At 43.8% G+C, this 71890-nt stretch overlaps 5 protein-coding genes across 6 annotated transcripts in view; 2 read left to right on the forward strand and 3 right to left on the reverse strand.

Annotated features, from left to right (window-relative positions):
- Positions 1 to 21246: 21246 nt before the first annotated feature.
- On the forward strand, positions 21247 to 30811 carry oxnad1 (oxidoreductase NAD-binding domain containing 1). The gene is made up of 8 exons (XM_080859532.1): positions 21247 to 21328; positions 21704 to 21883; positions 22295 to 22358; positions 25884 to 25990; positions 28095 to 28236; positions 29246 to 29494; positions 29839 to 29947; positions 30158 to 30811. The coding sequence occupies exons 2-8, from the start codon at positions 21780 to 21782 to the stop codon at positions 30310 to 30312; spliced, it is 930 nt and encodes a 309-aa protein (XP_080715658.1). The 5' UTR covers positions 21247 to 21328; positions 21704 to 21779; the 3' UTR covers positions 30313 to 30811.
- A 1815-nt stretch (positions 30812 to 32626) lies between these two features.
- rftn1a (raftlin, lipid raft linker 1a) lies at positions 32627 to 36816 on the reverse strand (the record flags this gene model as incomplete). The annotated part of the gene is made up of 9 exons (XM_080858715.1): positions 32627 to 32632; positions 32888 to 32963; positions 33112 to 33215; positions 33735 to 33841; positions 34127 to 34330; positions 34624 to 34894; positions 35720 to 35816; positions 36115 to 36298; positions 36669 to 36816. 9 exons carry the CDS (start codon positions 36814 to 36816, stop codon positions 32627 to 32629), a joined length of 1197 nt encoding a protein of 398 aa, XP_080714841.1.
- Positions 36817 to 45067: 8251 nt separating this feature from the next.
- Positions 45068 to 50610, reverse strand: dazl (deleted in azoospermia-like; the record flags this gene model as incomplete). The annotated part of the gene is made up of 9 exons (XM_080858716.1): positions 45068 to 45112; positions 45289 to 45339; positions 45662 to 45742; positions 47782 to 47918; positions 48795 to 48861; positions 48966 to 49029; positions 49119 to 49210; positions 49296 to 49424; positions 50575 to 50610. 9 exons carry the CDS (start codon positions 50608 to 50610, stop codon positions 45068 to 45070), a joined length of 702 nt encoding a protein of 233 aa, XP_080714842.1.
- A 2570-nt stretch (positions 50611 to 53180) lies between these two features.
- LOC308382050 (inactive phospholipase C-like protein 2) lies at positions 53181 to 67495 on the forward strand (the record flags this gene model as incomplete). The annotated part of the gene is made up of 7 exons (XM_080859733.1): positions 53181 to 53423; positions 58673 to 60874; positions 61331 to 61690; positions 62188 to 62391; positions 65235 to 65307; positions 66978 to 67087; positions 67334 to 67495. 7 exons carry the CDS (start codon positions 53181 to 53183, stop codon positions 67493 to 67495), a joined length of 3354 nt encoding a protein of 1117 aa, XP_080715859.1.
- A 2168-nt stretch (positions 67496 to 69663) lies between these two features.
- tbc1d5 (TBC1 domain family, member 5) overlaps positions 69664 to 71890 on the reverse strand; it is a 19899-nt gene continuing 17672 nt past the window's right edge. For both annotated transcript variants that reach the window (XM_080858827.1, XM_080858826.1), the window contains 4 exons: positions 71601 to 71697; positions 71407 to 71486; positions 71057 to 71314; positions 69664 to 70877 (listed from right to left, as the gene is read on the reverse strand). In XM_080858827.1, the coding sequence (XP_080714953.1) occupies positions 70608 to 70877; positions 71057 to 71314; positions 71407 to 71486; positions 71601 to 71697 (705 nt within the window). In that variant the 3' untranslated portion in view covers positions 69664 to 70607. The remainder of the gene's footprint in view (positions 70878 to 71056; positions 71315 to 71406; positions 71487 to 71600; positions 71698 to 71890) is intronic.

The following is a 71890-nucleotide window of genomic DNA, read 5'->3' on the forward strand; positions in this document are numbered from 1 at the left end:
TGTAAAGTACAGTATGTGTTCTTTGGCAGATTCCAATGCACTACACAAGGATTTGTCAGCAACCTTGAATACCACTGGTGAGTTTGGCTGGATACTGTAAATTAATTAATTCATTTAATGTAACTACACATAGATACCCATATGGAAAAAGTCTAATTGACCGATCGCGAAACTCCTCCCTAGAACGGCCCTCCTCCAATCATACCTTAGCAACCGCTACTAAGAGAAGAGGGTCTGACTACTTTGAGGTCTGAGCAGCATGGTGAAACAGTGTGACTTGTAGATCTGACACAAGGTACCCTGAGAGATTAGAGGGACGCATCGTTTTCCCCCCCCGCATTTCCAAAGCCCAAAACACAGGCGGAAAGGTGCCGGCTCTGGATTAAACAGTGTGGGAGACCCCACTCCCAACTCAATATATCAAAAAACACATATATCTGCTCCAGAGTAAATTAAGCTGCTATCTAGCGAATTACGCTATCGCTAGGTATGATAACTAACTATCTAGTTGAGAGAACATCCCCAAACAGTTATGGTTCATGACAACTAGTATAATTGCCACAACAAATACATAACTAGTCTCTCCAACAAATGTGTAAATGTTACAATGAAAATGTTAATGTTACCGTCAAATTGTTAATGTTACCGTCAAAAAAATTGCATGCTGAGCTATCCTAGCTAGCCATAGCAAACACCAGCTAGTTGCCAGGAGCTTATCATACTGTATCAAGGTTGAACAAAACGTCCCAAAAGCTTATTATGAACTTTTTTATTTTAATCTTTGTAGCATTTTGTGAATGGGCAATCTACTCCTGAGTATCCCAATGTATGCATAAGGCACAACATGAGAGCAATTACCTGGCGATCTAATACAAAACCATCGCATTACATCAGGATCATCATTTTACAAGCAAGTTATCGCTAGTGACTGAAATAATTTCAGCAACATGCACACACATCCCTTGCACAATAATGTTACTAGCAGCTATCTTGCTCCACACTGCTGTACTGTTCTCTAGATTGTCACCATCCTAGCTATCGCGATAGATACCTCCACAGTTTCTCACCAGAGGCGGAATAAATAATAAAAGTCATTAGCTAATGTCACAGGTAGGGAGTGGGCTGTGAACACCCCTTGTACTATTATGGCTGAGGAGCAAACCGTGTTTCCTAGAGAAGTCAGAATTCGGAGATAGGTTTTAAAAAGTATTATTTTATTAAATAAGTTTAAAAAGAGTCTTTGGTGCCGGGTCACTTCGAGGGCTCCGGCAGAGGGAGGGAGGTTACTAGCTAGGGGCTGGTGGTGAGGGCAGAGTGTCTTCCAGCAGGTGAAGGGGGCAGTCAGCAGCCAGACGGAGGGGTGCAGCAGTAGCGCCTCGCCTCGGGATGGCGGATGGGGCAGTAGGCAGCCGGGCGGAGGGGTGCAGCAGTAGCTCCTCGCTTCGGGATGGCGGATGGGGCAGTGGGCAGCCGGGCGGAGGGGTGCAGCGGTAGCTCGTCACCTCTGGATGGGGGTTGGGGCAGTAGGCAGCCAGGCGGGGGTATACAGCAGTAGCTCGTCACCTCTGACAGGGGCTGGACAGCGGCAGCTGCGTAAAGTTTTGGGGCTAGAAGAGTTCAAATGTAGCCTACCCAGGCTAGTACGGTCAATTACCCAACACTGTAGGTTAGGAGCCAACACAGAACAGTGTAGGCACTTGGTGTAGCACTTCAAACAGAACAGGGCACTCTTAAGATGGACACTGCAAAAAGTAACACTGCAACCAAAGTCACTATAACTGGATATACAGCAGACCAATGACACTCCAAACAATAGTCACAACAAACTACTGCCATCAGCAGTGAACTCACGTGGCTTATGTAACAGTCTGGGCAATGTTCTCTGAGGGTAGACTGGGTAGGCAACAATATACGAGGAGAGAGAGAGAGAGGGGGGGGGGGGGGGGGGGAGTGGCCGGTGGTCCAGGCAACAGGGGCAGCGTCAGAGCAGCTCTGCGTAGCCGTTAGCAGACGGCTAGTTCAAATCTTGTACTCAAAACCAGACAGGGAGGGAGGCTACTTATCTCCACGATGACCGGGATGTCTCCTCTTACTCCGGTTAGCGGGACTTCCACGAGTAATGCAGCTAGAATGTTCGTGAAGTCCGTATTCCAATTCTGATACGTCGAGAGCTCCAAGAGACAATATGCCTGGCTTGTCGGGTTCCTCTTCCCGTCCTCGCTTCTCTCTTCCCGTCCTCGCTTCTTTCTGTATTGGTGATCACCTGAATATAAAAGCACTCCACACACAGTCAACCAATCGCCAGCTTAATCCAGTCATGAACACCTGTAGCTAGTCTGCCAGGTGTAGCTTGTGAATTAATCTCGTTTGTTTACACCGGTGTCGCGTTTAAACCATTCCCCATGGAAACGTATTCCCGACGGCTGTGCCTCCCCCACTGAATTTAGTCACTCCGTGACACTAACTTGAAATATTATATTACAGACCTTACCCAGTGGTGAAAGAACATGACTAGTCTACAAGGTTGTGCTGGTTGCATTTTATGAAGAGGTTGTGGGGTTTATCATGTTTTGATTGAGACCTGTATGCTTTTGCTTCAATTATTGCTGTGTCCCCTTGCAGGCCCCTTTGCCTTGATCTGGAGGATTTTGCGGACATATTACTCCAAAAATAATCACTCACACTGACCGATATAGCGCTTGTCCCTGTTCTCGCCACGGCTTTTGGGTTGACAGTCACAACCGGTTGGCAGTCCTCGACTGGATGGTAGTTGCGCACATGGCTTATGTTCAGACTTACCATGCAAGTCTTGTACATGACAAGTGTGTTTCCTCGTCCATCAGTATCAAATGCAAAGTTCAAGTTACATATACATTTTCAATATGTCCCTTTGAGATACGTACATGTGGCCTGCTGTGATATTTATTGACTGATCTTGAAAGTATTAGCTTACAAAAGCAAAAAAAGGTCATCACATTAAAAAAATTCAGTGTTAGTTCACACTCTGAAACCTATGAAAAGTGACAGTGTTATATAGAAATACAGACCGTGCCAGCCACCTCACGACCGCGATTTTCTTTTGTTCCAATTTCCCTCCCTTTGTATAAACCTGTTGAATGGATACCTTTGGTCTAGGAAGTCCATTTATCTTTTTGTCCATTTATCTTCATTAGTACGCTGTCAAAGAGTGAATGGAGTTGTTGCACTGAACAGGAGCCATCTTGACATGCCTCTGTCGAAGCTGTGTGACGTCCTCATAGGTTTTTACCATAGGCTTTTACGTCCATTACTAATGACACGACATGGAGAAGCGAGCCCTCCCGGAAGCCATAGAGAATGCATTGAGAGCTCTGTTTTGTGAAAAATAAATGGATTTAACATGGGAGTGAATGGGAGAGGTCTGGGGCGATTCTCATTTCGCTCCAAATCGCCCAGAAGGGGCGGGGCCATTTGAAGCAAGACTTTTGCCTTGACTGCCTGGCTGTTACCTGATTGGACAATGACATTCAAAGGCAGATAAGACGGTCTAGTGGTAGAATCTGACAGAAATTAAATATTACATTTACATTTAGCAGACGCTTTTATCAAAAGTGACTTTCAAGGAAATTGCATTTGTACATCAGGATTCCCCCCCCCCCTTTTCTCATTGGCAGTGCGTCGCCACAATCACCCTTATGGACAAGCCGTCCCTGCCCATAAATCTGTGAGCCAACTTCCTCCGGCCTTACGCTTAGGGCAAGTAGAGTCCATCGTTTTACACTGCATTTGTGTACCGTTTGCAGTGCACCATCCTGGTACTTTCAGTGCCATAAATTCTGCTGGTTCTGTCAATGTGAACGCCCTAATTACTGAAAGTCAGTGCTTGAAGTGCACAAGTGCTTGGTAGGGATGGGCATGATTAATCGACGATCGATTAATTGATCATTAAGAATTTCGTCGATGTCATCATTTTTTCATCGATAAAACGAATGCATGTTCTGTTGCATAGTGTGAGTCTTGAAGGAATGCAATGGATTTCGCTATGTGGCCGCAATTAAAAATGTTACCAAACAAGGGGCAATGTTTGAAAAAACGCCACAGGCTTACTCTGCGAGTTTCCGTGTCTTTCAAAAGTAAACATCGCTTATGAGTGAAGAGGTCACGGCGAAGTGTAGCGTGGGACCATTTCGATAAAAAAAAAAAAAATACTTAGTTCATTGACAACACTGCGAAGCTGTGTAAGTACAACTCGGCCACAACTCAAATGATGTACCACTTGAACAACGCACATCCGACCCTGGTTAGTGACAGTACACAACTAAGAAAGTATTAAACATTTGGAACCAACCATATTTATCAGCACTGTTGGAAATAGCTTGCCATTATACCAGCCTCCATCACTAAGCTTACAGTGGCTAAGTTAGCATCCCTACCTAACCTAGGTTTGCTGGCGAACTTGGCTTGAAGGATTCCAAAAGGTAGCCAAGCTAGCTAACTGGTTGTTTTAAAAACGTGTGCTTTAACAGTTAGTTACTAGTTTTCAATACCTTCCAGGGTTATTGTTTCTGGTTAGAAAACCGGGGAATGACATAGCTTGAAATTGGCACTGGTCAAGAATCATCTTAAAAGTTGACGTTTACTATCAGCTGTAATTCTAAGCACCTGGACTTGTAGGTTTAGGGCTTAACTATTAATATTCTCTTTACCGGTGAATTGAATGGCTTGTCGATGATACTGCTACTGGTTGTATTGATGGAGCTTTGTTAATTAGCCTAATTCATTGTTAGGTAGGCTAACCGAGTAAGTTGTGTTTATGAGCACCAGCTTCTATAGCTGTCGGCGCCGCTGATTAAGAGTACAGCAGCGCATATTTTTCAAGTGTAACCATTAAACGGATCCGGTTTAACTGCCACAAGAGTTGTCAATCTTGTAATAAAGGTCTCATTGAAGAACACGCTGTGTTTTATCTTTTTTCACAGCATTTTAGTATAGCCTATAAATAGTGCATTTTTTATATAATTTTTTTAATGATTAATCGAAAATCGATCGTTAATTCTCCCGACGATCGATTAAGACAATTTAATCGAATGCCCATCCCTAGTGCTTGGTAATAGACAGAGCCTTGGACTTTCAGTAAATGCAAACAGCGTTGTGTTTGACATGATTTTACACAGTACTCAAAATGCTGCATTGGTGAAACATGATCCAGCCCTACCCACTGATCAGCGTTATCATGTGTGTTTGTAGAAACCTCTGGTTGTAGGGTCTGTCCTGCAGGGTGGGCTCACAACAGTGGGAAGTGCTACCTCTTTTCCTCCACAAGAAAGACCTGGTTTCAGAGTCGAGATCACTGCATCACATTAGGGGGGCATCTGGCCATTGTGAACAATCAAGAAGAACAGGTGAAGTAAAAGGATGTTTTTTTATTGTGTTATTGCATGGATTTCATTGACCTTTTCTTAATATATACCATCAAGCATTTTACCAGAACAAATATTTTAAGTTGTACAATTTATGACAGACTTGGAATAAACTTTCCATAGCGTGAATACCATATCAGAGCATCCTTTAGTGAAATTATAGATGCTTATTTTTCACAGGGATTATTTTAGTTAATTTTGATACATTTCTGAATATGTTCTTTGAGGTTGGTGCATATTCTTTTTCATTTTGTAAGAAAGAGATGTTTTGCGTTATGTCCATGAAGTTATACCATTTAGTGATAAATATCTGTGTTGTCTATTAGACTTTTCTGTCCCAAAGTGCCATTGAGGATATTACCTGGATGGGTTTGAATGACCAGGAGACAGAGGGACAGTGGATTTGGATGGACAGCACAACTCTCAATGAGACTGGAGCAGAGTAAGCCATGCCTCACAAGTTCTCAACACAACCACACAACACTTACTTATACAGTATGTGGCAATAGTCTACATACTGTTCCATGTACTATCATGTAAACATGTGATACATTCAAATGTATACCATCTGGTTGTCCTGTTGAGCAGTGAATAGAGGCGCTACTACTTTACTGCTATTCTAATGTTTACACAGAGAGCAAACTTGTGCTTGTCAGTCAGACGCAGCACAAAGAATATGCTGGCGGTAGGTTTGACACAAAACAGCCTTCCTGCCATTTAGGGGTGGGCGATATGGCCAAAATCTTATATCATGGTATTTGTAATTTTCTATTACAGTTACGGTATATATCACGGTATATATTATACATCGGGTGACCAGATTTGAGTTTGTGAAAAAGAGGACACTTCAGCAGTGGCTAAATATGTCCACAGACATAGGCTATACAGTATGATAATTTATTTATTGACCCTTATGAACACTAAGTTACAGAAACAATACAGTCTCAATAGGCTAATTGGCCTAAGCAATAGTGGCCAGTATAGGCCTACTTTGTACTGAACGTTTCCATTGAATCTTTAAATAGTCAGATTAAAACAAAGTGAATGTAGTGGCATTTAGTCCAGTGCTTATGTGGCTTTCAGTTGTTCTTTAATGTACTTTCAGAAGATAAATCAAGTGTTAAAAAAGCGTTCTTTTCAATGTTTGTTCATATGATAACTAGGGCTGGGCAAGTTAACGCGTTGATCTTTCGTTAATTCATCAATTAATTAACGCAGACATTTATTTTATCGCGCGTTAACGCAGGTTTTATTATTTATTTTATTATTGTAAAAGTTGCCAATAGGCTTTTATTTTGACTGCTACGCAACCGGAAAAGCAAAAAGAACGGGCGGATAAACAAACCTGGGCACAGACATACTTGAAAAGTTGACCACACGCAAGTTAACACAGATACACGAAAGCTAAACTTGTCGAAATAATGTGGCGATTCATTGCCTGTGCATCACCTCCAGCAAAGGTCAACGTCAGTGGGCGTTAACCGGTCAGCTGTTTAGCTAGAATCTATAAGTTCGTTGTCTCTGAATGATGCTAACAGCTAAGCAGCTGGCTATCCTAGCCTGTCACCCTACTGGATCTATCATTAAGATCACATCAGGATGACGAGAAAATCAACTATCGAAAATATGATTTTGAGCTTGTTGTGCAATGATGTCCCCTGTCCTTCCGGCTCCCGATAAGTTAAGCTAACTAATTTTAACCTGCTAGCTGTCGCTAGCTAGCATGGGGAGTTGCCATTAACTAGCGAGCTACAAACGTCAGAGGGCTATGGCAGAAACAACGTCATGACCAGGCTGGTTAGTTACATTACAGGGAAACCAGCCATCAATTACATGGAATTGAGTTGTAATATTGTCAACACAACTTTCTGGTGCTTCACCACACTCTAAACATCAATACCCTGGCAGTGTATGGAATCAGATCAATGCCATAAATATTTTGTAAGCTGTAATATAGATTTTGTATCTGTAATATAGATTTTGTATCTGTGAAACCATCTACACTTTCAAAACCTATCTACACTTTCAAAAACTATCTTCACTTTCAAAATCTATCTGCAGATATGGATTTCAAATACGAAATGTATCTACACTTTCAAAAACTATCTATCTTCACTTTCAAAATCTATCTGCAGATATGGATTTCAGTTACAGATTTCAGTTACGCATTACGGATACGGAAACGGATACGGATTTCAAGTACGAGTTACGGATTTCTGTTACGAATTACAAAATCTTTTTGGCACTGTCTTTACTTCCTTTCTAAAGAGCCAATCAGCGCTTTTGGCAGATTTTCTAAAGCGCCAATCAACACATTGTATCCTGTACTGACTAGCCAATCAGCGGCGCTAGCTTGCTGGTAACTGGGAAAGTTGAGTGAAGCGGTGTATGCAGCAGTCATGGATCAGAGACCGAGAAATGGCACAAGTAAGAAGTCCTATATTTGTAAAACGCACAATCATAGTCAGTGGTTTTCACTCCACACTTCGTTCCACCTGTTTCAAAGATCCTTGTCGTTGTATGGAAGGTATTAGGATCTGCTTTGGTAGCTAACGAAAGCTAACGTTAGCATTTTCGTGACCGATCTCCTATTCACATTTAATTAAGTTAACCATGAACAGTATTCATATGACCCATTATCACGATGAGAACATTTAGCAGACAGACTGCTATTGTCTTGTTCTCCAGACACATGCAAAGTGATGGTGGGGGTATACCGTTAGGTGCATATGCATCCTCAACAGCTGGATAATGACCAGCCTGATTTCAAAACCACCTTGCAATGTCATTTTCGTTTCTTTTCATGGCACTTTGGGGTAGGCTATTTGTAACCATTTTCTGAAGTCCTTGAAAACGTTTTATTGTGTATTTTTTTGTGGAAGCGAGTTTTCTAGCGTCTCAGTGGAAGAGATATATGAGACCAATTTCTTAGTTACAATGCGTTCTGCAGCCAAGCGATCTCTGAATCGCCAGAGCCTAAGATTAACTAAATAGTACAGGTGTTCATCAGCCCTTTGGGCCAGACATAAGGCATGCTTGTTAAACTTCCCCCACGGCGTTCGTACACCGAATTGTATTCAAACCGTGCGGGGGAGACCCCAGATCTCTCCCTAGGCAGAGCGGTGGCAGATTTAGTTTATAACTATTGAATAATGAGCGGGCCAGCAGTTGCCAGCAAGCTAGCGCTGATTGGCTAGTCAGTACAGGATACAATGTGTTGATTGGCGCTTTAGAAAATCTGCCAAAAGCGCTGATTGGCTCTTTAGAAAGGCTGTAAAAACAGTGCCAAAAAGATTTTGTAATTCGTAACAGAAATCTACGGAGCCCCTAAAGGGACATGAAAAAAAAAAAACCTTTCTTGTGCGCACCAGAAACTTTCTCGTGCGCACCAGAAACTTTAGGGACGGCATGGCCCTCAATTGGGCTAAACACTGTCTATGCCAAATAAAAACAATAGAAATGCCATAAGAAAGCCATAATATCCCATACCAGCCAAAGCTTAACCAGAATTGACCCAGAATTACCCATAATTTAACCACATAGGCCATATAGGCCTACCAAGAATAGCCAAGCCAAAACACGGCTTTTATTTTTTTAAATTCATCCTCACTGCTCTCCTAGTTTCCTAGGCATGGTGTAATGTGACGGTGGAAAAAGGAGTGGATTGGGGAAAATCGGTTTATTATTCTATTCCTTTCTGATAGCACGGGTCTCTCGTCGAGGGGGCTCAGCTGCGCAGCACTTATATGCAGCCAGTCAGATGAGGTAGCCTGCCTCCTTGGTTGAAGTAGCCTAATTAGGCTAGGCTATAGGGCTGAACACAGAAAACACAGAAACAAGACAAACCGTAATTACTACATTTGCTAATAATTGTAGAATGATTAATTAGGCATAGGATACTTACTCTAATTAGTGTTTTATGTCCGTAGGCAGATCTGGGTCGATTCTAGACGATTCTCTGCCCGTCCTGCCTAGTTCTACTCTCTGTTTTAGCCTACTAGAATGAGTAGCCAAGTTTCTGGTGCGCACGAGAAAGTTTCTGGTGCGCACGAGAACGTTTTTTTTTTTTTCATGTCCCTTTAGGGGCTCCGTAGAAATCCGTATCCCTATCCGTAATGCGTAACTGAAATCCGTACCTGCAGATAGATTTTGAAAGTGAAGATAGTTTTTGAAAGTGTAGATACATTTCGTATTTGAAATCTGTATCTGTAAATACATTTTGAAAGTGAAGATAGTTTTTGAAAGTGTAGATACATTTCGTATTTGAAATCCGTATCTGTAGATAGGTTTTGAAAGTGTAGATGGTTTCACAGATACTAAATCTATGTTACAGATACAAAATCTATATTACAGATTACAAAATATTTATGGCATTGATCTGATTCCATAGCAGTGGCAGTAAGCTTCAGTTTTGTATTTTTTTTGATAACATTGTTTGAGTTGAGAATTACACAAAGTATTTATTTTATTAAACTGCTACTATATAAAAATGCTGAGTGTTTGCACAACAAATGTTGTGGCACTTTTGTTCATATGGCAGAACATTTAAATTAAAAGTGCGCTATACACTACTTTTGAATTGATTATTGGATTTTGTGTATAGAAATGCGATTAATCAGCGAAATCATGCAATTAATCGCGATTTAAAATTTGTAATCGTTGCCCAGCCCTAATGATAACGCAATAATGATGAGAAACACATTTTCTTATATGGCCACATATAAAAATAAGAAAATTAAGAAAATATCTTCCCTTCACCCTACCACTTCATTGAAGTGCCCTTCACTGGGAGTGGCCCTTCACAACGGAGTGAGAAGTGTTAAGGGATTTCAATTTTAAATCTTTACCTACGAAATTGTTCAACGTTAACGTTACTCTGCTACTCTCAGCAGCATAGACAGACGTTTATTTGTGAAATAGCGATTTTTTTTCTAACAAACATATTCTACTCAACTGTAGGAATATAAGGAATATTAGTTTGCATAATGAGCAGCTAGTTATCCCGATGTGTTTTACATTTTTTTAATAGTTATTTGCGAAGCTATACTTACATTTGTAAACTTCTTTTTCTGCACTGGCATGCATCTTTCTTCAAAATGTTTGGAGTCAGTCGGTTACCAAGGTGTTCGCAAGGCATCCTGGGAAATGTAATCTAATAATTCACGTCTTTCATATCATTCTGCAAGTAGTCCGGTCATTTAACGTCAGCAAGTAATGGGTTGCTACACAACACAACACCTGAAACTTTAAAGGTCTATTTGCATGAAGAACTATTTATTTCTTGCGGAAATCACGAAACAAAATCGTTAAAGAGGTATTTTGGAGGAATGTCTTCTATCGTTTTGGCGAGTAATGGTATAAAAAGACGGATGATGTATAGTTTGGAGGTCATTATCTACAATAAATCGATTGGATTCAAAATAAGACTATACCGCGGTTAAAACGGTATAGCCAAATCTCTCCCAGTAGACACATTTCTACCATTGCATGGTATATGTAAGGGATTTCGGCCGACGAGCTGTACAGTTCTACAAAGATAATGGACGATGCGGGGCAAAGAACTCCACGACGCGCAGTGGAGTTGCTCCGCGAAGTCCATTATCTTTGTAGAACTGTACAGCTCGAAGGCCGTTATCCCGCTTATCTCCCGTTTACAACATCCAAAAATGTTAATTACAAAATCTTCCAATTCTGTTTTCCTTGTTAACTAGATTGAAACTATGTATCCGCTATCCTAGCTGTAAAAAAAAAACGAGCATTGATATGTGTCCGCTAGCTGTAAAAAAAAAAACGTTACGTTGGTTGTCAATGGTTACCATTCAAGAGCATTGATATGGAACGGCGATTTAACTTTTCTACTGGAACTACGTCCAAGGTGTCCGGTTATTCAAATGTACACCCCATTAGCCAATCAGAAAACAGTATTTCGTTCCAGAGGGAGATAAACCTTCATACCACCCAGCCCTACTGCCATTGCAGATGCAGGATTAGGTGCTGATCACACCTAAAAGCGCCACTAGTAAAAACATTGTGTTCCTAAGGTATGCGCATTTAATGTTTTTTAGGCACGCATAGGGCTGAAACACACCAAGCACGTTTCTAAAAACGCAGAGGCTTCAAAAACGCCTTGGCAAAGCGCGGCACCTATGAATCTGGGCTGCGTGCACAACCAAATTGGTCGAGTGTGACATTGATGAGCGGTGCGCCTCCGCGCCTTACGCTAAAAGGTTCAGAATATTTCAACTTTCATCGAACCTAAAAAATGCTACAAACACGCAACGCGCGGCGAATACAAGGCGCACATGAAAGGCCCGCCGTACCATAGGAAATAATGGTTTTGCTAGCGTCTTTTTAGAAATGCGTCTGGTGTGTTCATACCCGTAGAAGCACAGCTCATTAATAGCGTTTCCATCCCATGTGTTAATGCGCATTATCTCTATGCAAATATTTAATCCTGGTTGGAAACGTGTGCGATGCGCATTAACTTCCCCAATGCGCGTAGAAATTCGATTCGCCAGAGGGAGGTGGTTTAACTAGTTATTCTAATTTAGTTAATGCGCTTAACGTAGATGGAAACAGTTCATTCGAGCGATTCGTGTCTTTATATTTATGTTCGGAGTTGGACTGTAGACGTCTTGTTTGCAGTGAGAGACAACCGTGCTGCTGTCTGCCCCGAATTTGATGGTCCTCTACTGCTTCTCGGACTGCCAGCTAAAACACCACACCTCATGCAGCATATGCAGTTGCTGTTATATATCTATGGTTTCTGTGTGTTGTTTCCCCTCATTGCCCATGGACACCGAGTTTATTGTAGGCTAACCGATTATCTTGATTTACGTGCAAACTTTGAAGGTATATTGTTTAACTGTAGCCTACCTTTATTATTAGGCTATCATTATAATGATTAGTATATCTATCATATCAAATTAAACAAATGTTTCCAACAACATTAGCCTAACTAAAATGCAAGGAGGAGGCGGACCAAAAGTTTCTCCCAAAACACGGTATTCTGCGCATGTTTCGAGTTTATAGAGCGCTATAGCAGTGTGCTCGTCTGTGGGGACAGGCTTTCGGCAGCAAACACTTGCAGGCGACACAGCAGGGCCTATCAGTTGGAACAATTATTCGAATCCTCACCTGGTTAGCCTGAAGTTTTCGACCCACAGCTGAACATTGAAGTTGGCCTTCACCAAAAAAAATTCCTAGACCGCGCTCGCTCCCAGATTTACGGAGGTCTGTATGGGTATGGAATTCGCTGCTATTGGAGTGCGTAAAATATGTTAAATCATTCTACGCCTTCTCCTTCTAGCAGCTATTAAAGTAAATAGCTCAATAGCTACAGCATTGATAACTCTGACTGCGGAGAGTAGGGCGCAGTGTTTCCCCTAGGTTCACCGCTTTGGGGGGGGGGGGGGGGGGCCTAAAATTCCTGATTTTGCGGGAGCTTCCCACTTTTGGGGGGGATAAGCCCCTACATAAAACCTATTATTTTTCCTGTGACCCAGCAAAACTAGGGGGTTCTGGGGGCATGCTCCCCCATAAGATTTTTTAAAAAATAACCTTTTAAATAGTGTCCTCTAGTGGGTTTTAGGAAGATAAATTAACACATTTAGATTTGAAATATGGCACAAATATAAACATATTGAAATAATCTGCTAAGATTTAGTTTTGGATGTGTGTGTCGCAGGAGCACCCTGACCTTGGAGAGAAAGCTTAGGAACAGCTACTACACTTTATTATTTACTAGTGCAGTGCCCGTAGGAATTATGCATTCTGTAGTGTTAGCAGACGTAGGTGTAGCTGTTGGGTAGTGTAATAGCAAGACATATTTGCACTCCACATAGGTACAGGTTACACTGAAGTATTATTGTGATGCATGTTTCCTTTTCATGTTTTCAAATAATGAGCAAACAAAGTACACACGAATTACAACAGATACACAGGACACTAATACATCGGAAAACCTCTGTCATTGTGTCAGTAGATGCATGAACGCATGGTCACTGGTCTAGGCTAACCAGCAACGTTGAATAGAAAGCTAACTCTTATACAAATACATCAAACTACAATATACTACTTAACATGGTAATGAGGTAATGAGAGAACGCAAACGATAAAATAGAAATATCTCGCGAACTATGAATTCAGAGAGAGAGTTGTATAGAGTCAAATTCATGCGTTTTGCATATGCCATGAATAAGTGCTGTAATCACAGTTACATTTCAACCATGCTTATGAAATGAGTTTGCCAAGTTGTAAGTCAAATAAGTGCAGAAATGTACTGTAAAAATACGCTATACTAATAAACAATATGAATATTTTGATGGATTACTATTCCCTGTCTGTTAGATGACTGTACAACTCTAGACATTACTTTGAAACTTAATATAAAGAAGCTTATATAAACGAAAAAGATAAAATCAATCACTGTCTTAAGATTACCTGAGCAAAAGTCTGTATCTGTTCACCAAGAAGAATTTGAAATGCGGACCTCCTTATCGTATCCAACGCTATTCTGAGCTTTGAGTGAAGGCAGGATAGTTTTAATACCGCTAATATTGTTTGTGACGTAATTTGTGACGTCATTTCGGTGCTACGGGAAACGTTAACCCATTAGTGCCTACGGGAAACGGTAAAATACAAATATCTCGCAAACTATGATTTCAAAAATCAAGGATGCACAGGTTCATGACATGCGTAAGCTACATGCGAAATCTCATAACTAACGTAACTACCGTCAGGGAGATACGCCCTAGACAGACTGACTGACAGACACACAGAGATTCCTGGATTTATAGATAGATATTAATGTGAGGCCTCTTTCTCTGCAATGACTGTGATCAAAACAAAGCAGAGAAACAGACTGTGCCTGGAGAAGAGCTTAATATCATCAGTTGCCTCCCTTTGTTTTAAAAATAACCTGGGTTTTAGGAAGAGAAATTAACAAATGTAGATTTAAAATATGGCACAAAAATAAACATATTGAAGACTATAATGGTCTAAAGGTGCTCATAGTTAATGTCAGATATCCTCTGTTCAATTTTCAAACTCTCCCTCACTATATGACGGCGCTCCAAGTTCAAGGCTTTAAAATGCGACCGTAACGACTGCATATTAAGCAAAGGGGTTTTCCATTTTGCTCCACAAATAATTCCGCCCATTCAGGCAAAAATGCCCTGTGTTCATATTCATACTTTCGTTTAGCTTTACGCTTTGCTGGATCCATGGCATTCTTTCAGTAGCTACTGCTAGTCTGGCTAGTAACTCTCTGAGACTGGGTGCACACCTTAGAATGTTTTAGTTTGGAACATTAACGTTACTTGAAGACATCTCTCAAGATCGAGTGATGACAAAATATACATGAATAAATACCCCATTCAAATCGGACAGCTTTTTGTCTGTATTTCCAAATATATTGCGTGCAAAATATGCATTTTAGATGGTTTAGATGGCCGGCGACAACAACACCTATCTTATCTTCAAACAGAAAGTAACGTGTGCGCATCAGGGCAGAACTCCGCGCGATACAGAGAGCAGAGGACAATTGTAAATGCGCGATCATCTAGTGACAAAAATGACATGCCGTCGTGCAAATAAGATAAATAACACAAAGCTATTTATTGTGTTTAATAAAATAACAAGCTATAGACCTGTTCTATAGGAAAGGTATCCTTAACTGACTTCCGATGTGATCTGGCGCTTTATAGAAAATTAAATTGAGCAAAGTTAACTTGACCTTTCAGGGGGGGGGGGGGGGGGCGTTGGGGGGGCGGGGCTCCCCCCTTATACAATGGTAGGGGAAACACTGGGCAGTGTTGCCAACTTAGCGACTTTGTCTCTATATCTGGCGACTTTTCAGACCCCCTTGGCGACTTTTTTAGCAAAAAGCGACTAGCGACAAATCTAGCGACTTTTTTTTTTGTCATTTGGTGGATTTTTGTGTTGACAAAGCACTGAAAAAGCATCTCGCATATCCTGTTCTGCAGTTCATGTTACAACTGATCTCACGAGAGCTGAGAACAGCGAGGGCTGTCATGGTCTCCTCTCCACTCACATAGCGCAGTCTGACGAAATAACAGCAACATATTAGAACTATGTATTCGCGGGAAAAATATTAGTGTTACCCCGTCAGAATTGCATATTGTGCGCATCCGCAGCTTATTTACATATTATGCAAATTAGTTGATTACGTCATCTAGCGACTTCTGGCGACTTTTCAGAGAGCTTACAGCTACTTTCCTCACAGAAAAGTTGGCAACACTGACACTGGGGCGTACATTATAGCCTACCAAAAACTCTTCCTCCAAATTCGACTGAGGACTCAAGGCCAATTTATACTTCGGTAGACGTTGAAAAGGTCGCCGACCAAAAAAAAAGTGTCGTCCAGGCCAGGTGTGTTTATACTTCAGGCGAACAGTCGCCGAGTTCGTCATAATGGGAGAAGCGATAACGACATTTTTCTGCCACTACATTCTGATTTTGAAAATCAACGGCGCGTGCCGTCTATCTAGCTAATCACACTGACATAATTATGAAGAGTGTTTAATTATATATATATATCCGTTTTAGCAGGTAGGTATTATTTGAGGAGGAAGCAAGCTATAATAAAAGTATATGCGACCTAAAATACACTACTTCTCATGTGGAGGACGCAGCTTAAGCGCATAGACTTCTTATAGAGTTGGCGAAACAAATGCAACATTCGCTGATTAGCCTACCTCTTGTTACCAGTAGACACACACAACACTTTCCAAAATGGCATTGCAATGAATAAATCAGGCCTATGATGTGCATTGCGCATGCATGCTTTGTCAGTGCTTAACAAGATCTGCGTAATGTCCTGCGACAATCTGCCGGTGATTTCCTTCTCACGAGTGGTACCCTATATTCGAAACCAGAGTAGGCTATTTACAACTACAGGGACGTAGCAATAACGTTGTATGCACAACTCCTATCCTTCTAACTGCCGAGCCATTTTTGAACAGGTTGTTATACTTTCTGAGGCAGGTCGCCGCCGAGCACCTGTTTAATTGTGTATGTGTTTTTCAGATGTGGGTAAAGCTGCTGTGTGTGCTGCTGCACCAAATAATTTCATCAGTGTTTTAAAAATGTTGTAGCACTTTGACCGTGTGTTTACGTTTACGCGAGTCAAAGCACTATCCATGTTTCTGATCGCTTTCTCGTTGACATGTCTACTTTCCCAATACAATAACCGAAGTAACTAATTCATAAAATCCAAAATATTGTTGATATATATTCGCCAAAGGTGTGTGTTCGCGCCTCATGCCTGACTAGTAAACTAGCTTGCACTATAGAGCCCATCTACCTTATGCCACTGACAGGGGCTCGTAATAATAGCAGGCACCGGGGCCAGTTGTATCTAGCCAATCACACTTGCGGGACACTTTGTGACGACTTCAGCGCCAGTAGAAATTTCTCCATGTAGCCGACCTTTCAAAACGATGGTTTAAAGTGTCGTCCATGACGTAATTTGTGTCGGCGACCTTTTCAAAAGTGTCGTCTACCGAAGTATAAATTGGCCTTCAGGGGATTGGAAAACGGTCGCTAATGCGCATTAAGGTTTGTGCGAAGCACCGTGAATGCGCATAGCTAATGCAAATGAGCTGAATGGAAACCCACCTAATGTCACACTCGGCCCAGTCAGCCAATCAGATCAAGTAAGATGCGGGCTTTACTACTTTACCACTTCCTACGTGTTTTGATGTCAGTAGTTGTGGTAGGAACCATAGACATACATGAACAGTATATGTGTCTATGGGAATGGTAGGACAATGGCAAATGCAGCTGAAAGGATGATATTAGCGGTATTTAATTACGATGAACTATATAATTCAAGGTCACCCCATTATTCAAACACCAATTGGTGAACAACCAATCACGCCGTTAGCAAGCTGTTCACCTTGTGGGTAGTAGCATGCTAACATTAGATAGCTGGCTTAGACACCTCCAAATCCCCTCAGACGTATATTGGAGTTACAATAACGGGTTTTGACATTGCACAGTGTCTATTTCTCTGTACCTTTTACAAAATCTAACCAATAAAAATACAAACAAACAACCTTTATGTACAAATACGACCATCTATTCTACGGAGTTTGGCCCGCCATCTTTTTTTCCAGCGTCGCAATGGGATTCGGTTGTGCACACAGCCCCGCTCTTCAGCGAGCTTTGCCATGGTGTTTTTGAAGCTGCTGCGCCTGTAGCGACGCGTCTCGGTGTGACCCCCCCCCCCCCCCCCACATTATGGTTGTACTGCTGCCCCTTCTTCAGGGAACTTAGAGACCTACAGATATGTAGTTTTGTGACATCAGCTACGTATAAAAAATGGCTAATAGATAATTTAAAGGTCACCTGATTGTGTGTCCAATATATAAGATTGAAAGCCTGGCCAGTTACTACTGTGATACTTTCTTAGTCAGTAGAATATTTTGACGTATTTCAACGATTCCAGAGCCTAGGGAGAGGATAGGGTCACTCACTCACGCACACACCTTTTCTCTCTGTCCTATGGCTGCGCTCCGTTTGGAATCACCTGCTTTGTTTTTAAACTGAGACGCGGAAACTGCAAGAGAAGAAAAAATGAATGGAGGCATGCATTGTGTTTACTCCATCTACCCTGTTTGTTCACAGATTCTGGCGGAAAAGGTCTGATGGACACCCCGATGAGCCAGATGACTGGAGTGGGGACAACCCTTTGGGGGAAGACTGTGCATTTTTAAGATCTGGAGCCTGGGGTGACAACTCCTGCAACAATTCGTGGACATTTGTGTGTGAGACAATGGCCAGCGAAAGAATTGGATTTCGTTGAATATTCAGCTGCTATATACCGAGAAATAAGAACTTTCCACCTCCACCAGAAAGTTTAAGAAGGGAGAAACGACAACGACAATTGCTGACTTGTACTTTCATTAAATGCAAACAGCATGGTGTTTGGCATGATGTTACACAGTACTCAAATGACTGCATCGGTGAAACATAGTGACAGCACTAACCATTGATCAGTGTGGTCATGTGTGTGTGTAGCCACCTCTGGTTGTAGGTTCTGTCCTGATGGGTGGGCTCACAACAGTGGGAAGTGCTACGGCTACTTGCTTCATGTACACAGGTTCTTTAGTTCGGTGGGAGCCACACAACAGATTTGTGAAAAAATATATATAATTTACAATCTTGGTTTTCTAAATCAAAGGGTGCACCATAGCGCACATCTACCAAAGTCCATATAGAACAGTCCGTGGGCTACCGCAGAATGGCAGTTCATCAGCGTCCACCACACACACACCAGTATCTGCACAAGTAGCAAATGCACGTTCAAAACAAACAAAAATCTAAATAGACCCACACACAAAATAAAACTATGAATCAAAATACATCAACCCAAAAATGGTTACCTTTGACAGTCCGAGCAGCTCTCAATTAGTATGTTGCATAACGCAATAGCTCGCCTTAAAGGCACAATATGCAACAATTATGCTTCAGGATTAGGGTTAGGATAAGCAGTTTAACCTTAAAATAACAGCTTAAAAAAAATTGGGGCGCTACAATGACTTTTAATATGGAGAATTGCGTCCGTGCCAATGGCATAGCAGGGTCGATAGGCATATAACTGCGTTCTGTAGTTTTGCCTGCCGATGCCCGCCGACCTGACTTTGATTACCTTCTGCCGATCTAGTAAGTAGCTTATTTGCCGTCTTGCTTAGTCTTGTGTTGCACATGATTGATGTTTGACTGTGTAAGGACAGTCGTTGAGTAATTAGTTTGTCATAATGTCAAAGTCAGCACATTTCAAGAGATTTCGTTAGTTTTAGCTGCTAGCATACCTTTAGCGAATAGCTATTAATCCTTAATGCACCTTTAAGCCGAACAGGGCGCAACACTCACGATTTAACTAGGAGCAGATGAATCCAAGTCCCAGTCCTAATAAACAGTCACGTGTCTAGGTTAAAGGTTTGGGTGCTCTGAAGCCTGTAATAAAAATGTCATGTGATATGTTTGGTGATGTCAGTACTTCCTCCCTAACGCTAGGCATCTGCAGACATTTATTCTCACTCAGTAATGAGCTCTTGAGCTGACTCTCAATAGCACACTGAGCTGACTTCAGTCAGTTTTTTATTCGCACAAACGACACACAGCAACACACACGTGCATATACAGTGGCGATCAGGACACACACAAACACACACAAGCCTGAGGTCGCAGTGAATTTTTCCTCCGCATTTCACCCATCCTGAACTGTCCTTCCTCCAGGACCCCCCAGGAGCAGTGGGCAGCCGTCAAGTGATCCGTCTTGGTCAGGGACGGATTTCAGTTCTTCTACATGTTTTTCTGTTGGGGTTCTTAGTGGAGGGAACCCCTTGTGAACACGGGGAGAACATGCAAACTCCACACAGAAAGGCCTGGGAGATAGCCCACCTGAGCACTGAAGGCCTGGGGAGAACCTACCCCCCAGGACCAACAGCGCCCCATACGGGAATCGAAACCATGACCTTCTTGCTGTGAGGCGGCAGTGCAAGCACCTGAGCCACCGTGACACGTCACACGTGACACCGGCTAGCTAATGATATAATCATTATTTGGTTCGTGTCGTAGAGACAGCATCATTCCCAAATATAAGAGCATCATCCAGCAGTTTTTTTTCTGCTGCCAACTTTGGTTGCCTCTCCACCATGTCTTTGCCTAAAGCCTTTGTATCGTCATCACAAGGGCTGTCCAGTGCAATCAAAACAAACCAGAGAGAGAGAAAAAGGAGGGGGAACCACATGTTATTATTTCGCTAATATATGGATTGTATAGCCTACGTTGTTTTACTGCTGTAGTAGTCTGACAGGTAGATCTATGATCTATTTTAATTTCTTTTTATGTCTTTATGTCTTGGTGCACTCGTGCCCTACTCAGAGTGTGTGACCTGTGTGTAAGTAGCGGTGGCCCTGGGTGTAACATGCCTGTGATAGGCGGTCCAGTCTAAAACAACACCAAAGAAGAGGGACAAAACTACTTCCTCAATACTGTATCTATATTTTCTAAAATGACTTGAAAATATAGATACAGATACAGAAATGATGGTTACGAGGGTTACATTTTACCCCCATAGCAAGGGTGTACAATTTGTTGTATTCCCAGCCACACATTCAAATTAAGTGGATGTTGCATTACACTACACAAGTGCTTTGTAAAAGAGGTTGTCCCCCAAACTAAGCATCCAAGGAAATGCACTTGTGAGGTAGGCCACCACAGTCCACACACACATCACATCACCCCCAAAAATCTACAAAGTCCAGTGGTTGAAATTGGGGTGCACGTGTAGGAGTCGACAACCTTAAGAGCTACCCATAAAGCTGGACTGTACTGGAGGGTGGCAAAAAAAAAAACCGCATTGTTTTAGAAGATCCACGTCTTCCACAATTTGCTGTTTTCCCAGCCACAAAATTAATCCCAGAGTGATTATTGCAGGCCAAGTCTATTTGCATTTTATAGCCAGGCTTTCAACTCTTAATCTCAAACTGGTGGAATGACTCATTTAGATGTTCAAATAACTTTTCTCTTGTTGGTAAAATTTTGGATGCGTCATTTCCCAGAATTAATATGGAGAAACGAATTACCTTTTTCAGCTGAACAACACAAATAGGCCCATTGTGTTTAAAAAAGGCTTGTATTTTACCACTTCTACGTTAAGTATATATTCGGTAGAACGTTTAGATGTTAAATGAGCATTTTCCTTAATTTCAGTCATTCCATAATTTTAAAAATAAAGAGTATGTTTCAACTTTTATTTTGAAATAAAAAGATGAACGTCTGCCATGATGAAATCCTACACGACTATTTCCGTAGTCGAAGGTCATCTACACCGGTGTATGTCACACATGACAGAAGTTATGAAACAAGATGATTTAAATGCAGCCTAATATTGATTGGTGAGTGTGTTGAAATCAGTTAGATAAATATATTTGACAGTAGTATGATGCCTTGCTGTTAGGGACAATTGATAGCGACATAGGTGTTTAGTGCTGAATTTAGCTATTGCTAGCTGGTCAACTGACAGATCTGCAGGTAAATAAACCAGATGAATGGGCACTTTCCGAGAAAAACTGCCCGGAACTAGTTTACAAAGTTGGGTAATGGAAGTTAAACATCAACGCGAAAGAACTATTGTGCTCATTTGCCAAAGTTCAGGCTGTAGTGTTAACAGTTGGGTATGATGATTGCGAGTTAAGGATCGAACGTTAACTACGTAATTTAAGGGTTCACGTTATTTTTCTACCGATAATTCATCTTCATTATGCCTACAGGATGCCCTCACTCCCCTTCGCAGACGGTTTACATCGACAGATATACCGGTAACGTTAGTTATCATAGGGAGACGAAATGAGAGCTGCTCCTTTACTGAACACGGCCGCCAGAAACGTCCTCTCTTCTGGAATAGCGGGGTTTCTTCGACCCGGCACATTGTGCTCCTGCCCTTTCACAAGGTGAGCCCATCTGGAATGTACCTTTTGTTTTCGGTGTCTAGGTTAGTATAGAGACGTTGTACGCTACGAGCTGGGACCGTTTGTGTAGTGGCTAAATCATTTGGTAAGCAACTTAGCCAAAGTTGTGACATTCATGACTTTTTGTGTGTGCCCAACATTTTATGTTAGTTAGTTTTTGATTAACTGATATGTAGGATGTGTGTGACAGTTTGCCGTTTCGATAACTGCATGATTAACGTTGCATAAACGTTGGAATTACGTGAATCAAATCAATTTGTGGACGTAGGGCTACAGGGGTTAAAAGCTCACCTATTTCCAAGACGTTGACTCAAGTCCTGTCTTGTTTGTACTTTGTGTCCTATTTAACATCTTTCTGTAGTTGATGTTATGATTATTTTGTGTTTGTTGGAGACAAATGGCAATACCAGGTCGAGCGGACCACCTGGATAGAACGGCCAGTAACTTCAGACAAATGGTGGGTGTAGAAATGCGTCCTACCAAAGACAAGCGCACACACACTGTGTTTTGATTTGGACATTTTTGGATATGGTTGTTTTGTCAGGCTTGGTAAGAAGCTGTTTAAGTCTCTAGCCTGCACCAAACCACTAGCATAGTGTTTCTCTAGCTGTGGGCTGTCCTATAACAGCTGTATAGACATCTACCATCTCACAGCAGACTCTTAATTTTAAGTAATCTCTTTATTTTTTTTTATTGCAAAGGATTTAAAAATGAAGAAAACAATTCTGCATGTTTCCTTGCGATGTGTTCTTGATTTTATGACTCTAAGGTCATTATCTGACCCATATTTAGCCTAAACAGATATGTTCTTGTTTGCCTAAAAGCCAACTTGCAGATGTCTAGAAATCCCCCCTTATTATGTCAGAGATGGCCGAACACCTTGGCACATATACTAATGGGTGACCACAGACTGGGTTTATGCTCTGTCTGCCTCTCAAACTAATGAGGGACATATTGTAGTTGATGAGATGCTGTATAGTATGTATTATAGTCACATTGTTGTTTCCACTGTGTGTTGTCAGTCGTTAGATACTCTCTATATAGCACAAAGATCAGTAGTCGTTGTGAAATAAAATATGAGAATAGCCTTAAAGCATATTCATTTATATAAGTGTTTCTTGGTGTTGAAGATTTGGTTTTTATGGTCAGTCATTCTGCATCGCTGACATACTAGTGACCAGGGGCGGACTGGCCATCGGGAATACCGGGGATATCCCCGGTGGGCCGATGGCCCAATATACCAGCCCATCATAATCATCAACCGGCCCACCGCCATCAGGCCCACTCGCAGCGCATATCAGTATAATATATTTCATAGCTTCTGGAGACAACATTAATCTAGTTTTCTCTAAGACATCCATGAATTAGGAAGCACTGACTGAATTTTATACTCCTACTTACAATCTGTCTTCACACCTATGGTGACTATTTTTCGATTTTTTTTAAATTTTTATTTTTTTTACGTTACTTCTTAAATGTGTTTTACAGACTTTGATATCTCTATGTTATTAATGAACACCTGAAAATTGGTTCTTACACAGCCGAAGTGTTCTCAGCTGTGCCGATTGAGGTAGGCCTAGAGGATTCTGGGATTCTTACAAGCCCAGCCAGGACACGCAACCGTATTGACGTGTGCAGTCAGCCCTAGCCCTTAACACGGATGAGGCACAGCTTGCTGCTGCCTCTGTGGTCCGTGTATCTTCTGGCCAACCGATTTTCGTTTTAAAACCAGGAAATGGAAAACGGATAACGAGCCGTCTTCCGTCTCCCGTCTCGGAGTCGAAAAATGGGAAACGAGGAACGAACCTATTTCCCATTTCCGATTTCCGATTTCAAAACGTTTCGAACGTTTTCTGTGGTTCGTGTGCGTGGTTATGAATGGAAATTCGGGTAAATAAAAACAGGGGCAATTTTCCATCACTGATTTTGCATTAATATGACCCGGGACTGGTTCTGTGACAAGGGCCTAGACGCTCGTAGAGAGTCAGTTGATGGTGCATCTTTGGCGGACACATATTTCTAACATCCCGGTGCCTGTGGAGGTTGAAAACAAGGGCCTGGAAGCTCGTAGAGAGTCCGTGGATGGTGCTCTGTCCTCGGACACATATTTTTACATCCCGGTGCCTGTGGAGGATGAAAACAAGGGCCTAGAAGCTCGGGCCAGTCAGCTGATGGTGCACTGTCCTCGGACACATTATCTTCACATCCTGGTGCCTGTGGAGGATGGAGACAGGGGTCTTGCAGCTCGGGGCCAGTCCGCTGATGGTGTAGCCTACTATTCTCGGTCGGACACTTGTTGCTTACAACTTCATCAACGGTAGCCATGATTAACAGACACTGACAAAAGACATCAAGTTCCGGGTCATATTAATGCAAAATCAGTGATGGAAAATTGCCCCTGTTTTTATTTACCCGAATTTCCATTCATAACCACGCACACGAACCACAGAAAACGACCCGTTCCCCGTTTGGAAAATAAATGGGAAATGGGAAATAGGTTCGTTCCTCGTTTCCCATTTTCCGACTCCTAGACGGGAGACGGCTCGTTGTCCGTTTTCCATGTCCTGGTTTTAAAACGAAAATCGGTTGGCCAGAAGATACACGGACCCTCTGTCAATCTCTTCCGTCAGTCTGATTTAGTTTTAGGTGTTATTAAATGTCAACTCTAGCCTACATTTTATTTGGAAAACCACTGACTGGTGACAGTGATAAGGTAAGATGTGGCGTTGACCTTGACAAATGTTAGCTTGCTATTCACAGATGAGGTAACGTTCCCTACAGCAAGCCTAGCTAACGGTATGTCTTAAATTGAGACGGTTATGATCTGGTAAAATAAGCAAGCTGTTGTCAACATCGAGATTATCTATTTTAACATGTTAGCCGTAGTCACTTGCTTACAATCGATGAGCAAGCTATCCATGGTGGTAGTTGTAAATAGGGCAATCTTATCATTTCTAATACTGTAACTTGTGTCAAATAAGTTAACCAGCTAGTTTGTTATGCTAAAATCACTGTGTTACACCAACACTTACATTATAAACAATGTTAATATGTTATATAGATTGTTAATATGTTATCTAAAGGTGTTGAATTGGCCAAGTAAAGCTTGCGTTTCACAACACTTATGTTATCTAGATAGATGATTCTGGAATAAAACATGGATAAATGGATACAAAATAAATGAAGGGACATTTATAATGGACAAAAAATTGCGATTAAATATTGTAATAGTTTGACAGCACTAATTTCAAGTATATTTATCTAATACGCTTTGAGTGTACTAACCAATAGGCTTTGTAGTTATACGTATAACCATCTGATCTGATAACCATCTGATCTGATCTGATACTATTCATCTTGCAAACTATACCTACCTTGGAGTGTTACAATAGCCAGTATCATTTAATTCCATGTGTCCATCCAGGCAAATTGGTGGATCCAAATGTTATTAAAAAACAAGCATATATGATGTAATTTCTTTGTAATCAACCAAAATATGGTTAAGTCTATGGGTATTTTTCCCAGTAGGCCACTGACCGATACGTGCGATCCATTGAGTGGGCAATGCGGTGTGTACTGAGTGGGCAGCGCGCTGTGTACTTAGTGGGCCGCGCACCGTGTATTGAGTGGGCCGGTCTGACAGTAACTCCCGGGCCACTTTTTCCCCCCAGTCCGCCCCTGCTAGTGACTGTGTTCTGAAGGTTTGGCGGGGAAACACAAATTAAGGTAGTGGAGGAGGAAAAGTGTGCAATGGACCTTTTCAACCAGTAGAGGGCAAAATGAGATAAATTGCTCATAAAAGAGTATTTATTTTAACTACTGGTATAGATAGGGTGGCCAGCAACAGAAGAAATGGATAAGAGAAGTAAACCTTAAAAGAAGGGATATTAGACTAAAACTGAAGACTGATTGTGAGAGACACTCAACCAATTCTCTGCTCAGGAACGGTCACTAGTTGATGATGTCATCACTGTGTCCACAGGACATCTTCCCTGCGCGTGTGTGTGGGATCATCGATGAGACTGAGTCCGTCAGAAGACTGCGTCTGGAGGTGTCTCACCCCAACTTCAGCTTCAGAGCTGGACAGTGGTGAGGACATGACCTTTCCTCTTTGACCTTTGACATGTGACTACAAACTCTGTCTTCCTCCTGCCCTCAATGATGTGGGACCTGCTGTTTATTTTCTGTGACCGTGCTGACAGCAGGGCACACACCCTCCTAGTCTCCAAACTGAGAGGCTTTTGAAAGCCGTCTGTCTTTGTCAGGAAGTTTTTTTTTTTAACACCACCAACAGGCTTATGCTTCACTATTTCTGCTGTCTCTTATTTCTCGTTCCCATTTTCTAGAAGCTGTAGAGAATGGGATGCTTTGTCAGGAGATCTAAATGACGAAGGTCATAGAATTGTAAGATTATTTAAGGGTCACCTCAAGGCCTTTTAAGACTGGACCTTTGTTGAAGTCAGGACCTGAAAAGCCTTTTTGAAAAGAACTCCACAATAAAATGCTTTGGTTGGTGTACAGCTCATTCTCTGCTAGTGACGTGTAGCGACTGTGCTGTATGTAAGGGGTTTTGAACAGATTCACCAAAGCTGTTGTGGGTTGCATGGTTTGTTTGTGTGTTTGTATGAGTGTGTGCGCGAAATGTGGATTGAGCATGACTATGTTTTATTCATATTGGTGTAAATGAAGTTTAGATGTTTCCAGCCTGTGTGTTTGTCGTGTTGTTTTGTGTGGTGTGTGTGGTGTGTGTGTGTGTGTGTGTGTGTTGCCCTGACCCTTGTCTTTTGTTAGGTTTGTGTAGTTCCTCTCTCCTCTGTGTCCTCTGTGTCCACGGCAGCAGGTTCATGTAGTTCCTCTCTCCTCTGTGTCCTCTGCAGCAGGTTCATATAGTTCCTCTCTCCTCTGTGTCCTCTGCAGCAGGTTCATATAGTTCCTCTCTCCTCTGTGTCCTCTGCAGCATGTTCATGTTGTTCCTCTCTCCTCTGTCACATCGACAGCAGGTTCATATAGTTCTTCTCTCCTCTGTGTCCTCTGCAGCAGGTTCATATAGTTCCTCTCTCGTCTGTGTCCTCTGCAGCAGGTTCATGTTGTTCCTCTCTCCTCTGTCACATCGACAGCAGGCTCATAAAGTTCCTTTCTCCTCTGTGTCCTCTGCAGCAGGTTCATGTTGTTCCTCTCTCCTCTGTCACATCGACAGCAGGTTCATATAGTTCCTCTCTCCTCTGTGTCCTCTGCAGCAGGTTCATATAGTTCCTCTCTCCTCTGTGTCCTCTGCAGCAGGTTCATATAGTTCCTTTCTCCTCTGTGTCCTCTGCAGCAGGTTCATGTTTTTCCTCTCTCCTCTGTCACATCGACAGCAGGCTCATACAGTTCCTTTCTCCTCTGTGTCCTCTGCAGCAGGTTCATATAGTTCCTCTCTCCTCTGTGTCCTCTTCAGCAGGTTCATGTTGTTCCTCTCTCCTCTGTCACATTGACAGCAGGTTCATGTAGCTCCTCTCTCCTCTGTGTCCTCTGCAGCAGGTTCATATATTTCCTCTCGCCTCTGTGGCCTCAGCAGCAGGTTCATGTAGTTCCTCTCTCCTCTGTGTCCTCTGTGTCGTGGGCAGCAGGTTCATGTAGTTCTTCTCGCCTCTGTTTCCTCAGCAGCAGGTTCATATAGTTCCTCTCTCCTCTGTGTCCTCTGCAGCAGGTTCATATAGTTCCTCTCTCGTCTGTGTCCTCTGCAGCAGGTTCATGTTGTTCCTCTCTCCTCTGTCACATCGACAGCAGGCTCATAAAGTTCCTTTCTCCTCTGTGTCCTCTGCAGCAGGTTCATGTTGTTCCTCTCTCCTCTGTCACATCGACAGCAGGCTCATATAGTTCTTCTCTCCTCTGTGTCCTCTGCAGCAGGTTCATATAGTTCCTCTCGCCTCTGTGTCCTCAGCAGCAGGTTCATGTAGTTCCTCTCTCCTCTGTCCTCTGTGTCGTGGGCAGCAGGTTCGTGTAGTTCCTCTCGCCTCTGTGTCCTCAGCATCAGGTTCATATAGTTCCTCTCGCCTCTGTGTCCTCGGCAGCAGGTTCATATATTTCCTCTCTCCTATGTGTCCTCTGTGTCGTGGGCAGCAGGTTCATATAGTTCCTCTCTCCTCTGTGTCCTCTGTGTCGTGGGCAGCAGGTTCATGTAGTTCCTCTCTCCTCTGTGGTTCCTCTACAGGGTAGATTTCTTCATTCCTGGGATGGAGAAAGTGGGCGGTTTCTCAATGTGCTCAGCCCCCGGGCTGCTCCAGAGGGAGGGTGTGATCGAGCTGGCCGTTAAATACGCCAAACACCCCCCCGCACACTGGGTGCACACCACGGTTAGTGTGTATGTGTGTGTGTGTGTGTGTGTGTGTGTGTGTGTGTGTGTATATGAGACTACAATGCAACCCTGCATCACTGATTTGTTGAATGTGTGTGTATATGCATTTTATCCATTGATAAAGTGTGTAAGTGTGTGTGTATTAATTGTCCCCTCTGATAAAGTGTGTGTGTGTGTGTGTGTGTATGTGTGTGTGTGTGTGTGTGTGTGTGTGGGTGTGTGTTAATTCTCTTCCGAATAATGTGTGTGTGTGTGTGTGTTAATTCTCTTCCGAATAATGTGTGTGTGTGTGTGTTAATTCTCTTCCGAATAATGTGTGTGTGTGTGTGTTCATTCACTCTCCTCTGATGAAGTGTGCGTGTATTAATTCTCCACTGATAGTGTGTGTGTATGTGTGTATTAATTCTCCACTGATAAAGTGTGTGTGTTTGTGTGTGTGTGTGTGTGCATGTGTATTAATTCTCCTCTGATGAAGTGTGTGTGTGTGTGTGTGTGTGTGTGTGTGTGTGTGTGTGTGTGTGTGTGTGTGTGTTAATTCTCTTCCGAATAATGTGTGTGTGTGTGTGTGTTCATTCACTCTCCTCTGATGAAGTGTGCGTGTATTAATTCTCCACTGATAGTGTGTGTGTATGTGTGTATTAATTCTCCACTGATAAAGTGTGTGTGTTTTGTGTGTGTGTGTGTGTGTGCATGTGTATTAATTCTCCTCTGATGAAGTGTGTGTGTGTGTGTGTGTGTGTGTGTGTGTGTTCATTCTCCCTGATAAAGTGTGTGTGTGTGTATTAATCCTCCCTGATAAAGTGTGTGTGTGTGTGTGTATTATTCTCATCTGATAAAGTGTGGGTGTGTGCCAATTCTCCTCGGATAAAGTGTGTGTGTGTGTGTTAATTCTCCTCTGATTAAGTGTGTGTGTGTGTGTTAATTCTTCTCTGATCAAGTGTGTGTGTATTATCTCTCCTCTGATAAAGTGTGTGTGTTTGTGTTAATTCACCGTTCCTCTCCCGCAGTGTACTCTGGACTCTCGTGTTGATGTGAGAGTGGGCGGGGACTTCTACTTTGACCCCACCCCTGACGACAGCCCTGTTGACCTGCTCCTGGTTGCCGGGGGCGTGGGTATCAACCCCCTGTATTCCATCTTCCTCCATGCAGCTGACCTGCTGCGGCATGCACACACACACACCAGCAGCCAGACGTACACACCAGGCTACACACGCCTCCTGTACAGCGCCAAGAACACACAAGACCTGCTCTTTAAGGTGTGTGTGTGTGTGTATCCGTGTTTGAGAGAAATGGGCTTTTTTAAAACAATGATCATGTAAATTGGCAAGTGTGTATATGGGTGTTAGGTGTGTGTGTCTGCATGAGTATGTGTTAGGTGTGTGTGTCTGCATGTGTGCATAAGTGTGTGAGAGGTGTGTGTGTGTGTGTGTGTGTGTGTGTGTGTGAGAGGATGCATATGTAAAAAGGTGTGTGTGTGTGCGTGCGTGCCTGTTTGAGGTGTGTGTGTGAGTGTGTGAGAGAGGACGCACATGTAGATAGACATTTAAGAATAATTGTGAATGATGATTTAAAATGTGTGTGTGTGTGCGTTTATGTCCAGAGCACCATCACAGCAGTGTGTAAGGAGTTTCCTGAGAAGTTCTCCTGCAAATTTAACATCACACAGCCGACAGGAGACATTGAGCAGGAGCTCCAGCCTTATACCAGACGTATGTACACACACACACACACACACACACACACACACACACACAAATGCATGGAACATTTAATCAGTTTATCCAGTGCTTGTGTTTGATACACAATGTGTGATTGTAATGGCATTTGATACATGCACTTGAATTGATGGTTTGTTTTAGTTACTTTGTGTGTTTGTGTGTGCCCCGTGTGTGTGTGTGTGTGTGTGTGTGTGTGTTCAGAAGGGCGGATATCAGAGGCTCAGCTGGAGGAGTGTGTGAGCGAGCGCACGCTGTGTTTCCTGTGTGGTCCCCCTCCCATGATCGAGGGCCTCTCCGCCCTGCTGCGCTCCCTGGGCCTGTCCGAGGACCGCATCCGGTACGAGAAGTGGTGGTAAACCCTTGCCTAGACCCGGCCCACGTCTAGCTACGACCAGGCCCACGTCTGGCTACGATCCGGCCCAGACTTTGCTGCCAGTCTGGGACAGAACCCAACCCACCAACTGCCTCGCTGGCTTTAGGCCATGCCCCAAAAAACACTTTGTTGCCACGGAAACCCTCTGTGGAAGGACATGTCCCGAGATTTTCGGGCCCGAAAATAGTCCCCATCTTGACGCACAGGTTGAACACTTTTTTTAATTTGCATTTGAACTTTACAGCTTGTAGAGGGTGTTTTAAACTAAGACTGTCAAACCAGAAGAGACCTCGCCAAACAGCTTTTAATATCAGTTTTTTTATTTCATGGTACATTAGGAGAGTATCCTTGCAGGTCCATTGCGCAGCTCAATGCTGTTTGTACATTTGTACTTATGAATAGTGTGAAAAAGAGTTGAGAGTTAAGTATTTATGAAACATTGCTGTAATGTGAACGATGAAGTTGAGTTTTTAAATACAAGAACATTGTGGGATATTTTCTCTGTCTTGAATAAGCAAGAACACACATTTTCTATATATACATGCAATCTGTAGTTAGGATGGTATTATAAACAGTGTTTGTATTTTTAGTTGATTAGTTGCATAGCCAGACGTACATTAAGTTAGCTTGACTGCATTACCCAAAAGCACTGATGAGCAATGTGAGAGAGAGAGAGAGCGAGAGAGAGAGAGAGCAAACAAACAAGAGAGAAGCGAGAGCGAGATAATTCAAAATGCTTATCTATCATCTAACGATGGCAGTTACTCTAGAACACGTGTCAAACTCAAGGCCTGCGGGCCTAATCAGGCCCGACAAGCCATTTAATCTGGCCCGCCAGCTCCTCAGAATGTTGCAAAAAGTTCCATTGATTTGAATGAGCAACAGTGAAATTTTATTTGGTTAACCTAATTTTCCCTATGGATTAATAAAGTATCCATCTAATTATCTATCAGAGCTTTTCTGCCGCAGCCGCTGGTATGTCTAACACACCACAAATACTGCAAGTCCCACAATGCTCTGTCCCCGCGTTGGTAGCATGGGTCAAATTAGGGAACGCTTGCTCCACTGTCCGGCCCTCGACTTACACCCATTTTTTTTATTTCGGCCCTCTGTGTATTTGAGTTTGACACCCCTGCTCTAGAAGAACCCCTGTCTGGATACAACCACGGTGAAACTTGGACAAAATATGGGAGGGACCGCAAGCATTTGGCCTTTCTAACCCTTCCCAAAGGCCTCGGTGGGGCTCAAAGGAGTGCTCAGAGTCCTGATGATGGGGCTCAAAGGAGTGCTGAGAGTCCTGGTGATGGGGCTCAAAGGAGTGCTGAGAGTCCTGGTGATGGGGCTCAAAGGAGTGCTGAGAGTCCTGGTGATGGGGCTCAAAGGAGTGCTGAGAGTCCTGGTGGTGGGGCTCAAAGGAGTGCTGAGAGTCTTCGGCCAGAAAGGCCTTGAGATGCAGAGGTGAGGGATGGTGCCTTGTTGGGGATGTGTTTTTGAGATAAGTGGGAATGATATGATGATTTAAAATGACACGCATGTATTCAAAATGACACGCATGTACTCATGTACATACTCACATACGTGTGGTCTCCAGACTGACCCCTAGTGAGATTGGTGCTGAGGATCCATTTGGCCCAGTGAGATGGCGGCAGGCATGATGGAGGAGTGTCACTCGTGAAATGGAGGGGTGCCACTCCTGAGAGGAAGGGGTGTCACTCGTGAGATGGCAGCAGGCATGACGTCACTCGTATCAACAGACCCCGGAGAACAGAGGATGCCTGGCACACTGTCTCACTTCCACTTCCTTTTCCTCTTCCTGTTTAAGCTCCACCTCTCCACTCTGACCATCCTGATTGGTGCCCTCATCCGACTGGCCCACTACTTCCTGATTTTTCCATGTAGCCCCGCCCTCTGCTCTTTCCTCCAGAGGTTCTGATTGGCCACTCTTTGCACTCTGTTTGCTCTCATCCTCTTTCATCACTTCCTTTCTGTCATCAATCTTGTCCTCCACCTCTGCTTCTCTGTAATCTCTCTCCTTCTCCTCTATCTCTCCTTCCCTGTCTGCTTCCTCCTCCTGCTGCTCTTCCTCCTCCTCCTCCTCTCTCTCGGGACGTAATGCCCATCCCGCTACAGCATCTTCTGTTCCGCAGTTATGCAAGTTTCTCTTTGTCTTGTTCAACCCTCTGAAGTGCAGCCTCTGCAACACACACACACACACACACACACACATACACACATACACAGTTTCGGTCAGCACGAACCTCAGATCCTCTCCTTCTCATTGTTCTGTGAAGCTAATATTAGCCCTAAGAATAGGGATGAGGAAAGAGTAAATTTAGATTGAGGTGTGTGCAGATTCCCCTCGAGACCTCAGATTCTGCACACACACACTTCACAAGCTTCCACAGAGCAACATGAGTTCAGTTATGACAAAGATTCACTCTGGAACTGATCTGTGCTGTGTTTTTCGACGTTGAGCAACCGCCGTGGTAACTGCAATAAATCAGAGTGTTCATGACGTCATGGTAACAGTCGCCGCTTGGGCCGGATCGGTCACTCACCCTCCGCTCCCTCCTCCTGCGTAGCTGCTTGGGCCTCTGCAGGAAGAGGATCTGCTTGGTGGCCAGACTGCCGTCGCTAGGAGACAGAACACACAGGGGTTAGCCGAGATTCAGCTGGTTCTGGGGTAGTACAGGTCTAAAACCAGTGTGTGTGTGACCAGTTTTAGACCTGGGTTTAGTAGTCCTAATGAGGCTAGAGACTGTGTGTGTGAGTGTTGGTTTACCTGTTAGTGTGGATCAGGGGTGTAGGCAGCACACACATAAGCCTCCAGCCATATGGAGCCAAAGACAGCAGGAGTGGTGTGTAGTCAGCCTTCACCGCTACGCCCTACACACACACACACACACTTTGTTAAAGCAGCACAACGGATCAATAGCTATTCGCTAACGGTATGCTAGCAGCTAAAACTAACGAAATCTCTTGAAATGTGCTGACTTTGACATTATGACAAACTAGTTACTCAACGACTGTCCTTACACAGTCAAACATCAAGCAAGTGCAACACAAGACAAAGCAAGACGGCAAATAAGATACTTACTAGATCGGCAGAAAGGTAAACAAGTCAGGCTGTCGGGCTGCAGCAGGCAAAACTACAGAACGCAGTTATATGCCTATGGACCCTGGTATTGCAATGGCACGGAGGCGATTCTCCATATTAAAAGTCATGGTAGCGCCCCAATTTTTTTTAAGCTGTTATTTTAAGGTTAAACTTATCCTAACCCTAATCCTGAAGTATAATTGTTGCATAATGGGGCTTTAAGACTCAGTAGAGGTTATTTTAAAGTAATTGTTGTTAGTAACACTCACATCAATAACTGTCCACCACACACACACACATACACTCACATCAATAACAGTCCACTGCTCCACCACTATGGCATCATAGGATGTGGTTTCCAGGGTGTTGTCCAGGGAGGCCTGGAAAATGAACACCCCCTCAACAACAGAGGGCGCTAGAGAGGGGGAAAGAGAGGGACAGAGATGGGGTTAAATTCATCATCTCTGAAGTTCCAGACAGGGATCACTCCTGTTTCAAACACACATCTGATGTGTGTATGTCTGTTTATAAGTTCATGAGAGTGTGTGTGTGTGTGTATGTCTGTTTAGAAGTTCATGAGCGTGTGTGTGTACTGTATGTCTTTTTAGAAGTTCATGAGAGTGTGTGTGTGTGTGTCTGTTTAGAAGTTCATGAGAGTGTGTGTGTGTGTGTGTCTGTTTATATCTGATAGAGTGTTTGCCTGAGTCTTCTGTGAGGCAGAGGAATCCATCACTCAGGATGGCCCCGTTGAGGAAGTGTTGGTTCATGTGATCCAGCCAATGGGCGTTGACTCCTGTCACAAGCCCCGCCTCCCATTGTAGCTGCAGTGGAATCTTGACTGAGTAGTACCTCTGAGAGCCAATCAGATTCTTTGTGTGCTTATACAATGCAAAGAGCTGCACTCCTACAAACACACACAATGTGTGAATATGAGTAGCTGTTCTCTAACTCGCATACACACACTACATGATACACCACACAGTGACACACACACACTTGTAGTGATGTAGTGTACCTGCACACACTTACGATTCTGAGTCTGTGCAGTTTGGTCGCAGTCTTCTGGCCTTTTCAGGAGCTCATTGTTATTGTTGAGTGTGTGCATGTGTGTGTCGTGTGTGTGGTTTTCCTGAGCAGGCGGTGTGTTGTGTGTGTGTTGCCCGTTGCTAAGGTCTGAAGGGTCGCTCATCTCCACACCTCCCTGCTCCGGTTTGTAACTCTCCTGTTCAGATGGACGCCTCAGCTCCATCTCTGCCCGAGTCGTGTTGGGCGGGCTCATGTCTGGTGATGTGGTCTCTATTTGGTTGGCTTGCGGCTGAATGAGCTCTGATTGGCTGTGTATGGGAGAGGGGGAGGAGTGAAGAGAGGACAGTTCCTCAGGGTCCCAGTGACCAGGGAAGTAGGGTCCGCCCCCTGGCTGCTGCAAGAGCCCCACCAGATCTAGACCCTTATCTGCAAGGTCCTGCACCTACAGCCCCCCCACAGAACCACAAGAAACCACATCCACCATGACTATAAGAAAATACCTTCACCATTAACACCAGAACCACGAGAAACTACATACACCATGACTATAAGAAAACACATCCACCATTAACACCAGAACCACAAGAAAACACATCCACCATTAACACCAGAACCAAAAGAAAAAACACCCACCATTAACACCATAACTATAAGAGAACTAAGTAAGCTAACTAAAAGCATGCAAAAACCTTGCAGACACCACCAACAGCCCAGTTGACACTGATAGAAGCTTCCAAACACACTAACTGGTGTCTTTTGGCAGTATGTGAAAGCTTTTTTTTTTCATTTTCGCAAGGTATATTCCAGCCCGGAACACAGAACTAAATAGGGCATATCCTGGATGGCTAGTGGAAAAGACACAGGTGTTTATCTGTCCTTCACATGACCATATGCTATCAAAAAGAATTTGAGGATTGTACCAAAACTAGTTGCCTATAAAACCATATCTCAAAAAGTGTTGCATAGTCGTACTTTAATACCTAGAATAACCCACAAACTGTAACTTTAAAGACCTAGGGAGAAACACAGGCCATCGGCTAAAAAATGTCTTCATTATGATGGAGTCAACTTGTGGTGTCAACACAAATAATAATAACAATAATACTCCTAAATAATAATAAAAAGCTTTATTTGTATAGAACCTTTCATACAGAACGCTGCAGCTAAAAGTGCTTAATAGCAAAGTGCACAAAGAAATGACATGCACAAATGACAGGGTTCCATGTTTCTCAATCAAGAAACTAGGATGACATGAGATGAGAAAGACCTTTTTCATGTAGTTCTGGATCACTTCTGGGTTGGGGACCTGATGGCCACAGAAGCACACATCTGTCTCCAAGCAACACTCCAGCCTCTTCTCAGATCTGCCGTAGAAACCAAAACAAAGGGTCACGCATGACGCTCATCATCGCAACATCAAACAAAGGTCCAGAGACACAAATCCATGTGTGTGTGTGTGTGGGGGTGTGTGTGTGTGTGTGTGTGTGTGTGTGTGTGTGTAGCAAGCGTGAAGGCTTCAAGACCGACTACATGAGTGAGCATGAGTGTGTGAGCATGAGTGTGTGTGTGTGTGTGTGTGTGTGTGTATGTGTGTGTGTGCATGTATATGTGTGAGTGTGTGCATGTATATGTGTGTGTGTAAGTGAGTGTGCATGTGTGTACCGGTTTGCCTCTTTGATGAGCACAGCCCTGTGGAGGCTGCGGTACATGCTGGCGGACTCTGGGCTGCAAGGATGGACGAATGGGTGAACAGCTACCAGCTCATAGCCCCGCCCACACCACTCCCTCACCCTCACAGGTAACTCCCTCACTGAAGACAGACACAACAGAGAAGACACCCCTACCTCTGAGAGAGAGAGGGATGGATAAAGAGGGAGGGAGGGAGGAAGGGAGGGTGTGTTGGGGGGGGGGGGGGGGGGGGGACAGGGGACGAATGAGAGAGAGAAAGAAAGATAGTCATGAACAGTAAAAGAGAGATGATTAAAGGTGTGAGAACCTTCCAGAAGTATCCCAGGTTTTCCACCTTTCACACTCTCTAAGGTGAGCATGTGTGTGTGTGTGTGGGTGTGAGTGTGAGTGTGAGATTTTAGTTCATTTTCCATCTTCCTTTGCTTCATACTCTGGTGTCCACAGTATACATAACACAAAACTATGTAAATATACTATAGGTTAGTGTATGATATCAGTGTGTGTGTGTGTGTGTTCAAAAACCCTACCGTCCTTTCCCAACAGGAAGTCCAGGAAGTGGTATGTGTAGGCCATGCCCCCCTGGGTATATATCTGTGCCTTTCTCACTGTGGAGTGGATTCTGCCTGGGCTGGTGACATCACCAGAACCGCTCACCTTGGGCAGACTGCAGCCCATTCCTCTGAGGAGAGGGTGAGCGAGTGAGTGAGAGAGAGAGAGAGAGAGAGAGAGAGAGAGAGAGAGAGAGAGAGAGAGAGAGAGAGAGAGAGAGCGCAACTTTTTTTTACAAGTTGTCTATGAAGGCAAAGTCATGATCATATTATACTGCAAATGAAAACACAGCCTTCCAAAACATTCACATGTACCCCACCCCTACCACCACCACACACACCTTTTACAGACAGACAGACACCCACACACACACACCTTTTACAGACAGACAGACACACACACAGACACCTTTTACAGACAGACACAGGCACATCAGTCTGCATGTAGGCTACATTTAGATCATTTAGGTTTAGATCAGAGTGCACTACCCATTACACTGTGCCAGGTGTGAACTGACAAGCTTCAGTCCCCCATACCAGCTTGGAGAATCAATTTCATCACACACACTCACACTCACACTCACACAGTGACCATGAAGGTCACTGGATGAGGTGGATCTCATTTCAGATAGTTACAGAGGTTTAAGAGCGACAGCATGGACAACAATGTTTCCTGCGCCCTTATATAAAAACACACACAAAGACACACACCGACACACACAGACACAGACACAGACACACACACACACACACACCGGACACACACACACACACACACACACACACACACAAACACAAAGGAGGAGAGGCTAAAACAGACAAGGTGCGAGAATGTAAGAATTGAGAAAAGTAAGACAAATGTTAAAAGCTACTGGGTGAGTGACAACATGGGATAGAGAAAGAGAGAGAATGAGAGATAGTGAGAGTATATGATAGGGATAGCGAGAGTATAGGACAGACAGAGAGAGAGAGAGAGAGTATAGGATAGAGAGAGTATAGGATAGAGAGAGAGAGTATAGGATAGAGAGAGAGTATAGGATAGAGAGAGAGTATAGGATAGCGAGAGTGTTAATTGATGAATTGCCAACTGATTGTGCTCCCAATTCTTGATGATTCATTTCAGGTGTGTGTGTCATGTGACATTCTATATAAGCTGATGCACCTGCACAAATAAATTGATTGAGTGTTTTCTCAGAAATGCTTCCAGCGTGTTATTTGTCCTCCCGAGTTTAAAGAAGTTTATACGGTATATCTACCAGTCAAGCTCTGTTCAACAGAGAGTATAGGATAGAGAGAGAGTATAGGATAGAGAGAGAGAGAGTATAGGATAGAGAGAGAGTATAGGATAGAGAGAAAGAGTATAGGATAGAGAGAGTAAGACAGAAGGATAGAGAGAGTATAGGAAAGAGAGAGTATAGGATGGAGAGAGTATAGGATAGAGAGATATAGTATAGGATAGAGAGAGTATAGGATAGAGAGAGTGAGACATAAGGTGAAAGAGGAATGAAAGCATAAGTGTGAAACAGTAAAGCTGAGCAAAAAGGGGTTGAGAGAGAGAGAGAGTGAGTGAGAGAGAAGGAGATATAGAGAGAGAGAGTGAGAGAGAGAGAGTGAGAAGGAGAGAGAGGAACAGGGAGATGTGGAGGTGAGGTGTGGACCAGCTGTACATGTGCCTGATTTTCACAGGGCAGAAACACTGCACACAATCATCTCCATGACTACACTTCAGGACGTGAAGAGGGACACACAACAGGGATAGAGAGAGTATAGGATAGTACATTCATCTCCATGACTACACTTCTGGACGTGAAGGACACACAATAGGGATAGGGAGAGTATAGGATAGTACAGTCATCTCCATGACTACACTTCAGGACGTGAAGGACACAACAGGGATAGAGAGAGTATAGGATAGTACAGTCATCTCCATGACTACACTTCAGGACGTGTAGAGGGACAGACAAAAGGGATAGAGAGTATAGAACAGTACGGTCATCTCCTAGTCTGGGAAGTCCCGCCCCACTTCTTTCGGCCAAATTGATTTTGCCTCTGCAGTGGGTCTGGCCAACTTTGGATACCCGTTCATTTCAAGATTTCCAGAATCCTTGGAGCCAATCACAAACTGGCTTTTGGCTACCTGGCGCGCCATTGGCGGATTTAAACTTACCACGGCTACTTTACAAAATCTACAGCACGGAGAGTTTTTAAACATTGGACATGGTGGCCGCCGAAGCACCGCAAAACTTCGATAAGGCAAGTTTTCTTTGAAAACAGAACAGAAACTTGCCCTGGAACAATTCATACAGAAAAAATATGTGTTTGCTTTATTACCGATCGTTGTATCGTTGTATAGTATCGTTGGTCTGATTCGTTAAAGGCGTGTCCAATTACGTGAGTGAAGTGGATCGCTGATGAGTAGTTGGCCAGACTAACTGAGCAAATGCAATGCAGTGAAGGGGCAGGGAATTCCCAGACAAGTCATCTCCATGACTAAACTAGAAAGACACACAACAGGGATAGAGAGTATAGAATGGTAGTCATCTCCATGACTACACTTCAGGATGTGTAGAGGGGCACACAACAGTCTCAAGTCATGTGACTCCAACCATAAAGCCTCTCCACACCTCAGGTGCCCTCACATCACTGTCACCCATTTCAGACAGAAAGATGATATGAATGAACATCTCAGTGGTCCGAGTGTGAACAGGTTAAACCCCATGTACAGACATGATGCAATAGATTATCATCCACACGGGAAATAGAATTTAGGTGCTGTATGAGTGTGGGTAAATACCAATCTCTTTTTCCAAACCACCCCTAAAAGTCCCCCTTAAACAGTCTTACAATCGAAGAAGAAAAACCTGTAGAGGAAACTGAAGTTTTGTGTGGGGGAGAGAGGAAGGAGCCTGACCTACCTGTGTAGGGTTAGATGATGCCAGCAAGTTCAAAGACTATGCACGCATGCATTGACAAAATTGTGTGAAAAGAATATTAAATAAAGCTACTGACTGTAGTTCTCTGAAAGTGAAAGTCCTCTGCTGTCCAGCTTTCCTTAATCATCCAATCCTGCAGCGTCTCTATCTACCTCTTAGTTTCTCCTGACCAGTTTCTGAAGTGTAGCTAATTTGCACGCCTGTGTTCCAAAAACTGTGTGATGTCTCTCCCTCTCTCTCGGTTCTCTTCCTCCCTCTCTGTCTGTCTGTCTGTTTCTATCTCTCTCTCCCTCCCTCCCTTTCTGTTCTCTCCCTCCCTCTTTTCTCTCCTCCTCGCGCAGGGAAAGTGAGAAAGTGATCGTTTCTCAGCCTCTCCCTCTTTCTGTTTCACCCTCCTTGCCTTATATCTTACAAACAGCTGAGGCAAAGAAGACAAAATTATGCATTTATCCACTACAAACACACACACAGATCTTCAGAGAGGTAATGGACAGACAGGCAGGGATGGAGTGAAAGAGTGTGGTAATGGGGTGTGTGTGTGTGTGCGTGTGTGTGTGGGGGGGGGGGTGGTGGCGGCTGTTACTGGGTCAGTAGGAGATGAGGAATGGAGTTTGGATCAAACTGTTATAAGTGAAAACTGAAAGCTGTTGTATACCACCACATTCTGAGGGGGTGGGTGTGGATATGTGTGTGTGTGTCTGTGCGCGCTTGTGTGTGAAGTGGCTGCTGGTTGACGACAGAAGTGTGTGGTTTGTGTGTGTGAACGCGTGAGCTGGTGTGTGTGTGTGTGTGTGTGTGAGTTTGTAAAATGACATTGTAATGTATTCATATTTAACAGGCAGCAGGCGAGACTGATCCATAATTCACAGCAATCTGTCTGGGAGAGCAGACTGCCCACGGGACAGGACAACACCAGCACTCGTAGCCATCACCAGAGATGGGACAGGACACAACAGGACCACTCAGACCAGCACCAGACACTCTTAACCTGACGTCAAGGTTCACGCTTTGCAGGGTTACAGACAGTACTGAGCAGTTCTCCAGCTAGCCGAGATATCTTGGCTTATTCCCCAGTCAGAGATAGCAGACACAGACTTGTATTTATATACTTACTATAATTGCAAATACACACACACAAAACAGGAAACCTTGAGGCGCTGGATGGTAGTGAACCTACCATCTGGGAAAACACAATGGCCTCTCCTAAAAAGTGGATTCCCATTCCACAATCAGGAAGTCCATGATGGACTTTGCAGAGAATCTCCAGCTCCGGGTCTAGATGGTCCTCCCCCTGGATGGAGGCCGAGTTTGGACCAGCTCAGGGTCAGTTAAAGGCACCCAGTGCAACTTTATGTAAACATTCAATAAAAAATAAACATTCAATTTCTAGTCTTTTTTACACGTAGTAAGTTTCAATAACTCCATACCATTACATATCGACATTAAAGGAGCAAAGATGAGACGTCGTTGTGTGGTGAGAACTGATAGAAAATCGTAAACAACAACAATCGCCGGTGGGGAGAAGCCATTTTTCCATTGACTGGAAGCCTGCTTTATTTATTGTAGGTTACAAAAAATAAAGAAAATGGCGGCGATTGTTGTTGTTATCGATTTTCTATCAGTTCTCACCACACAACGACGTCTCATCTTTGCTGCTTGAATGTCGGTATGTAATGGTATGGAGTTATTGAAACTTACTACGTGTAAAAAAGACTAGAAATTGAATGTTTATTTTTAAGCCTCGAAAGTTGCACTGGGTGCCTTTAAGGACCAACTGCTCTCCAGGTGTAAACTGACTGGCTGCAGATTACCTCTGACTGGTCTCTGGATGGGGAATCTTTGGCTTCCAGAGGGCCCAGATCACAGCAGAATTGCTCCTCTGGTTTCAAGCACACACACATGGCTCCCCTGGCTTTGAACATCAAATGTTTTTAGGTGTGACCACTCCAAACGATGGTGGTCGGTCCATGATTCAACCTTCCTGCAGAACACATGTACCATCATATCCACAGAAACTAAAGAGCTTACTCTTCATGACTATGACATATGGCTTTATTGCTATGCTGTAACATTAAGCCTATGCGTAAAACTAAATGAAAATTTCCTCAAGGTAGTACCAGTTTGTGCAAAACAGCTGAAATAGCTTTGAAACCAAAGGATTAAGGTTCTGTTTTGACACACATCTGTTTCTTGTTGTATACGTTGAGGTTTCTGCTGGGACTGTCAATGATCTGTGAAAATCATTCTACCACTCCACAAATTAAATATAAATAAAAAAATCTCAACCTTCTTTAAGCTGCCCCTTGATCTTGACAAATGTCTAACATTTAACTTGTCGTTTTGCTGTAGTTTCCAGTGGTGCTGTTGTCAGAAAGCCGTCGCCTGAGATACATTTCTGCCACAAGCTTTCAGCTGTAAACTGACACAATTTTCTGTTTGACCTGGCAAACACACTCACACAACTTTGCCAGATGACCAAGAGTGCATAAATTATCCAGCACAAAAATTCATGATTTAAACACAGCCAATGAGGACGCTGTTACTGCCTGGGCCACACGGAGCGGTGGCACACAGCTGCTGAGTTTGACTCGTACTCACTTTCTGACAGAGGTTGACATTTTATTTTAAAACCGTCCAAGAAACAATAAAATCATATCAGCATGCATGACCAGCTAAACGCCAGGCAGAGCCTTTAATGAGTGAAGGGGAGATAATAGAGCACTAGACACAGACGAAACGTCTTTCTGAGATGGCGGGGGGAGGGGGAGGGATACTATAGGACCCTACCTTATCAAGGTTGAAGGTAAAAAAAAAACGAAAATTCTATTGCAATAGAATAACGGAAACAAACTAATAAATAAAAACAAGCTACGCAAACAAAAAGCAAATGAATGAGTGTGGGAAGAGACAAGTGTGAGGACACAAACTAGTGAGAGATGAGGAAACACAGCTTGCTCCACATGTCACAGGTCAGCCTGCCTCCCCTGAGGTACGGATACTCCTATGGTAGAAACGATATTGTTTGAATAGCGCAACACCGACCTCACACATCATCTTTGTATTTATATTTCATTTATGTACCTAGTGCATGGTTATTAAAGTCGGTCATAGGTTGGCGAGGACATGTAGCAGGACAGGCTCGAGTGCCACCTTAAATTTACCTGAGTCACTATGCCCCATTTAAAGGTGCAGTCCGTAACTAGTGAAAGGTTCTTGACATTTTACCTCAAGAGCCAAACAAATTACACCCCTCCCCTCTGTGATCGGGAAGCAACTGTTGATTGGTTGTGTGTTTATTGCTCGGTCCAAGACTGTGCAGGAGCCATCCAGAGCAACTCTGTACATGTGACTGGATTAGAAGCTGGGACTGCACCTCTATACAGATTCATGGGCATTGATGACCACATTTTTGACAGTTGAGACTCTTTCATTAAGCAGCATGAAGACTAAATGACAACACGACCAAATAAAATGAGACCCTGATTGCATATTGTTTATTTATTTCTATTCGAGCACAAAAACACCAAACTTGAAACGTGAACTACTCCACCAGAAAACTCCTGGCCAACTGATCTCAAGAGGCCACGGGCAGAAACTTCTGTTACCATACCGGAAAAGTACATGAAATGACAGGTGGATTTAAAACAGTCGCATTTAGTTTTTTTTCCCTCTATCTTTTTTTTTTTTTTTTTTAAAACACTACACAGAGGCTGACAGGAGAGCTACTAAACCATACCTGCTCAAACGCACACCATTTACATTTTACAGACAACATTATTAATGCTGAAATTATAAGTTAATTATTTTAAATCACTCAAGCAAAAGGATTAAAACTTCAAAAATGTGAACAATCCCCTTTTCAGTGCAAACAAAAACACCCACACACACACCCGAAACAAAAACAAGTGGGTTATCAGTGCCGATACAACATGTGGTTTTGGTTTAGTCCTTCTTCGCAGTGAATTAAATTGTTTAACAACCCACCCCTAACCCCCTCTCTCCGAAGCCTCAAGTGGAGCAGGTCGTTTCAAACGCCCAAACAGCTCAGAAATTAATGCAGTGATTGTTCCAGCTTCTCAACAACAGCAACCACACGCCACCATACAACTGAGTGCCTAACAATCGAGGCACCTCTGTGGACGCCGGACAGATATTAAGCCCCAGACCAGACAGGAGGGTTCACGTGTGTGTGGCAGACAAGATATAACTGATTTCGTCAAGTGATTCACCTCTCTTACTAAAGCACCATATTTAATGTGACTAAACATAAGATTAAATAAACGTTGAGTATTCAAAAAGATAATAAAAAGGGTGCCCAAAAATGCTGTCTACTGTTAAATGGTTGTTTAATTAATGCTTATTAATGCCAAACCAGTCTGAGCTGAAAAATGCTGAACTATTTCACAGGAACATACTGAAGTTTCTACACATGCCAAACCCACGGCAACCAAAAGATGGCCACGCTACAACAAACACACTCCAGTAAAACACCAAAGGTAATTATGTACATAAAATATAAATATGCAAAAATATATGCATCCACATCCCCGCACTCACTCATATGCACACACACACACACACACATACACACCACTCTGGGGCTGGGCAAGTAGACGCACTATAGGCCCATCTTGGGGCAGAAGAGTTGTAGAATGCCTGAATTGGGGCAGGAGAGTTGTCGAACCTGGAGTCCTGCAAATATCAGTGGGGGGGGGGGGGGGGGGGAGACACCTTCTCTCCTCATTCCTCTTACGAGCACTGCCATGACAAGAACCCCTGAGGGAGGGAGAATGGGGGGGGAAGGAGAAGATGAGAGAGAGCGTGAGGTGAACGCTCTGCTTTAGTCCTGGCCTCGAGGAACCACAGGACTGAAAAAAACTCAGTCCTAACACTTTGATCGTCTTAGAACATAAAGAGCAATGTGAGTGGTTCTGAGTCACTAGTTACATAGACAGACATGTACTTACATAGACAAACAAGTATCAGCATAGACAAACATGAATTTACAAAGACAGACCTTGCAAATTATCACACACATCTGGAGACAAACGTGGTGAAATGTGGACTAATTATGGTTGGGAAGGGTGGGATTAACAGCATTTGGAATTTCATTATCGACCCAAACACTTTCTGAAGGCAGGGCTGAAAATAGGTTAGACATTCTTCTAACTGAAAAATAAGGAATGAAATTCTTCAAACTGAGAAATAATGAATGAAAGTGCTGGGGAAATGGAGAAAGTTAGGGGTGAGTCAGGGGAGAAAAGTTTGTTTGTTTTCAACACACATCTAGTCCACCATTTCAAAAAGTTGTCTCCAGGGTGTGTGAACTTCCATCATGTATTGCCAATATCATGTCTGGCTCAAGTGTGTGAATGGCTGAGAAGGAGGAGAGGAAGTCATAAGCACTCTTGCCTGCACAGGTTGATAGTACTACAGGGGCTCAAACTACAGCAACGTCAGTAAGGTCTGCACACCACAGTCCACATAGTTCTGCAAACACACACATGGTTTCAGTAAATTAGCCTCAAGCCCAATCAGCTACAAGCATGGACAACTGCTGCCTGAGGGCACTTCTCCTATACCGCCACCTAGTGGTCTCATTAGTCACAGCACTGGCCTGTGTCTACTCACGACTATTGAGGAGCACAACTTTAGAGTCCTCTTACCTGGTTGATGAGTCGCGTCCTCTGTTCCCCTGACCAGTGTGGAGAGGCATACTACACACACACACACACACACACACACAATGTAGTCAGAAATGTTACTTAGGAGGTTTGCGTGCATACGTGTTTGTACGCCAATAAAAACAGTTATTACATTCACAAAACTGTATGTTTTGCTTTGATACATTACACCTGTATTTAAATATAATAAACATTCAAAATGATTAATCAGCACAGAGCACTGCGAGACTGTATCTGATCGATTCCGGAATAGGAATAATAAATCAAGCTTCCACAAGTTTAATAACCACATCACTGTTTGTCTAAGTGTATCAAACTGTGTGTGTGTGTGTGTGTGTGTGTGTGTGTGTAATACCTGGTAGGCACAGGCAGTCTGCGTGTAGCCCATGGGCATCTGAGGGATCATGACTCCAGGCATACTGGAGTACGGGTAAGGCTGGAAGACAGACAGACAGGGAGGCAGAAAGGCAGACACACACACAGGCAGACACATACACAGGCAGACACACACACACACGTTAAAGGGGGATTTATCCAGTCATTCCCATCCTTGAGCTCGATGGTGCATGCCAGTCGTACCCCTACCAATTTTTGTAACCTGTTGCCCCTCGGCATGGCTAGCGCATATGCAAAATGAACGAGCTGGAGACACAAGTCACAGCTCCGTCTGCGCCTCTATGACCCTTCAATGCAGGAGCGGAGGAATGCCCAGATTGCACATAACTCATAGAGGGAGATTAACGCAACAATTCTACAAAGTCTTATCTTCTTATTGCCGCTTTTAGTGGTTAACCCTTCCAAAACGAAGGGGCCCCGTGGGGCACTTGGTGGTATTTTTATTAATAGAATTAAAAATCTCCGCAAGTTTTTGTCCTACAAACATAAAACTAACACCCACAGCAACCTTGAACCTGTTTCTTTTTAAATATATACAGTTTGAAACTAAAGTTTAAATAATCACTTTGTAAGGAGAGTATAACTTATCCTTTGCACATTTCAGCATCTGAGTGAGGTTTTGACCCTCCCATTAGCAAATTACAACTATTCATATGATAAGGGGATGGTAATTCAGTGATCACCATTGGTTCATGATGTGTCAAGAAAACCTGAAGGGGGTAGAGGGCCACAAAGACATTCCAGGGCCATTACGTGCTGGCCATTGTCTTTTGACCAAGGTGTCCCAGAATGTTCACACCTCTCTCATCAATATGCATAGTGGTCTAAGTGAAGAAAAGTGTCACTTTCTATATTACTTATAATAAGTATAGAAACCACACACACTTTGTGAATGCTAAACTCACCTTTTTGGAGCAAACACCTTTGTTTACAAGGTTCAGAGTAAAAAAGAAAACTTCCAAAATATTTACAATGTGTTTTTGTACAAAGTTTGAGCACCTCTAAAACTAGATTTCATTTTAGTGTCTTTATATTTCATTTTAATACAAAACTTTGTTTTACTACAATCCTTTTACTCTCATTGTATTATTGCTGAGTTGTTCTAGAATATAATCATAAATGCCACTTTTGCCTCATGGGTTTTAGTTAGATAAAATAAACAAAAATATCAGGCATGGCAAACTACCTAACAGAGTCAAAAAAAGCCCTTGGGGTTGGAAGTGTTAATCCACAAGTGAATACTGGTGGTGCAGTTAACCACCATGTATATTTCATTGTGCTCTAATTAATCGCATTTAACGTTCCAGCGTGGTAGATGGTATTTTTTCTTGGCAGCGACACCTACTGTTAAGGAGAAGACTGCAGTGACGCACACAGGTGTTTTGACGCCGTGTTGACTCGACTGTTGACAATGACCAATTCATCAAGCATACCAGCCGCTTAACAGTTAGACACACACACTAAAGTTCGATCCATGCACTCACTCACTCACTAACTCACTCGCACACGTTAACAGTTAGATCAATGTACACACTAACGGTTAGATCAGGCTCTCACACATACGTTAAAGTGGTTGTTGTGTGCACTAGAGCTGTTTGGTGTAATCAAAGCGAGCTTCAGTAATCCGCTTGTGTGTGCCTGTAAGTAGTAGTCAGCGTCAGTAGACCGTGTGTGCATGTAAGCATTGGTGGTTTAAACATATGTGTGTGTATAGCTAGGGTTAGGTAAGTATCAACTGACTATTCAGCATATAGTTAGAGTGTGTGTGTGTACGTTTACACCTGTAAGTACTGGCCAGGTGTACTGCATATAGATGTATATGTGCGTGTGTGTAGGTATGTATACCTGTAAGTACTAGCCAGCTGTATTGCACATAGCTTTATATGAGTGTGTGTGTGTCTACATCAGCAGTAATTGGTAGCCTCTTCATCTGGAAGCGCAGGTGTCACCTTTACCCGTAATGCACAATATGGACTGAAACTTTGAATGCAATTTAATACTTCCTTTTAGCCAAATTTGGATTTTGCCATGACATGTACTTATTTATCAAATCCAAATAAAGAAGTAAACTGTGTATACCTGTAAGTACTGGCCGGCTGTATTGAGAACAGGCGTGTTGGGAGGGGCATTGAGAGTAGGAGGGCAACAGCTACAGTAGATGTACTGAGGGGGGGTCATCCACGGGGCACTACCAACAAGGTGAGACGGCACAGCACCTGGGAAAACCACAGAATAACACACACTGTACTAACCCACAGATATTTTTCTGGAAAATACACTTCAGTGAGCAGTCATTCACTATTTGTCCCTTACCAACAACAACAACAACAACAACAAATAAGTATCTGTAGCTAGGCTAGTAGGCTTGGATAATTTAATACCCCCTGGTAGAGAACGGTGGTTTCAATACCTACACACATACTGCTGAAAATGTATATATTATTTACTCTACTTCAAATCTCTTTGGATAAAAGTGTCTACTAAGTTATTAAATGTATATTATGTAAAAGTTATGTGTTTGATTTCCAGAGAGCACACCGGCAGATTAAATACTTAACCTCTACACTGCTTTCTGCACACTGATTTAATCACAAATGTAAATGCAATTACACGATTAAAACAGCAGATGACCGTAATTGTCGATAAACAATGGTTTGCCGATTTACAAGAATGCTATAACTTAACCCAAATTCACTTCGTGAAAGTGTGGCCAAGCTCCGTTTGGGGATTGTTTCCAGTCGTTGCATCCTCATGAGCGTAGACGTCGGGTTAATTTGGAAACCATTTGACCAGTCTTAAAACCAACTGGCATTGAATAGTATGTGATTGCTACAATTGCCACTAACGGTGCAAGCTGATATATTAGCCTTTTCCCAAACCCCGAAGGAAACATTGTCTTCAAACATTGTCTTCGCCCTTGACTAATAAACGTACACGTTCTTCTTCTTGCTCCGGCTTCAGTATTTCTACGTTTGCAAGCACTGCAACTAAGGCTTATACATTTTAGTCTAGCTCTAGCACTGCTTCCAACAAACGCTTAACTTCAATATAATCGCACTTAAATCACCCCCACTGGTCGTAATTAAACTTACGTGAGCTTCTCTCCTTCATGATGGCTGGTCCCAGCTTGAGTTTTCTTCCTTTAAAACTGATCTGTTGCTGTTGACACAAACGCACACACACTGAAGTATGCTACCAAAATTGATTGTGGTTTTAATGAAAATTAAACTACCGTTTTAAAGAGAAATGAAGAAGGCGCTTACTATGTCACTTACTTCAATGATGGTCTGTATATCGACTTCGTCATTGAAGTACACAAAGCCATATCTTTGAAAGTTAAATAAAAAGTCAGCTAAAGACATGATTAAGGGAAACAAACTTTTTTTTTCAACAGACTCATGCCTCTAACCACTCACCCTTTGCAAATGCCCCCGCGGTATGTTATTATTTTCACTTCCTTTATGGGGCCATATCTGGCAAAGAAATCCTTTATTTCGTTCTCGTCCACCTGTGTATAATACAAATGACTTAGCAGTCCCATCAAAACATTCGTTGCATGGCTTTAAAATACTTAGCTGCGTTACTTAACGTACCTTTGTATCGATTCCTCCGACAAAAAGTGTATTTGGCGTCATTTTACCCTCAGGTAAAATATATCCATTTGAAAGTTTCAGGGAAGGCCCCATCTGATATCCGTTAACGTTACGCTGTTTCTGAATATCCTAAGATGATGACATTTGAATATAACAACATACAAAGTTATTGTGTGAAATCTTTCAGGCACGCCACCTTATGTTCGTTAGGCCTGCTAACAGTAAAGGTCAACTATGACTCCAATCAGGCAACAAGTGGAGCCTCGGTCAAATCATGCACGAGCTACCTATAATTTAGGGTCAGCTAATGCTACCGAGCTGACTGAAAGTAACATTTGCGCTTGTGAAACATGAAAGAGGAACATCTGCTAGTTACCCTACCAAATACTAAACTAAAATGCGACTCTGGCAATAAAATGAAGCACTAAATATAACATTCACAAACATATTGACTATTTAATATTTCACTGGACCTTGTGGTATTTCATTTGGCGGTAGCAGCTAGCACAAGATGTTCCTCGTGCTGAATAAATAGCCAGATTGCTATACTGACATTAGCCTTGTTGCATTTTGACATCGCTATTTGCTAGCCAAGGTAAGGTTAGCTTCATTAAGACAATAATTCACAAATCTGCGTTTAGTATAAAAGTTGACAACGATTAAGCAATTGGTATGAAATATCAATCATTTCCACCATTTAAACGCCAAGTTATGGTGTTGCCACCAGAAGATCAAATTAATATATATTTTAGCGAACTTTGCTAGTTGGGTTGAGTAGCCTGAAACACTAAATTGGTTAATTAACCTTCAGGTTAAACACGAGGCAAGTCCAGCATTCAGTCCAAACGCAGCCAAACCAACATCCACGCTGTCTTAGCTTAGGTAACTAGCAAAACTACATTTAAGTTAGCTAACCGATTTCTCTACCCGACCAAACTCTGAATTCACTACGTTTTACCACCTTTGTGCTAAAATGAAATACTTAGGTTAGCTGAAACGTAATCAATAACAGATGATTGCACTGACTAGCATTAAATAGCATAGCTTACAGTTGCCATCTACTCAAAGCCACCATAAAAACCTGCCATAGCTGGGCAAGTTTTCATTAGCCAGTGTTTTCTATCATTTTGAGTTAAAAGTTAAGTTGTATCCGCTACCATTTCATTACACTTACTTCCAACCAACTATATTTCTTACCATTTCTAAAACCGTTAAAATGTCAGAATAAATGAATTGTTGCGCTACCCTTTCCCTCCACTCTTAACCAGCTTCGTCTCACTTTGGTAAACAGTTGAAGTTTCACCACCACGCCCATGACAACATCTCGTTGCAAATTGGAATATCCAAAATATAAAGAGGTATTTCGGGGGGCTTTGCCTAAAAAACATTTTAGCCTATTTTTTTTATGTGAGACGAGATTTGTCTTTGGAGCTAAATGCCAAAAGTAAGGTTAACCCTCATATTATCTTTGAAAATAACACCCATTGTGTTATGGCTTGTGGGCCAAATTGACCCGTCTTATGCAAATACCTCCAGAACATATTAGAAAATGTAAGATCTGGATCTTCAAATTGGCTACATTGTCCTCAAATGTAGACAATTGTCCTGTTTCGTAAACCTCTTTCTCTATTTCACTTTCTTAGTCTTTAACTGTCAGTTTGTTTGAGTTCATTTTTGTGCTTGTCTCTCCAGTAGCTTCAGCACTGAGAAAAAGTGTGGGAAAGCTCATTACCCTGACAGGATAATTAAAACCAGTGTACAAATTAAAGCAGTCATTACAACAACACACATCAAGACGCATGTTTATTTTGTGTGATGAAGCAACACATCAGTTTGTGCAGATTACACATAGGACCCTGAGGCCAAGTTCAGTTTTTAGGGAGGAAGAAAGTTAAGAAGGAGGCATATTTCTGATTCATCAAAAGCAGACACGTGTCAACTTGACCCACAACATAATAGTAGGGTTAATACTGAATGCAATAAGCTAATATTTATAGTTGTTTTATATGACTATATTGCGAACATGTAGGCCTACAAAGTTACTGGGAATATCATGAAAGAGTTCAGATTCAGACTATGTGTAATGTGACTATGCTTGCAGTAACAATACTAATGATAATAATTGCAAAAAATATAAATAGGCTGAAAATAGTTATAGTCTGTGTGTTGAGGTGATGAAATGTACAGGACAGGGATACCATAGCAGGTTGCAAAAGACAGATTGGTAGGCTCCATTCATTTCTAATGTTTATTCCACCCATATTATTATTACCAGAGAACGTTCATATAATTGTCCAACTGACTGCTTAATCCAATAAAACCATAACCATACCATACGTTTTTAAAACTTAAAGATTAACCAGGAGTCCCTCAGGTCCTACGTCCTACGAGGAAATACTTTTATCTTTCTGTCTCCTTCCTTCAAACGCTTTCATTTTTTGTACTCCTCATACACAGGGCTCACATATTGTTTGTTGGCTACACTAAGGCACCTTTTATTCATTCCAATACACACGGAAACTTTTCTTGAGTTGCATGCACTGACTCAGTAAAATTATAGACAAAAGCTACATTCCAATATGAAAACTGCCGAAAACTTTTTTCTCAGTGCAGAAGGATGCTCACAGACAGTCCACAAATGAATGAGTGTTAACACTTCCAAGGGCTCATCTGTGTGCTATATAGAGGGTTCTTTCATTTGATGAGTCCCAAGTCTTTTCCATCTATTGACATGAGGGTACAGCTGAGAGAAGTAGATGAAGTGGCATACCGTAGCCTTTATGTTGCCATTTACTTTGCCCTTAATAAATGATCTATTTTGTATTACTTTTTGCTTATTTGATCTGATGTTTGTCTATTGTTTAGGAAGCTTTAATGTAGGCCACTTCTTAAGTGCTGACAATGTCATGCACACTGTCTCGCTATAGGGTACATTAAACAGGTAGCTGTAGTTATTTGTATTTTATGTTAGATCTGTGATTTACAACGCATTGTTGTATAATGTTTAAAGGTGACCTGGAATCACCACTGGGGTGTGTTGTTCTCACATCTATGGGCTATCAAGGTGTAGATTTGCTGTTCCCAGCGTGCACCTGGGTACCCCGTCTACGACCGTAACGGGCACCTGGGGCACCTGGGAGAGACAGCTGTTCCGCTGGAATGGCTCACGGATAGTAGAGCCTGGAGCATACAACGGCCCGCCATTTCAACATGGACAAGTGCGTCAGATTAGATAGCTGTCCGTCGATTGTGTCAAAACATTAAGCGACGCCTGTTGAGGAAGTGGTGGTGGCCGATGGCAGGGCGTCATTCACGTGCATCCCCCCTCTCCTTCCTTAGTGCGAGTATAGGTTACGATGGAAGTCATTGGGAACACGGGAAGAGCAAATGCTACGTCTTTTTCATCTCAACATCACAGAAATTGAGACGCAGATGGCGGTAACAAAGTAGCCAACGCGATAGCAGTTGTGTTAGGGGTTCTATACATTTGTTCTTTCGGAGGAGTGGGTGGGTGTCGACCTTCGCAGTTTGACAGGAAACGGGGAGAACTTTCGCTTTGTTTTCAAAACGCGACATTGTCCAGACGTAGGCTGTGATGGCAAATGATTTGCAGTCAACTTATCAGTCTTCGAAATTTGGACAGCAATCAAACGAGTAGGAACAGACGAAACTCATCCAGACGGTATAGCTATCGTTTCCTTCCCTATTCTGTCAGCACTGGGCGCTATTTGAGGGATTAAGCATCGCTTTGGCGCTGTGAGCGCAGCCAGAGCCACTGGACATGATGGAGAGCAGAGATAACGGCAATGTCCGCCGAGGGTTGCTCGCATTAGGCTAGATTTCACAGGAGGAGGCTGTCTCGGTTGAGACATCTGCTTGGCGGGTATGGCCGAGCACAGCGATGAACAAAATAAACGGTTGTCCACTCATATGAACGGATTTAAGGCGACGGTGCCGAATAATAAGGAGACGCATGACGAGACACGGGTGTCGAACGGGGACTGTGAGGTGACTAAAGAGCACCTGGATTTAGAAGATCAGAGCCCCGAGGCCCCAGAGCCGGTGAGAGCTGTCACGGAATTGAAGGATGAGGACGCAGGTATCTCGCGGAGGAGCAGCCTCAAAAAGGTAACACAAACATACTCCCTCTGTCTCTCCCAATTCAATTAAAACAGACGTGCTTTATTGGAACGACACATTGTTTATAGTATTGTCAAAGCTTTCACAGGAACAGTAGAACGTAAATAGAGGAAAATAACAGAAATCAAAACATGTACTGTTACACTCCATAAACACACTTTCATATGAGGTTATATGCGTACAGAGAGAGAGAGAGAGAGAGAGAAAGACAGAGACAGACACACACACAAGTGCATGATAAGAAACAGATTGTGATGGTAGCCTAATTAATCTGAATAGATGTTGTGTTCACCACTGCGATATATTGGCTCCAATTCAAAACCACACAGTGGAAGGCATAATATAAAGTGGCACAATGAAAGTCTGTCAGTGATCTTAAAATAGCTTTCACTTTCTCCCTTTATACAATGTCTGTGGTGGGCAGTCCTCAGCACAGATAAAACTGACAGATAGCATAGAGCTTGGTTTCCTCTTAAAGCAATCAAAGGGTGTAAGAAGAAGTTTAACTGCTTCTATGCCATGTGGTTTCAGAGTGACACCTTACATGTCTACATATTTCCGTGAGTCAAGCAAGGCTTCCATCTCCATCTAGAAGAGTCGTGAGATCTGCTATCATCATGTCTGGTTTTGCGACAAATACGACACACTTAAAAGCACCATGCTGTCTTTTTCATACATTGGTCAGTCATAATTTGCCCCTTTTTCATCAGTGTAGACATTTGGGAAGACTTACTATTAATTTGCTGAGACTTTAGTTGGAGACGGAGAATGCTTTCTCTGTCTTGGGCAGTATGATCTATTTTCATCTTCATGGACCCACTGTTAGGCAGGGTTGACAACAATAGCATTTGTTGTCAACCACAATGTGTCTAGACCCACCATTTCCAATAGTGGAAAAGTGGTATTTCTGTTTGGGGGTTAAGTATGCCATCTGTTTGCATTTCTTACTTAGAATTTTTTTTTTATATTAGCGCTACATCATTCAGACTGCATTGCTTTAAAGTTACACTATGCAACAATTTGACACATTTTAGGTATGGTTTTATAGGCAACTAGTTTTGGTACCATCCTTGAATTTGTTTTTATAGCATATGGTCATGTGAAGGACAGATAAACACCTGTGTCTTGCCCACTAGCCATCCAAGATATGCCTATAGTTCTGTGTAACGGACTGGAACACCCTGCAAAAATGGAAGAAAAGCTTTCACACTCAAGAAATTGCCAGCTATACTGCCAAAAGTCACCAGTTAGTGTGTTGGAAAGCTTCTATCAGTGTCAGCTGGGCTGTTGGTGATGTTTGCAAGGTTTTTGCATGCCTTTTAGGTAGTTAGCTTACTAGTTTTGGAACAGAACTCCGTATTGCTGCTTGAACTCTACAATTATTTTCAAGGCGGTATTATGGAGTCTTTGTCCAACCCTAGCAGTAACTACCTAAAAGCATCCAGACGAATAAACACTACACCATTGCATGTTTTTGACAAAGCCCTTGTTTTTATAAACTGCAATGTTAAAATTTCTATTATTATAATTAGATAAATATATCGGTCCATTAGAATTGGATACAATTATTTTCAATAAAGGCTATACACTATCACACTATCGCCATGTTTAACAATGCTTGAGCCAGACACAACAGTGAGAGTAGATATTGGTCACATATCTTGGGGAACCTCAAAGTATTTTAAATTTATGTAAAGATTTTATTATTAATATGATTATATTCAGTGGTGGTTGCTACATGGTACAGTAGCTACAAATTAGTTGGCTTCTAAATTTCTCCATAGTAACATTACTGATGCTGTGCACCTTTATTTGGTGTGCTGGGAAGAGTATTGGTAAGGCTGGGGATTATGTTTTCAAAAACGGTGTTAGTGTTGAGCTGTGGGTACAGGCAGATGGGCATGAGCGCTACATTATTATTATAATTATTATTATTATTATTATTATTACATTATGGCCAGTTTCTTTGTAGGGCAGGCCACCCTTGAATCCCATGAAGTATGTTTGTGGCAGCAACAACCGTGAGAGTGGATATCTTTGGAAGCTCAGAGCGGTTTTTAATTTATGTAAAGAGAGAATTACGTGCAAGCAAAGCAATGAGCTCTGAGTGTTGTAGTTTGTTTGTTCCATGACTACAAAATGGAAATGTCATTTACCAAACTTACTGACACGAGTATAATGTGGTCAGCTAGATTCATGCCATTGATGCTGGCTAGCTTTTGGTGATTAATCACCCAGCTTTACTTAACAAAGCACTTCACAGATACCCAACAGATGCTTAATCCTAAAGCAGTCTTCGCCAGCCTGCCATTCGTGCTTCTTTGAGTAAGGCGTCTCTGTGTGGAACTGTGTGGCTTGACACTGTCACTTGCCGTTGTGTCTGTAGACATGATTCATGATTCATATAAATACACCACACGCTTCCGGTCCGCACCCTACCTTCCTGTAAAACACACACAAGTTCTCACATACTCTCATTCACACACAAACACACACACACACACACACACACACACACACACACACACACACACACACACACACACACACACACACACACACACACACAGACACAGACACAGACACACACACACACACATTGAGTGAGTCTACAGAAACGCATTAAGGCATTGTGTCAGAAACAGAAAACAACAAACTTTGTTTCTCTCTCCCTCTTTATCTCTCTCTCCCTCTCTCCTCTTGAATTACAAAAATGAAATCTCTCTCTCTCTCTCTTGAGTTACAAATCTCTCTCTATCTCTCTCTCTCCCCCCATCCCTCTCCTCTTGATTTGGCTTTCCATAGCGTTGAGGAGAAGGTGCTTGTGTGTACTTGTGTGAAGTTTGCACAGTAATCGTAGCTGACGGGACGGCCTGACACAAAGTGGAGGGCCCACCTTTCAGTACCTGATGGGCTATCTCTCTCATGGAGCCTGTTGTATGAGTCTCCACTTCCCAAAGGGACAGGTGACCTTCAGTGAAGATTCATTGCTACATTGTACAATAGCTACACATTAGATGGCTTCTAAATTTAATGAGGGGGTGTCACCTATTAGCTCATATTGTTGCTCTTAACATTACACATGCTGTGTTTCATCTTTTCTGTGGATGTGAAAGGCTACACCTTTATTTGCTGTACTGGGAAGAGTATTGATAAAGCCGGGGATTATGTTTTATAAAACGGTGTTAGTGTTTAGCTGTTGGTATAGGCAGATGGGCGTGAGCACTACTTAATGGCCAGTTCCTTGGTAGGGCAGGCCACCCTTGAATCCCATAGGGCAAAAAATGAAGGCCAGGATACAGACACGATGTCCATGTTTAAATCTCTGGTGGAAACAGGAATAGTGGTGGAGTACAGGTTCCACCCTTGACGGAGTAGGGGGGTTCAGTTCAGGGATGAATGCTGTGAAAGGGAGGAGACTGTTAATGACCTTGGCTAGTTGTCAACTGGTGAAATGGACGTTTTTTCGATGGTTTTCAAATGGTGTTTTAGATAAAGGGTTTTAAAAATCAAGTCTCCTCTTTAGTAACAAATCCCTCTCTCCCTCTCCCTCTCCCTCTCCCTCTCCCTCTCCCTCTCTCTCTCACTCTCCCTCTGTCTCTCTGTCTTGGTTTTTCTGTCCACCATTTGACTCTACCATCTAGCATGCCATTTTATTGGCATGACCACATGTTCTACAGTATTGCCAAAGCATTTGGATTGGGGGTGTACTCAGTATACACAAGATACATCAGACGAGAGCAGGGAAAAAAGTGGAAAACAAATCAAATAAAAATTGAATAATAATCATCAAGGAAGCAGGATATTAACAACAGCAAAAATGTGAATGTGAATTTACTGCCCCTCCATTTATTAAAAGCAGTCACGTATTGTATGGACAGTAGGATATGTGTGTCTGAGTCTAAGTCTAAGTCTAAGTCTAAGTGTGAGTGTGAGTGTGAGTGTGAGTGTGAGTGTGTGTGAGTGGGTGTGTGTGTGTGTGTGTGTCCGTGTACGTGTGTCCGTGTGTGTGTCCGTGTACGTGTGTGTCTGTGTGCGTGTGTGTCACATATTGTGCAGTGGAGGGTGGAGGCGATTTTCATTTTCTCTAGTGAGATGTGAGAGCCTCTCCTCACTGCTCGCCAGCAGGAACTCAGGGAGGACCTCGCCAATCTTGTTTTTCTCACACTGTGAGAGACAGACCTCTCTTAGCCACACCCACACACTTAGCTGCATCAAAGATCAGTTTAGAAATGAATAAAAGATTTCTTAACCCAGAAAGCCAGAAGCCTGCAGCGGAGCTGTGACAGACTTGCCTTTCTCTGACCACATGTGTGTGCTGGTTCACAAGCACGCATGCACACACACACACACACACACACACACACACACACACACACACACACACACACACACACACACACACACACACACACACACACACACACACACACACACACACATGTACACAGACACACACACACACCGGCACAAACGTATACACACATACTGTATACACACCTTTGCATTCATTTCTATCTCTAGGTTGCCATGGAAACTCTGCCTCTCTCTCTCTCTTCTTCCCCCCTTCCTGCCTCGTCCTTGTTCTGTTTCTCCCATTCTCCACATCTCTGGCCCCTCCCTCTCTCCTTTTTTTCTCTTGCTTTTTCTCCCCTCCCTCAATCCCTCTCTGTCTCTCTCCCTCTCCTTCTCCCTCTCCCTCTCCTTCTCCTTCTCCTTCTCCTTCTCCTTCTCCTTCTCCTTCTCCTTCTCCTTCTCCCTCTCCCTCCTCTCTCTTTGTCCTGCAGAGAGGAAACCCCTCTTATGTCATGTTCTCTGTTCTGTGTTCTGATTCTCATTCAAGTCTGCTGACTGCTGGGGTTTCTTCCTCACTCACGTGGCACTGCAGGAGTTCCCTCACCCTCTTTTTCTGAAACACACACACACACCAGTTCATTCTTATCCCCTTATCTGTGTTCTTCAACGACTGTTTTTGACACGTGTTCATTCTTAAAGGGTATTTAAAGCAGAATACCGAATAGGTTTCCTCTTTTCTGCACACACACACGCACACACACACACGTGTTTATTCTTAAAGGGTATTTCAATGCAGAATATTGGGTAGTTTTCCTCTTTTCTACACACATACAAACACTCACATACACCCGTGTTCATTCTCAAAGGCTGTTTTAATTATTTTTTTTTAATACAGTTTTCCTTGTTTTTAAGTTCTCCCACCCCCCCTCTTGGTATTTTAGGATGGCTTACGGCGCGGCCGTGACCGTAAGAAGACGGTGTCTTTTGGCGGGATGCCAGGCTCGCGTAAGATCAGCTCGGTGTCGGGCTGCCTGAGCCGCATGCAGGAGGGGAGCGAGTTCCGCAAGCTCCGCCCGGGGCTCCGCCTCTACAACCGCTACTTCCTGTTGGAGGCGGAGCAACGCGCAATCCGTTGGGAGCCGTCCAAGAAGGATGCAGGGAAAGCACGGATGCTGCTGGCCGAAGTGCGAGAGGTGCGCACGGGCCGCAACACTGACTTGTTCCGCGGCAGCGGCGTGTCCGAGCTGGTGGCCGACGACTGCGCCTTCTCGCTTGTCTACGGCAACGACTACGACACGCTGGACCTGGTGGCCAACTCTCCAGAGGTGGCCAACATCTGGGTCACGGGCCTGCGCCACCTCATCTCCCACGGCAACAGCACACACGCACACCCCGCTCACACGCACGTACGCGCAGCGGCGGAGGCGGGTCGTTTGGATCTGCAGCTCTCCTGGCTCTCCAAGGAGTTCTCTGAGCTGGTTGCCGTTGGCGACGAGACCAGGGAAGTCGATTGTGTGAGCATGAGGGAAGCCGCCGACTTGATGGAGAAGCTGACTCGTGGGGTGAAGAGCAGCCAAATCCAGCTGAGGCTTCGAGAGCAGCTCCGCATTGACACGTACTCGACACCTCCACACACGCCGCCACACACGCCCCCACACACGTCCGCCCGCGTCTCCTTTCAACACTTCACCCAAGCCTTCCAAGACCTGAGCACACGCCCCGAGATTTACTTCCTCCTCGTCCAGTTCTCCTCCAACAAGGACTTTCTGGATATCAAGGACCTGATGCGTTTCCTGGAGACAGAACAGGGCATGCCGCAGGTTAGCGAGGACTCCGCCCAGGTGGTGATTGACAGGTATGAGCCTACCCCTCTGGGCCGTGAGCTGGGGCGCCTCTCTCTGGACGGGTTCACCCGCTTCCTGGACTCGTCTGAGTGCTGCTTGTTCGACCCGCTCCACACGCACGTGTGCCAGGACATGACTCAGCCCCTCTCGCACTACTACATCAGTTCTTCCCACAACACACACGTGACGGAGGCGCAGGTGCCGGCCGTGAGCGGCATCGGCGGATACGAGCGGGCGATGAGGCTCGGCTGCCGCTGCCTGGAGCTGGACGTGTGGGATGGGCCGCATGGGCGGCCGGCCGTCAGCAAGGGACACACACACTCCGCCATGCACACACTCACGCCACCGCTTGCCTTCCGGGAGGTGGTGCAGACGGTGGCGAGGATGGCGTTCCCCGCGTCTGCGTCTGAGTATCCCATCATCCTCTGCCTGGAGAACCACTGCTCCACCGCACAGCAAAGGATCATGGTCCGCGATCTGAAGGAGGCCTTTGGCGAGCGGCTGCACAGGGGGTTACTCTGCAACAAGGACGGGTGCCTGCCCTCGCCGAACAGCCTGAGGGGGCAGGTTTTGTTGCTAGGCAGCAGACCCCTCCCAGACCCACAGCCTGGTTGCGGGGAAGGCGAGGGCGAAGAGGTTACCCAGAAGGCCTCGGGAGGCGGGGTGTCGTCTCGTCGGGTGCCACTGTGCCCGGAACTGTCGGAGCTGATCTCGCTGTGCCACGCCGACTCGCCCCCCAACAATGAGTTCCCGTCCTCCGCCGAGCCGTGCTGCGTGGTGGCGTGCTTCAGGGAGGCACTGGCCAGCAGGCACGTGGGCGACCGCAGCGCAGAGCTGGTGGAGCTGGCCAAGCGCCGGCTCCTCCGCGTGCGGCCCAGTCTGATGCGGGTCGACTCCAGCAACCCCGACCCGCTGGGCTTCTGGAAGGCCGGGCTCCAGATGGTGGCGCTGAACGTGCAGACGGAGGGCGCCACGCTGGACCTGCACCGCGGATGGTTCCGGCGCAATGGCGCCTGTGGCTACGCGCTGCGCCCGGCCATCATGCGGCAGCAGGTGGCGTACTTCAGCGCCAACGAGCGGGGGGCGATGCCCGGGGTGCCCCCCCAGACGCTGCACCTGCGGGTCATCAGCGGGCGCTCCCTGCCCAAACCACGTGGGGGCGGGGCCAAGGGGGACGTGCTTGACCCTTACGTTACCGTGTCGATCCACGGCATCCCAGCAGACTGCGCCGAGCGACGCACAAACACCGTGCCACAGAATGGCGAGAGCCCCGTGTTTGACCAGACCTTCCAGTTTCAGGTGAGCAGGAACACACACACACGCATACACACACACAAACACATAGTGTGACATTGTAATGTGTGTGTATGCCACTCCATAAAGACAGTGTTGTGTATGTTGCAGTGTTGAGTGTGTCTGTCTGCGTTTCTGTAGATGTGAGTGTGTTTTAGTAAATATATCAGTATCTGTGTAGATGTGTGTATGTGAATTATTGTATTTGGTTGTATGTGTGTTACTGTTGTGTCATTGAGTATAAGTGTGTAAACGCATGTTTGTGTTCTGCCCCAGGTGAACCTACCTGAGTGTTAATGAGAGTGTGTGTAACCGTGTGTGTGTGTTCTACCCCAGGTGAACCTACCTGAGTGTTACTGAGAGGGTGTGTAACCGTGTGTGTGTGTTCTGCCCCAGGTGACCCTACCTGAGTGTTAAAGTGTGTGTAACCGTGTGTGTGTGTGTGTGTGTGTTCTACCCCAGCTGAACCTACCTGAGTTGGCTCTGCTGCGCTTTGTGGTGCTGGACGATTTCTGCATCGGTGACGACTTCATTGGCCAGTACGCTCTTCCTCTGGACTGCATGCAGGCGGGATTCCGCCACGTGCCGCTGCTCACCGCAGAAGGGGAGGAGCTTCCGCATGCGCGGCTGCTGGTTCACGTAGCGATGACGGAGCGCCGGGGTGGGGGCAAGGCGCACAAGCGTGGCCTCTCCGTCAGGATGGGTCGTCGCAGCCGCCATTACATGCAGCTGCAGGAGCTGGGCCTCAGAGTGCTGGACGACATCTTCAAGATGGCCAACCATCCGCTTCGAGAAGCCACAGACCTGCGAGAGAACATGCAGGTAGAGAATGAAACTTCAGAAAACAAACTGTCATTGTGTCAAGCGGTGCAGAAAGACACAGAGTAGACAAAAACATGAATGTATAAAAAATAAATTACAATTGATATATTATATATATTTGTATATATTTTTCAAATGTGAAATGTGGTGTGAGGCCAGCCGTCAAACAGGCTAAATGTATCGTATTAAAAAGCTGACCTTTCAGGGGACTTACTAAATCAGTCATCTTTATTTATAGACCAGCTCATATACTTCAACCCAATTATGTCTATTTAGAGAGCACATTCAACCCAATTGTGTTAAGGTGCTCCACAACCCTACAAAAACGTACCTGTATATGAAAGGGGAATTTATGAGAGATTTGTTTCACCCTTTGAAACTGACTCATTGCTTATGTTTGTTTGAATGTGTGTGTGTGTGTGTGTGTGTGTGTGTGTGTGTGTGTGTGTGTGTGTGTGTGTGTGTGTGTGTGTGTGTGTGTGTGTGTTGTCTGCCAGGAGTCTTTAGAGGCCTTTAAGGAGCTGTGTGGTGTTTCTGCGCTGGCTAACATCACTCAGTGTGTGCTGACCCTAGGGTCAAGGGTCACGGGGTCAGAGGGCACGCCCCTGCTGCTGTTTGACCTTAGCAAACCTTACCCCACTATGCACCAACAGGGGGTGCTCCCAGACGCTCTGCGCAAGATCATCACTGTCTACCACACGGTGAGTGAGTGAGTGAGTGAGTGAGTGAGTGAGTGAGTGAGTGAGTGAGTGAGTGAGTGTGTGTGTGTGTGTGTGTGTGTGTGTGTGTTTGTGTGTGTGTGTGAGTATGTGTGTAGGTTTGATGTGTGTGTGGCTGTGTGTGTGTGCGTGTATATGTATACGCTCCCAGACGCTCTGCGCTGGGATCACCTCTATCTTCCACACGGAGAGAGAGTGTGTGAATGTAGGTGTTGTGTATGTTTGATGTGTGTATGGCTGTGGGTGAATGTGTGTGCATGAGTGTGCGCACCAGGACACCCTGTGCAAGGTCACCACTGTCTACATCACAGTGAGTGAGTGAGTGAGTGAGTGAGTGAGTGAGTGAGTGAGTGAGTGAGTGAGTGAGTGAGTGAGTGAGTGAGTGAGTGAGTGAGTGAGTGAGTGAGTGAGTGAGTGAGTGAGTGAGTGAGTGAGTGAGTGAGTGAGTGAGTGAGTGAGTGAGTGAGTGAGCGAGCGAGTGAGCGAGTGTGTGTAGGTGTTGGGTATGTTTGATGTGTGTGGCTGTGTGTATATCTGTGTGCATATGTATGAGCACCCGAACACCCTGTGCAAGGTCACCACTGTCTACGGTGGGTGAGTGAGTGTGTGTGTAGGTGTGTATGTTTGATGTTGTGTGTTTATGTAAGTGTTTGTGTAGTTTGCGCGTGTGTATGTGCATGTGTGTGTGTGTGTGTGTGTGTGTGTGTTCATGAGGTTATATCAGTATGTGCTTGTGTGTGTGAGTGGTGCGTGTGCGTATGAGAAAATGGGCCTCATGCAGGAAACAATTCAATTAAATTTTATTTATATTGCGCCGAAACAATTAAACTGTGTCAAGGTGCTTTACAAAGCCCAGGCCTGGACCACTTAGAGCAAGCACAATGGCAACCTTTTTTGGCAGCATTCTCTCCATTTCTTGGGCATTTGGCAGAGTATTTGCACACACCACAACACCTGCCCTTATATAGCATTAAGGGGGTATTACCTATGCTAGTAACAAACACATGCCCTTATATAGCATTTAGGGAGCATCACCTATTTTAATAACAAACACCTGCCCTTATATAGCATTTAGGGAGCCTAATACCTATCCTAATAACAATAACAATTCATGATCAAGTGGGATTCTTCATTTAGTACACCAGGGTAAGAGCAGTTGTGGATGGTTGAGAACATTTGTTATATCTCAACAGAAAATGTTATAATGTTAAATTGAGAATGTTGCTGCATTAGGCCTAATGTGTGTGGATCTGGGTGTGAATAATGTGTGTGTAAGTGTGTATCTGTGTGTTTGAACATATGTGTGTGTATGTGAGTATCTGTGTGTGTGAACATCTGTGTGTGTACGTGTGTATCTGTGGGTTTGAACATATGTGTGTGTACGTGATTTTTGTGTGTTTGAACATATGTGTGACTCTCACAGGAAAAGAGATATTTGCAGCTCCAAATACATTTAGGTCTGGTAACATCATATGGTTTACCACTTCTATTTATTTGTCTGTTTGTCTCTCTATTTATCTGTCTTTCTAATGGTCTGTGTCCGACTCTATCTGTTAGTCAATTTGTCTGTCTCTCTCTCTCTCTCTCTGTGCCTCTGTGTGGGTGTGTGTGCGTGTGTGTGTGTTTGTGTGCGTGTGTGTGTGTTTGTGTCTGACTATCTGTCTGTCTGCAGAGACATTATGAGAGGAGGCAAATCACTGATGGGAACATGATAATTCATTTAGATAGGCTCATCGCTAATCCTCGTTCTTGGATACCCCACCACCCAGCTTTGGCTTTCCATCATTTATATTACATTATATAATATTACATTATATTATATTATATCATATTATACTATATTATTTTATATTATATTATTTTATTCATATTTATATAAGGCTGGCTTTAGGTCTAGGTCTTTACTTCACTCAAAACTTGATGTATATACAACCATTGACACACACCATCAACTGTGAGGCCTTATATAGACAGGTGTGTAACGCACAGGTGCACAGGTGGACTCCACCAAGTTGTAGAAGCATCTCAAGGACAATTAATAAATAAGATCCACCAGAGCTCAATTGCAAGCATCCCAGCTAGGGGTCTTATGTAATTACTTATGTAAGATATTTCCTGGTCTTTTATTTTTTTTAGAAATTAACAAAACACAAAACATTTTTTTGCTTTGTCATTGTGGAGTAGTATGTAAAATCCATTTTAAGATGAGTCTGAAACATTCAAAATGTTGAAAACTTGAAAGGGTCTGAAAATCCATATGCACAGTATAGGTGTGTGTGTGTGTGTGTGTGTGTGTGTGTTAGAGAGAGAGAGAGAGAGAGAGAATGGGGGGAAAAGGTAACAATGCTAAGAAATTCCTAAAGTTCATTTCTGTTTATTCTATTGCAGGATGTAAGTATGGAAAACCTATTTTAAGCTGCATGCACACAGTTTATCTTACAGGATGAATTGCTTCTGGTTGCATGGAAACGGAGAGGAAGGGAGAGAGACAGACTGTGTGTGTGTGTGTGTGTGTGTGTGTGTATGTGTGTGTGTGTGTGTGTGTGTGTGTGTGTGTGTGAGTGTGTGTGTGAGAGAGAGAGTGTGTGTGTGTGTGTGTGTGTGTGTGTGTGTGTGTGTGTGTGTGTGTGTGTGTGTGTGTGTGTGTGTGTGTGTGTGTGTGTGTGTGTGTGTGTGTGTCCGCGTGTGTGTGTCCGCCCGCCCGCCCGCGCGTGTGCATGTGTGTGCTTCTGTCCGTATGTGTGTTGAGCTGTGTGTTTTCAGTCTACTCTAGCTCTGAATTGTAGTTGAATGTGGGTGTTTCTTGAATGTCCGTTAACTTGCAGATGATGCAGGCAAGCAAAGCAGTGGACGAGTCCGACGGAGTACACAGCAAGATCCTTCAGACACATCACAGAGGTGAGAGAGAGAGAGAGATTTGAAGACAGAGAGAGATAGACAGTGAGAGACAGAAAGAGAGAGAGGGAGAGAGAGAGAGAGATACGCAGACAGAGAGAGAGAGGGAGAGAGAGTCCACAGCAAGATCCTTCAAACACATCACAGAGGTGAGATGAATGGGGGAGAGAGAAAGAGTGAGAGAGAGAGTGGAAGAGAGAGGAGAGATGAAGGGGGTTCAGGCCCTGGGATCTGTAAAGCACCTTGAGACAATGGGCCTCATTCTCGATCTTTTTCTGTAATTCTTCAGAAATGTTTCCTACACGACTTTGCAATAACAACGTAAGAGAAACGCTTCCGCTGCATTCCCGCACACTTGAAAATGTGTTCATAAGCAGCCGAAGTCTTCTCAGCTGTGTTCCTTCCGATTAGTTTCTTAGATTGATGCGCATTCTCATGAAAGTGGATTTGCATACATACACGCCCCGCCAGCTCCTTATTAGGAGACGCAATTTTAGAAACGTGTGCTGTCGCAATCTCCCGAATCCACACGAAAGCAACTCGTAACAGGTGTTCATTAATAAGGTGGAGATCTTTTATTACGTTGAACTTCCGAAGTCCGTAAAACACATTTAAGTAGTCACTTTTTTTTTTTAAATCGAAAAATAGCCACCATTAGTGTGAAGACCGGTCACGAGTAGGAGTATAAATTGCAGTCAGTGCTGTGTAACGAAATGGCCACCATTAGTGTGAAGACTGGTCGCGAGTAGGGGTATAAATTGCCGTAAGTAGGCTATATGTCCTAGTTCTTAGAGAATGGGTTTAGTGTTTATTTATTTATTCACTTACATTTGCAGTATTCGTGTCCATTCACATTCAGTATTTTAGCAGACGACTTTGTCCAAAGTGACGTACAAGGGAGAGAACAGTCAAGCTACGAGCAATAGAGACCATAGTGTAACAATAAATACTACCTCGTAGAATTATGACTATAAATGTGAAACGTAATTGTAAATGATACAAATATTCTTGTATTTATTATTATCATAATTATTTCAATCCGAGGATGTCTGAGGAGTTTTTTTTAATGTCATTCCTCAAGGCGATTCCTCAAATAACCACAAGATGGCCCGTGGAATCGCATTTGAGAAGATTCCGGCAGAGTTACGACTGCTATTTCGCGTTCTGAAAGTCGTCTGAAGTTCAGAAGAAAAAACTATGGAGAATGGCAAATGTTTTCCTAAATCCACCGAAGTGGAGTTCCTTCTGAAATCCTTCTGAAAGTCCTCCCAACTGCTGTCGAGAATGAGGGCCAATGTCATTGTTTTGCCGCAATATAAATACCATTGAATTTAATTGAACAAATCTGTAGGTTTGTCGAGATTGCTTGGAGTTGGAGCTGACATCACACACACACACACATCACTGTTTCACCCCACTGGTTCCTCTGTTCTTATTACTTCTCCTCCTCTCCTCTCCCTCTCTCTTCTACATCTTGCCTCATAGCCTACACACACACACACACACACACTCTCACTCACTCTCTATTGGTGACCCATTGTGTGGTATACAGGTGACAGGTGACCCAGTGTGTACCCAGTGTGTACAGGTGACATGGTAAACCCAGTGTGTGTTATACGGGTGATATGGTGACCCAGTGTGTGGTATACTGGTGATGTTGTGTGTTTTCTCAGCAATGGAGTTCCACGAGCATCTTCAGTCGTTAGCTCAGAAGGAGGGACTTAAAGGCAGGAAGCAGAACAAAGCTGTGGAGAGTTTTTCCTGGAACATCACCATACTGAAGGTAGTTATACACACCACCCACACACACACACACACACACACACACACACACACACACACACACACACACACACACACACACACACACACACACACACACACACACACACACACACACACACACACACATAAACTCACTCATATACACAGACACACAAATTGAAGGTTTCACCTGCAACATCACCATACTGAAGGAAGCTATATCTCAGTGTGTGTTCTTCTTCTTCTCTCTTTGCCATGTTTCCAGGGGCAGGCTGATCTGCTGAAGCACGAGAAGACGGAGGTTCAGGAGCTTCTGAAGCAGCTGAACTGTGCAGCGCAAACAGCTAACCTTAGCCTATGCACAAGTGCCGTCAGAGATGTGAGAGCCAATCAGGGCGCTTCTGATGAAGGCTTAGATGTGTGGTAGCCAATCAGAGCACAGCAGCAGTACCAGCAGCCAATGTTAGCATTAGCAAAAGTACAGTCAGAGATGTGAGTGGCCAATTAGGACACCTGCTGATGGAGGGTAAGATGTGTGGTAGCCAATCAGAGCACAGCAGCAGTACCAGCAGCCAATATCAGTATTAACACAAATGCAGTCAGAGAAGAAGTAGCCAACCAGGACCCTCTGGGGGATCGTTAGATCTGTGGTAGCCCATCAGAGCACAGCAGCCAACTTTAACTCAACTACAACCACAGTTATGGTAGCAGAAGCCAATAAGCTCCTCACTCTGACTGCCGGACAGTAGCCAATCATCAGCATAAAACACACTTGAACTCCGCTGGAAGAGCTGCAGCTACCCCCCCACACACACACTTCACCAGTACTTTCTATCAATCAAGATACCTGCCACATCCCCCCCCCCCTGGTCAGAGACGTTAGGCCCCCTGGTCAGATGCATTTCCCCCCCTGGTCAGAGATGTTAGGCCCCCTGGTCAGAGGCATTTCCCCCCCTGGTCAGACGTTAGGCCCCCTGGTCAGAGACGTTAGGCCCCCTGGTCAGAGGAAAAGGGGCAGATGCTATAGAGACGATAACTGGCATGTTCCTCTCCTTATTTTACGAGACTTTAGGCTTGCAGGGCTAGACATAACCTGGCAAAGACTTGACCTTTCAGTCTTTCATACTGACATGTTCTGGTGAAGACACACAGTCTAGCCCACATTCTGACATGGTTGGGTACTGATGCATACTGTAATATATGCCCTTGCTAAAGGAGTGTCCTGAAGAGAAACTGAGTGTGCATTCGGATCTATGAATGTGGGAGAAATGTTTACATACATGCTCAGTCTCAGCTTTGGTTCCTAAACACACACAGACTCGTGACGCACGCACCCACATACACACATGAGACTATCATAAGATTGAGCCTGGTTCTGCATTTCAGTTTGTATTGGGAGAATATATTTTTTATAGATATTTTTATGTTGTTACGTGGCTTAGAAATGTCTCTGTATAAAATTACCATACAAGTTATTTGTACACCATTGTGTTGTTCATTAAAGTAAACCATTATGAAGATGCAGTACTTGCAGACAGGCACACAAGGCGAAAGATCATGATTTTAAACACGGCTGTTGCCAACCTCATGTAAGAAATTATGGTCTGTGGCTCCAAGTCTATATTCTGGATCAACTTTCCTGTCATTATTGTTTGGATGCTGTTTTTAAATATATCAAAAACTAAATGTAAATAAAATATCCTTTCTTACATTTGCTTCCTGTGTGATCAGTGCTGCAGGTAAGGCATCGGTAACAGGTGGGAAATAAAACAGGAAATGGCTGTAGAGAACGGGACATATTTAAAGATGTTAAACTGTCAGAGGACTCCAGTACATGACACAGCTACCTCAGGCAACAAACCTTGATGCGATGTTTCACACAGAAATGGAATAGGTATAGGGCTGCCATAACTTTGATATATGGACAAATTGGCATATTTTCAGAATACTGCGTTTTCGGAATACAGGGCTTTCGGAACATTGACATGGCACTGTCTCTTTGACATCTAAAGTTGGTTAGGTGATATTTATGCAGATAATCCAAAATGTCTGTCAATCTTGTCATGGTGACTTGCAAAGTGTTTCAACAGAAGAAATGTGTAAAAAATGTGTGTTGGACACACTATACTTCTATCCTTCCAACATTAATAAATGTTTCCTACAATTCCCTTGTCTTTAATCTACCTGTTTTTTTTTTTGATGTAACAGGGACGGTACACAACAGAACCCCCTTTTACCTAAAAGTGACACTCTACTAAGACCTATAACCAATCACGATCTAATTCTTTATATAGCAGTGACAGAGTGATGGTGCAACCTTGCTTCCTGAGCACTAACTGTAGCTACTCCCTCATGATGATTAGGCAGACGCTTTTAATCCAAGAATTGATTAGGAACAACAATCAACCCACAGGCTGATGGTACTGAAAAAGTGGTGGGAGAACTGCTCTTCTGAACGCACAGAGGAACACACGCACAGAAGAACACACACGCACAGAGGAACATGCACGCACGCACGCGCGCACACGCACAGAGGAGCGCACAATCAAGGTTGTAAACTTGCACTAGTAAATCTTTCGCATACAGATCGTGTGTGTGTGTGAGTTTGTGCTTACGTGGTGATAGTAGTGTGTGTGTGTGTGTAGCCATCATGACACTAGCTATAGGTATGAGCATTTATTGATCTGTAGTTGAAGACTCCAGCAGGGGGAAAGGAGCGAGGGGGTTGATGTCACTTCCCCTCAACGGCTAAGACCAGACACAGTAACCATGGTAACCACAGGAAGTGACAGGACAGTAACTCAGGACAAAAAGGTAAATGACATCCACATAAAATGTAAAAAAAGAGAAGTCACATCATCAATGAAAAACATACAATGAAAAAGAAATGTGCTAAGTTTTTAAATAATTAAATATATTTCGAGGATGGTAATCAGAGTTAAAAACTTTCATTTAAAAAAATAACCAAAACACAAAAAAAAAAAAAAAAAAACTATGATCACAGATCTAAGTATCATCCAGGCACTGAGCCAATCACAAAGGGTGTGTGTGCGTGTGCGTGTGCATGGGACAATGTTGAAGGAGACAAGGGCTGGTAGCATATCTATAGTATACTGAATTAGCGTCGGAATGAAGACTCCTTCAACCAACAGACAAACAGGTAATTACAGTCATACAATCATTTATAGCGAGCTAGAGAGCGAGAGAGAGAGAGAGAGCCAGAAAGGGAGAGAGGGAGGGAGGGAGGAGAGGATAGGAGAGGAGAGAGGGTGTTAGCGGCGTCTACCGAACATCTCCCCATAAACAGAGGCCAGCAGTTTCTCCTTCCCTCCTCTGTGAGTGACAGTGAAGGAGAAGACCTGCCCTGCTCTGGACAGCTGGTAAGAGACGGGGCTTATGGTACAGAATATAATACAGACAGGGCTTATGGTACAGTATATCATACAGATAGGGGTTAAAGGTCGCGTCCCAGACTGTAGCCAATAGTGAAGCGGATCAGGGTCAGACCAGGTCCAAATGTTGACCAGATCGGGGTGGGGTTAGAGGTCGGCAGGGTTAACGATGGTGAAGTCGGAGTCTTTGCTGTGGGTGCTGCCCTCTTCTGGGCTGGATGACCCAGGGGTTGTGATGGCCAGTGGGTCATGGAAGGTAGGCTTGATGGGCGTGCCCAGACTCTCGGCTGGTGGAAGCATGCCATTGCTGTCGCCATCACCATCACCGTCGCCGTCACCGCCGCCGTCACCATCAGCATCACCATTGTCGTCCTGAGAGACCAGGATGTAGTCATCCCAGTTGCGGCCCTCAGCTACCTGTGGACCCAAAAGCCAGAGAGTGTGTGTGTGAGAGTTTAGTTAGAAATGGGTGCAAGAGTATGTGTGTGTGTGTGTGTGTGTGTGTGTGTGTGTGTGTGTGATATTGTGAGTGTGTGTGTGTGTACATGAGCGTAAGAGCATGTGTGTGTGTGTGTGTGTGTGTGTGTAAATGTTACCTGTTGTTGGGGTATCGTTGGGGGCATGTCCCTCACAGTGTCTGTGTCCTGGTGAGATTCCAGCTCCTGCTCCAGAGGCTTCTGCTGAGGTGAATGTGTGTGAGCGTGTGTGTGTGCTTGAGCGTGCATTTGGGCCTGTGCCAGAGCGTGTGCAGCAGTGGAACAGTAGTGATCGTCAGCGATGGTGAGTTCCTCATTCTCCTCTGCTTCCAGCTGACTCTGGTTGAAGCGCAGCGCCCCCTTCAGGATATCCTTAATCTACACACACACACACACACACACACACACACACGGTGACAGACTGCAGGATTTTGTCTAGTATTTGTGTGTGTGTGTAATTTAGATCATACCTGCTTTAGTCCAGCCAGTGACACTAAAACCTCATCCTCCTTCTGCAGATGCTCCTGCAAAATCACCTCCTGGATTTTACCTGATGTCAAGGTCAAGACAAAGACAGTGCATTGATTGGCTGTTTATTCAGCAGAGTGCATTATGATTGGCTGTTTATTCAGCAGAGTGCACGATGATTGGCTACTGTGCTCACCGATGTGCACATTCATCATCTTGCCACAGTATTTGCTCATGGCCTCCAGGTCATTAATCTGACCCTGCAGAAATGACACCTGGGCCTCCAGCTCCTCCTGAAACACACACACACACACACACACACACACACACACACACACACAAAGAGAGAAAGAGAAAAAAAAGAGAGAGAAACAGACACACACTCCCAAACAGACAGAAAAACACACACAAACAAACATGATTTAGATCAATAGATAAATACAGACTGACAGAGAGAGAGAGAAAGCGACAGATAGAGGTGTGGTT

Source organism: Sprattus sprattus, assembly GCF_963457725.1.
Source record: "Sprattus sprattus genome assembly, chromosome: 20".
Taxonomy (NCBI): Eukaryota; Metazoa; Chordata; class Actinopteri; order Clupeiformes; family Clupeidae; genus Sprattus; species Sprattus sprattus.

Excerpts from the sequence above, each read along its gene's own strand:
- oxnad1 (XM_080859532.1), top strand. The coding sequence starts at position 21,780 with ATGAGAGCTGCTCCTTTACTGAACACGGCCGCCAGAAACGTCCTCTCT. Across the intron at positions 25,991-28,094 it reads AGCTTCAGAGCTGGACAGTG|GGTAGATTTCTTCATTCCTG; the intron begins GTGAGGACATGA and ends GTTCCTCTACAG. Across the intron at positions 29,948-30,157 it reads GCTCCAGCCTTATACCAGAC|AAGGGCGGATATCAGAGGCT; the intron begins GTATGTACACAC and ends GTGTGTGTTCAG.